This window comes from Sturnus vulgaris, chromosome 4 (assembly GCF_052056855.1).
Source record: "Sturnus vulgaris isolate bStuVul1 chromosome 4, bStuVul1.hap1, whole genome shotgun sequence".
Taxonomy (NCBI): Eukaryota; Metazoa; Chordata; class Aves; order Passeriformes; family Sturnidae; genus Sturnus; species Sturnus vulgaris.
Genome location: NC_142246.1, coordinates 73,655,788 through 73,721,901, shown reverse-complemented (window position 1 = coordinate 73,721,901; position 66,114 = coordinate 73,655,788). Strand labels below are relative to the sequence as shown.

The window sequence follows — 66,114 nt, the reverse complement described above, 5'->3', positions numbered from 1 at the left end:
CTGCACAGGCCACAGAGAAGCAGCTGGATTTGGGAAGACTTTGGCTGACTGTTTGAACCTGCCTTCCAAGCCCGCTGGCTTCAGCCCTGCTCATAAAGCTTTGGTGAGGAAAAGCTGTGCCGACAGCCTGCGCCGACATCCCAGCCAAGGCAATGCCTCAGCAGGGCACAGGTCAGGATAGCACCTTCCCCAAAATGCCTGCTGCTGTACAAGAATTACTGCTCTGCCTTCTCATCCAACACACACGTTCTCCTCACTCAGCCAACTCGGGAACCCATTTTCCAGCGAGGTCACGCAAGGTATCACTGTCAATGACAGTGTCTGACATGCGTATGGATAATGAGAACAGGCAAAGTTCTGATGGTAAAGATTAGACAACACATACATGCGCATGCTCGCTGGAACTGGTAGGGTAAAACTTTCCCTGTGGGCAGGTTATTCCATAAATACATCTTGCAGCATTTCTGGTGGATTCCTCGGAAGCCACTCATGCTGACCACAGCATTGTCAGTCAAAGGCGATGCTGAATGAGACGGAAACTGGCAGCTCCTGCGCTTCCAGGGGTTTGTGCAGACTGCCCAGTGATAAAATATTTGCGTTGGATGAAGTCAGAAGCTATTCAGCCTAAGTCAGGAGGTTTCAGAGGATACAAAGATTTCAAGGGAAGGATCTAGGTGCAGAGACCACAGCTGTACTTATCACAGAGGCTTTCACTATCTTTTCCTTGGCTGACAAACGTCAGTGCCAAGTCATCATGACAAAAGCGGCTCACCCTGAACACACCTGTGCACGCAGCAAATCCTTTTTACACCGACAAAATGCCTCAGGCACCTTTTCAGGACTCAATCCTTGATCACAGCTATTCCTTGTGACCTTGAGGTTTCAGGGGTTTTTTGGTCTGTTTTACATAGACATGGGTACTACAGCCGTTTTAGCTGCTGAACTCAACAAATTCCTGCCCTGCATTCCTTAGTATTTATTACAGCTGAATTAGTACAATAGCACTGATTTCCAAGGGAACCACAAAAAGCAACTCTGTAGCTCTTATATTTGTATTCAAGTCACCAAGAACCCGAACTTCTCTGTCTTTTCCATCCACTTCCCAAGGAATCTAGACACAACATGGCATCTCAGCAAGCACTCCCAGAGAGCTGATTAGTAAAGGTCTAAGGTGAGCTTTTGGAAACTTTTGGAAACTTTTCTAACAGTCCTGCCTCAGCCAGCAGTGAAAACAATGTGAAATGGGGTGCTGGCTCTGTAAGAGTACCTGCTCAGCCCTGCCTGCCCACTCCCTGTGAAACCACTGCAGGGCCCTTGGAAGAAAAACTGCCCAATGCCCACTGACTTCCCTGCCCTGGCTCACTGATTTAGAAGAGGCAGAAACAGGAGGTGTTGAACAACATTTAGCTGCAGTAAGACAGAGCAGAATACTGGAGGGTTAAGGGGGTTTTCGTGAAGTGCTTGATGTGCTTCTCATGAATAATGCACCACTGCTGCCTGAGAGCAGTGAGCCATCCTGGAGCACTTGGAGAGCCACTCAGGTCACAGCAGTTCCTTCATTCAGGGCACGAGACAAGCCATGGGATTTCATCAGCTGAGGGTATTGCTTCTGGTACCTTCCAATACTTCTGCTAGCACTGAAAGTATGGCATGTTTGCCTCAAGAGCTTAGAAAATACAAGCTGTTTTCCATTCCTCTGGGAAGCACCACAGCTATGGGCTTTGCAGAGACCTGTGAGCAAGCCTTGCCAGTGTCCTACCAACGTCCAGGACTGCATTCTCTAAAATGCTTACATCTCCTTGCAAAAACACCCCTTATCTTTCCAGCAAAAGCAAGTCCTCCAAGAGCACACCAAACTGCCACACCTCGTGCATCCCTCTCTGCCAGGAGCCCGGAGCTGGCAGTGCTGCTCGAGGGCCCCCTGCTGGGAAGCACCCCTGCTTCTCATCCCCCCAGCACCCCCAGAACCGCAGCCAGCCCCAGGCACAGCCCCCCGAGGGGATGAGCTGCCAGTGTACCCTCAGCAGTGAGCAGAGGGGCAGCTCAACGCCCCAGCCCCAGGGAGAAAGCAGATTTCACACGCCTCAAGTTGTGTCCTGCTCTTTGCTACAGGGAACGAGGCCAAACCAGCCTTTGGTGAGAGCCAAAAAACGCAGGGCTTTGTTAAAATAAAGAGTGTTTGTTCCTACACCCACAATAGCCACCGGAGCGTAGGATGCCCAAACACACGCTTCCGCCACCTCCAACTGTTGGGACACTGGGACAACAAATACTCCCCCTCTCTGGAAGGAGAGGGCTAAGGAGCTGACTGAAGCACTTCTGTGCTCTCAAACTCATCACCTGCTCTCTGCTGCAGAGCGAGTTCAGACAGAAAGCAGGTCAGAAGGGACACAGATCCTTTCACTTCTCAGGGTAGGAGCAAAGTCAAGCCCCTTGAGCACAAGGCTCATTGTATCCACGTAAAAATGGGGTACAGACCTGACAGGGATGATATGGGTGGCTGCAAATGGGACGAGCAATATTTACATCAGGAGGATTTCTTTTTTCCCCTGTTTGTCCCCAGCTGTATTTTGATGACTTTCTTTCTCTTCCTCATTCCTCAGCTATTGGTATCCTGGGCCAAAAAAAAAGCCACCAAGAAAGCTCAGAGGGATGGGCCAACAATTGCTTCAGCCCTTTTGTAGAGCACCTGTACTGTGATCCAGACCGATTCTTCTGAGCACCGAATCCTTACAGAGCAACAACCACCGTCTTTATCAACATCCTCCTCACCTCCTGAGCACCAGCCCAGGAAGGCTGCTAATATTTTATCACTGACTGGCAGGACGAGGAAGAATCTCACCCACTCTTAGTGGAAGGCCAAGTCCAACAACACGACTAGTACAGACAAAAATTACAACTTACTTAGATTTCTACTGTCAAAACACAGCAGCCCCCAGCCAGCCTTCTTCCCCTCTGGTTGAAGATATCTTCCCACAAGCAGATGGTGACAGGCATCAGGATTAGAAATGCTTTCCCTGATGTACACTGTTCCTGCCTGCTTCTCTAAAATTGAATCCTTGCCTGTAAAACACAGAGCATTTGGTCTTGAGCTTCCCATATCCTGAAGGAAAGAGTAACCTGAATGGCAGGTCACTGTGACCCTTTTAATTCAAGACTACATCTTTTCCTGATGCTAAAAAATGCCAGGGCTTTGGATATGCCAACTGCAGGAAATCTGAAATACACCATCAGTAACACAGATAAATCACCAATTTCTCTACCTCATCCAACCATATACACACCTGAGCAGCCTTCTCAGATGATGTCTTACACTGGATACTTGGGGGAAAAAGTTATCAAACTGCCACCACAGGAAACTAGACAGTAAATCCATGGACATCCATAGTGCTCAGCTCCAGACAACCTACCATTGATTGATTTACAGTGCCATTTAGGTTATTGCTCTTGGAACACTATTTTCCCCTTACTTTGCCAATTTAAACAACAGATATTCATTTCGATGTTTCTTCTTTTTCTCAGTTAATCTCAGCTCTTTGCATCTAACCATTTTCCTATAGTGATGATAGAGACTATTCCCAGTGAAAAATGCGTTTCCAGTGGTTTAACTTGTCATGTGTTGCCTGATCTTCCCTCTGCAGGCCCTCTCTAGATACAGAAAAAAAGACTACCCAGGAACAGCTGGTACTTAGAATACATCGTATTTTCTCTTCTGTAATTTAATTTCTCAGCTCCTGATAATTTTTAAGGAGGACACAATTTGTGATGCCACACAAAGGTTGGCCAAAGGTTGGCTTGGTTTGTTGTTTTGGGTTTGTTTTTTTTTTCCTTCACCTAGGGCTTCAGTTTATTATCCCATTGTCTATCCTGGGTCATCAGAAATGTTTTCTTTTCAGCATCATTCACTGCTTCGGATTTTCACATCTCTTGTTCTTCCTCTCATCTTTTATATCAACATTTCCTAAACAAAACATTGAAAACCAAACATTGGCAGGACACATTTAGATAGAAATTTGTACTCTATAAATAAAGCTTTGAAGACTTAACGACTATTAAATTATTTGTTAGGTAACTCCAGCAGAAACAGTCTAGTACAAAGCAAACAACAGCTCCCTGGGAGCATATGTAACTCCAAAAGGGCTTTGCCACTTCAGGGCAGTCTGAAGAGCGAAGCGTTCTAGGAAATAAAAAAATTGGAGTGAAAGTGAAACTAGAGAAATGTGTTGTCCAAGACAAAACAAGGCAAAAAAAATAAGGAAAAAGCACCCCTGAGAGCTGGCTGATCTTTCAATGCTCTTTGCAATTCCACAGCCCTCTGCTGCAGCAGCTCCTGCAAGCACAGGCAGATGAGGAATAACTACAGCATGCAGCCCCAGATTCTGGGGATTCATCCCAAATAAAGGGAGAAGCAACCGGAGCTGAAATCTTGCAGAAGCCACACACTCCACTGGAAAACCTTTGGATACCTGTAGGTATGAAAACCTTGCCTGTCACATGTGCAGTAACCTGGTCTAGCAGAAGGTGTCCCTGCCCATGGCAGGGGGTTAGCATGAGATGACTTTTAAGGGCCCAAAGCACTCTGTGATTCCATGATATTGAGAGTCGCTCCCCACACTCAGCAATCACCAAGCTGTGCCTTTATGGGAGGCAGCACCAGGAAGTTAAGATGAGAAATCTGCCCACAAGACCTGTTGCTGAAACCACCTATTTAAATACCTCTCGTGGTTACCTCCAGCAGCAGTCCCTAGCAAAGGCTGCAGCCAACAACCCACATCCAAGCTCCTCTCCACAGGAAGGAGGCAATTTGGTGAGCAGGAGTTGCAAGCCAAGGAGTGCCTGGCGCTCTGGAAGCACTGGGAAGGACAGGCAGTGGAACCTCAGGAGCACTGACCTGCAAGAACAGCCATGAGGACCAAGCTGTCACATAGAAGAGATGAAATCTCCAACTGGCCTCAGCTGCTCCTGCCTCCCAGCAAGCAAAATAAATCCAAGGCATATCAGCTTAAGACTAATAGAAATTAAGGCACTGTATGAAATAAAAATGTTCAGAAACAATATCTTCTGTCTTAAAAACTAATAAACTCAGGCTCCACCTCAGCATTTGTGTAGCAACAGGAGATGACTGTCCTGAGACAACATCCTGCTCTGTGTGCTTTAGAGCTCAAGCCTGACGGAGTATTGACAGATATTTGGGACAGCATGTTCTGGTGCAGCCTTTTAGCAAAATATGAGTGCTGTCAAAGGGCAGGCTTTCATTTTATGCTTGTACAACTCCAGAATAAAATATTGCCTTTGGAGAATCTCACATATCATTTGATTAATACAAACACATGAGCACTACTTCCATTTCTCAAAGCCTTGAACTTTTGGCTATGTTTTTCCCCACACGTGTGGTCCCACTTCAAAGCTCCCACCCATCCTCACCAAGGGATGGGACATCCTCCAGGCACCTACCAGCTCATCCTCTGAGGCCAGAGCACTCTCTTAGCAGGCTCTGCAGTGTAACAGGCAAGAGGTGCTCTCCAGGGCATCATGTCTTCATGCACAGCCTTGCTTGTGGTGGGAAATGCAGCCTGAGGCACTGACATCCTTCGTTTCTCCCCTGCAGCAGCAGCAGGGTAATCCACGTTCAAGCACTGGTGGTATCTAGGCCTAAAGTGTAACTATTCCAGGTGCCCTATCCACGACAGGGACAGAGGCAGTGAGGACACCAAGGCAGCAGAAGCTGAGGGACACTCTTTTCCCATCCCTCAAGACAACATCTTCTGGCCTTTTCTTTCTCCTTTCCCACCTGTCTTACTTTGTGAGGTTAAATTCCAAGACTCCTCACTGAGCTGCTGGGGAGATTCCAAGGGATATTAACTGCTGCTTGAAATGACTTCAAAGGGCCTTTTCTCCATCTCATATTAATAGCCGGAATGAGGAAATTGGTTTGGATTTCATACTTCCATCTGCTCCCCAAGTCTCTGTGCATTTCAAAAACCCCATCTTAACCCCAGCCTCCTGCTATTAAGGGCTCCTACTCCGTACAGGCACTCACACCCATCCCCTTCCACTTCCCCACAGATCTACAGCCCTGCGTTCCAACTGGCAGCCAGAGGTACCAGAAATAACCACAAGAAAGGCTGCCATGAAACCTCCAGCCAAGTTTTGAAAATCCAGGCACTTGACACAAGCCTCTATGCTTAGAGGGCTTCAGCTGAAGGCAACCTGAACTCGGGCTCAAAAGGTTTGTGTACCAGGGATCAAATATCAAAAAATGTAAATGCAATTACCTTTTTCTCCCCCATAAAAGCATGCAGGATAACAGTTGTTCTACAAGGCTGTTAGCGCATACTTGTAACAGTCTGCTGCTGCTCCTGCCCCTCCAGTACTAGCTAATGGCTGGTTTTCATTCCTAAGTGGTTCCCCCAGCCCCCCACCGCCCAAGTCTATGCTACAGTGATTTTGGAAACTGGGTCAAAATGCAATTACTACATTCCCATGCTTTGGGGTGGGGAAAGAAAATAGAAGGAGGAAGAACGGCAAGAAGCCATGGCATTGGCAGTGAGCCAGCTCTGTTCTCCCCTCCCTCTCTCTCACCTGTGCCGCAGCCCCGAGGGCTCCCACAGCCGCTCTTGTTTCCCAGCACAGGCAGCAGGGAAGTCCCAAGGCAGGGCCTCCTGGGCTGACCCTGGCCACCCCTGCCTGCTCTCACAGCTGTGCTGGAGGTCGGGAGCAGGTGGAAGATGCAGCTGGGGATAGGGAAAAGACCCTGAGCCAGGCAGAAACCCCTGCAGACAAGAAGCCATCTGTGCCCTGTGATTCCTGGGGAAAGCTGTAGCATCCAGATCAACTCTCCAAAGCTCACCCCCAGGATGTCGTTCCCATTTTTCCCCTACTGTCGCATAAGCAATATATCCCAGGACTTCAGTTCCCCTGCTCCACTGCAAACATGCTCCAAGGGAGAAGGAAAATATTTGTGTTTAGACATGCCCTTACTATTGTCACACTTAGAGCACAATCTATCTATCACATCTTATCAAATTGCACATCTTCAGCATGCAGATGGTTTGTGACGACACGTTTACGAGGCTTTCCAGTACGGAAAAGGAATGACTCCAAGATTTACTTATGCCACGTCTTCCCAACTAGGTCTTTCTGAGAAACACAGAGCCCAATTATACACATTCCCTGCCTTCCTCTGTCCCTAATTGTTCCTTGTACACACACTTGTCACAAACCAATTCCCTTTGTTGCTCTTCTCCTTGGCTTTATTTTCCACAGTTCTCAGAATATCAGCTCTAACTCTGCAGCACTTGCTGGCTCTGCTCCCAATTAATAACTGCAGGTTAGAGTTGGGTCGTTATGGCTGCAGATTAATGCTGAAAAACATTCAACAGCTTCTGAGAGACACACAACCTCTCTCTTCTAACATGGAACGTGGTTTATCTTGCTATCCCAGGGTTCCAAGGAGATGTTATACCACTTATCTGAATGATTTAAACAGATCAAAAAGTTGGCTCCACAGGAGCACCTGCCGCTGACAACAAGCCACAAGGCTGATGTTATCCGACAAGTAACTGTATATGCTAGCACAGGCTAGACAGATCACACACGGGATAAAAAAGAAGCATTTTCATGAAATCACTCTGTCTTCATGCACATACCAGCAAGTAAGCAAGCAGAAACATACAGTAAAATGACAGGTTTGTGCTGGATATCTGAATTCTTTCAGACTTGTTGCAAGGCATAGAACTGTGAAAACCCCAGAGCTGGCTTTCTGAGGACTCTTCAGCTCCTAAATTCTCTGGAAAGCTCTCCTGTTACAATAACAGAACTGGTGCAAAAGACCTTGCACCTGAGAAGAGTCTTATACGGGTCATGACCCATATCAACAGGAAAAACTTGGTGAAATACCAAGTCTAGCACAGAGAGGAAAGGCAGAGCTACAATTTCAGACTGGATCATTGCACCCCTCCTGAGGAATTCTGTCTCTCAGTGTCTCATCCCAAACCAGGCTGCCCAGACCTACCTCCAGTCCTTCCACAGATCCAGCTGTCCCATGGGTTCCTTTAGCAGGAGAACCAATGGCTCGCAGCAGCTGGCCGTCCACATTTGCTCCAGTTCAGAGAGGCAGAGCCCAGCAAATGCTGTCCCACCTGAACAGACACTCCAGCTCCAGGCCTGTATGACATTTACCATAACCCACTTCTTCCCACCCCTCTGCCCCCCCAGTGAAAGGGATCAAAATAGTTTCCCCCCCGTGACATTTTGCTTCATTTGCCTGACAGGCTGTGAGAGCGTCCCCATTAAAGCCTCTGAAAGCCAAGCAAGAGCAGCAATGCCTGGCACCATCAGGGTGGGCCCTCAGGTGGGGGACACCCCATGAACACCCAACCTTTCTGCTGCCGGCACAGAGGGCATGGGGTGCAGGACAAACTGCAGTATGCCACTGCTACAATCTGCTCTGCAGATACCACAGGTGAAAGGCGAGCTCCTTGCCCAGTGACGCTGTAAGTAACACGTGTTGGCTGCCTGTCTGTGGGCCAAACTGCCCATCTTGGGGCTGCCCTGAGCACCTGACCCTTCACCCCCTCACCTCAGCCCATCCCTCCCCTCATGTGTTTTTCCTGGAAACACGGTTCCTCCACAAGGCAGCCCCACATCCTGCTGTGTGCCTTGCCTGCACTGCTGCCGTGGGACCCCACCTCAGGGCAGCATGTGTGGACGTGAGGACACAGCACAACCACGATCTCGAGTTTCAGCTCCAGGCTGCCAAGCAGAAGCAGTAACGAGAAGGGAAAGCTGCATCCAGTTCCAGATGAAGGCCAGATAACACCTGCTACCAAAAAGAAAGAGCTGGCACTGGGAGCCAGGATGTACATTTCCTCGGTATACGGAAGCACTGAAGGCATTGGAGACCTGTGTTTCAGCAATGGACTCCACAGTGTTGCTCCCTTATGTCACTTGGGTTACTCCTCATTGCACCTACACTTGCCTTCACCTTGGTTCTGAACCCATAAGCAAGGGCTTGACTATTCATTCCAAAATGCAAGTTATGCCTCCACAAAACACTTATCTCAGACACTAAGAAGTGTAAAATGTTCTAATTATATTAATTCTCCACAGTCAACTCTCTTGGAGTGCAGAGTACACCTTACTTCCAGTTCCACCCTAACCTACCACATTCCTTGCTCAGCAGTCACAAGCAAACAGAGCATGTGTGTCCCTTTTCAAGGCAAGCACATCAAACAAAATACCAAACCCAAAAGCCATTCTCAAGGAAATCCCTTTCCCCCTCCATCTCAGACACTGCAAGTGTCTGGAAAGGACTGAACTGGCAGCATGGATCAGCTCAGGTCACGAATGACTGAAGCACTGCTTTTTGCCGTTCCCTTTGAAGTCCTGCAGCAGGTGTAGCTGTGGTAACTCTGCAGTGTTTGGCTACTCCTGCTCAGCACTTGCCAGCACTCTGCTTTGCCCCAGAGCCTGCTGAGCTGCACAGAGAGGCTCACAGCCTCTGCTCCCAAATGCCTGGGATGGAAGCAGACCAGGCACATGGGGAGATGCTCTCACCTGCGATGGACAGGTACAAAGAGGAATGGACTTATTCATCTACCATCTCCAGCATGGAAAAAATGGAACCAGTTTAACCCCACTCCCGTGCCTTCCCCATTCCCTTCTCATTCCAATGCACCTCCAGGCAATGGAAACTCATTATTAGCCTCCAGTTAAGCCTCAGAAGAGATTTTCCTTTCACAATTAACTCTTCACAACACTCACTTGTTCCTGCTACCTTTTTGCTAGGACTTTTGGGAAACAAGTCTGAAAATATTTTAAAACATTATTGATTTAAGGAATGGTACTAAGTGATAGAAACGAGAACGGAAAGAAATTCTAAAAATAAGATTCAGACCAGCGCATTAAGGGTACAGTGCAGGAAACTTAGCGGGGTTTTCGCCTCCCGAGTTATCCAAGGACACTGTCCACAGGAAGATGTATTCTGATGTTTAGGATTCAGGTTTAGGAAGCAGAAACACGGCAGTGTTTTCATACCTGGTCCAAAGGAAGTTAGTACTGCCAAGTTACCTGGGAACATACAAGTCTGATACATCTGAACAGGTAATCACAGCCTGACAACGAGCCCGTCAGGTTATTCTGTTTTGTTTTTTACCTTTGGAAAGCTGGATTGTCCCTCCCTTACATTAACTTCTATTTGGGAACAAAGCCAAAGCAATCCTGCTCCTAGTCCAAGAATACCTAATGAAGAACTGAATCCTGTTCAATTAAAAGGCACAAGGTAGAAGAAATCGAATGAAAAGACACAGAAAAAGCACACAGCAGAGTAACCAGCAGTTATCTCTCTTTTAAGGCTTAAGGATTTCAGTACATTGGAAAGAACTTACTGTTGATGTCATTAAAAGTTTGTTTGGAAGGGGCAATATTCCGCATTCAGGGTGCAGCCATTGCAGAAACCAGGAGAATTTTAAATTCTTCAGCTCCATGGAAATTAATACCAGGTAGGGGAGGGTGATTTATAACAAACCAAGCTATTTTTAACTGCCTGTTATGATGCACATATCTCACTTCCACAGCTAGCACAGCTACTACTCAAAACACGAAGAAGCACAAAATGCTCTTGGAAAAGACACAGTTCAATCCCAAACATGTTTGTTTAGAAGTATTTCAGAAAGAAAACAAAATAAATCTCTTATATCTGTTGGAGGTGTTGAGGCAGCATTGAAAACATCTTTAAAACACACTATTGCTTCCATTTGTTAAAAGCTAAGTAGTTTATATGGATCCTGTGCATAAGTCTGAATACTTGTACTGTGCCTTTGCTGAACATTGTTCCTTCATCTGATTTTTGGCCAATATTGAGGGAAGGCTCTCAAGAGGACTTCAGCCACTCACCTGTCACTTCAGGTCTCTCTGTCTCATGGGGTTCTGAGATTTAGCAATTCTGTACCTAGCACTTACTTATTGTTACTTTCTGCCTGTTGCTGATCCTCTTATTAGTGAACTGATATTTTTTCACTTGTATCTACTTGTATTGGTTCCTTAGTGGTGGGTTAAGCCTGTAAGGGGAGACAGCTCCTTCCACAGCACTCTCCCTAGATTGCCTTAACCCAAGACAAGCCCCACAATGAACACTGGCAAGGAAAGGAGGGGGAAAAAGTAAATAAATTGAAAGAAGAAGACTTTTGCTCCTGTCTGTAAAATGAGGATCCTAAAGAAAGATCCTAAAATACTCTTAGAAAGCACTTTGAGAGCCAAAGAAGAAAGAAATTAATTTATTTCTGCTATTACCTTGCCTCTCAATTGATTTGCCAGTGGGACCAGGGTTAAAGGCTCTAACTTGAATTTCAGTAAACACCACTGACTCACCCAGAACCCTGCCTGAGTTTCTTAAGCTTCTCCGTGCTTTGATCTGCACAAAGAGAAGCCAGGAGAGCTTCCTTCTCAGAGAGCCTGAAAAGTGACAAGCACTCCAGGCCTGAAGTGGAGGGAGAGCACTCCAGCCCTGAGCTTCAGCCATTGCAGAGGGAGCTCTGAGCACAGCCCAAAGGGCCAAGACAAGGTCCTGGAAAACTTGGCTCAATTGACCCATTTACAACTTCAAGGCTTTCAAGATAAGGGCTCATTTTAATTTTGAGGATTTTCCTGTTAACAACAACAAATCATCTGGCTCTTCAGTTACAAAATTATTTCTTTTACTACTTCCTTTGTGATAGGGAAATCACAGGAAAAAGAGACATAGGAGACTCACAGCTAACCCCATCTCCATACATCCTGTCCAACACTGGCCTCAGAGGAATACCACCACTCAATCCTGTTCTTAATGCTACAGGAGGCAAGGCATGGACACATTGTTTAAGCAGCTCATTAATAAAACAATTTCCTAAGAACGATTTCACATTCAGGATACAGAGTGGATATTTGAAATGGTTCCCACTCTTGTGTGGCCAGGAATTTCATCAGAAATTTCTGCTTGGTTAGCTGCCTCACCAAGTTCTCAAATATCAGCAGAATACTTACAGGCCCATGTATTCCAACACTTCTTTGTGCTTCATGGTTTGGGGCCCATATCTACATGCTGCAGAGACACGTGTCCCTGCCAATGGCAGGGGCTTGGAACCCCATGAGTTTTAAGGTCCCCTCCGACCCAAACCATTGCAGGATTCTACGGTTTTGGTTGCAAAGCACTCATCTCATAGAGTGTGTGCATCGCTCACTTAAAATTTCTTGCAGGGGTTGCTGCAGGATCTAATTAAAAGTGATTATAATTAGCTCTGTAGTATTTCCCCTCACACTCTTGCATGAATAATCAACTGAAGATGCCAAAATTCCAAACACAAGGGGATTTATTTGGGATGCAAAGACATAAAAAAGGCTCCTTCCTCTCAGAGCTGACACCCCGTTGTCACATTTGTACAAGTGCCACCGGAAGCCTGTAAAACGTTACGTGCCATGAATGTCACAGGCTGAAGTAGCCCAGCCTCAGAAAATAGGGTTCATTTGTCTGAAGTCAAGGAACTTGACCACTGCTTCTTTCTGTCCTGCTGTGCATTATTAAAAGGTCACCAAAAACAAGAGCTCTCAAATGGTCTCCACAGTTCTTTTTAACAAGATGGTTCTCCTCCTTCCTGTATTGAAAAGCAGGGAAGTTTTTAATTCAATTTAATGTATCTCCAAGTCAGAGTTGGCACCCAGTGAAAGCAGCGAGGGAATCTATTTCTCTTGAAATCACTTGAAATTCTTTGCTAACTCAGACAAACACCAGGTTAAAAAATCTGCTGAAACTTTTCCTTACTCATCATTAAAAGAGTTGACAGTACACCATCCTCCCTCCCTTTGAGTGGTCACACATTTTCCATGGCCATTTAACAGCTTGCTGGAAAATCCCCCCACTTCTGCCAACCTGCCAGATTCTCTCTTTGATGACCTCGAGAGCACAGAGCAAAGTTAAACTTTTTACCAGAGCACTTTTCCTGGGTGGGATGGAGTAATGTGCCTCTGGAAAAAGAAGAATAGGCAGTTGGCCAACGCAGGAATGCTGCTGCAGGCATGAGTGGTTTATCTTCTGTTTGATCTCTTCTGCTAAGGGATGACAAGAATGGACTTAATAAATCTGCATAAACACATGAAAGAAGCACGAGTCTGGAGTGATTTGGTAAGCAAAGACAACTCTATGTTATCAGCCTGGATGCTCTGACACGTGGAACACTGATGTTATAAAAAACATCATTACAAAGACAGCAGTCATTCTTTTAAGATGAAGAAGCTCTTAACTAAGCAACAAGATGGAACAAAGTAAGAAAAATTATTCAAATTCTTAAATGTTTCCCATGATTTTTTTTGTATAACTATTTTCTGATTCATTTGCATGGAAAAAAGAAGAAATCCTTCTAAGATATCATGACATCAGACTAAAGTAGCAGGCATGGCGCTTCCTACAAGAACTTTCACCAGTGTTTTAATTCTGTTCCTTCCTGCCTACATGGCTTCAACACTGTTTTCCAGCCTCAGCTCTCTACCCCTCCCCAAGTCTCTACTAGTGCCACAATTGCTTCCATCCCCTATCACTACACCTTACTTGATCTCTTTGATGAGTTATGCAATGTTTATCCACCATTTGATCCTCTCAGATTGTTTCATAGCAACAGACAACAGTTTATGGAGGATATTGTGTGAAAACTCTCCAGCAGAACATGCCTATGAGTCCTGCTGCTTTCTTGAATAATATTATGGTCTTTGGAACAATAATGCTGATCAACAAGTTACCTTAATTTCATGCTAAAATTAGAGCAGTTGAACATGATTTGAATCCACTGGCTTTAGTGAACACAAGGAAGCAGAGAGAATGTGTCCCGTGCACTGCAACCTCATACAACTTCATCCATGACACTTGCAAATGAGAGCAGTGGGAGCAGAAAAGACTGCATGGCAGCTACACCAAGGAAAACTTCCATGTGCCCACCACAGTCCTTGAACTGAATACCTTTAGCAAATGTGAGACCCAAAACCTTGGGACTTGGATTCAAAAGAGCTTCTCAGAGTCACAAAGAAAACCACGTTCAAAGACCCCCGAGGTAGTAGGGGAAAACACAAAACTGAATTCCTCCAGCTAAGTCCCACAGTGTTGCAGTTTTGGCAGCTGCTGCCTGAGCTCCCTCCAGTCCCCCACAACAGGGCCAAGCAGAGCAATTCAGGCATTTCTTACCATATCAGGCAGGCAGGTAAAAGGCTTAAGTGATGTATAGCATCCACATTTATTCGGTGACCAAGCATTCCTGAAGTGTCAAAACAACAGCCTGTCTTAGGTTTTATACAGACAAGTGCCTAAAATTACAAAAGTGTCCAGACTTTGCAGTTTTCTAACCTTTCCTGGTAAAGCCCCACCAACTGCTAAACAGCATATTTCCCTCTCCCTTGCCAACGGAACCCTGTCCTTGATACTCCTTGCATGAGTCCCTGCTTACAGAAGGGTCCCCGAATCTTTCCTGCAGGTACCAGGAGAGATCCTGAACTCAGACTTGGTAATCCAGTGCCTTTCTCCCTCACTCTGTAAGGGCTTGCTTAAGTCCGGCCTCTATCATGTCTCTCTTTTCCAATTTACACATCATCAGTCATTTGCTCATGTCCAACAAGAGAACTGAAGGTTTTGCAATATAAGACTTTGCCAGTATATTCAGATTTCCTGCTGCTACTTAATCTGACTGGTTTGACTAGGTCATTGACTTCTATATTTATATTGTATTTCAGATGAAAATGCAATGCTCTCAAATGATTTTCAAATTAGCTGCTAATATTTTAAAACAGAAGGGCCCAAATACACAGAACAACCAGGCACAGATGTGTTTACCCATTTAGTTTTTCAAAGCACACTTGCTTTACAGGGTAAAGCCACCCATGAGATTCCTGATTTGTTTTCTTCAATATGGATTGGCACACAAAGTAAAAAATGCACTCCTGAGCATCTTACAAATAGTTTGATAGATTCCTATGTCCAATGATTCATCGTGATATTTTATAATACGGAATATCCTCCCAAAATTAGATTTTACACCACCAATATTTACAATTTAATTCCTTGCAAAGAAACAAAGGGTGAAACCGTCCTTTCTGGCAACAGTATAATCTTAGATAAGGAATATCCCCGTCCATCTTCCGTTCTAAGATCTCATGCCATCAGCACACAAAGGGGAAGGGAAGGTACGAACTGTTCAGCTACATCAACTCCTTTTTACGGGACAAGCCCTGGAGCTTCCGACCATGTAAATAAATACCTGACTGTTAGAGAAGAGCAAGGACCAGAAACAGGTTGTCTGACACATTCTAAAAATAAACACAACTGTTCCATCCCCATTATCAGTCGTACCTGATCAGAGTCTCAGCAGGGGCCGCTCGTCTGAGCAAGCAACATCACGTCTCAGGAGGGCAGAGCTCTCGTGACCTTTATTGTTATTGCTGTTATCAAGGACATCACAAAACGCTCTTCCTTGGAAGTGCACTTTGGCTCTGATTTTCTGCTGGAGGAAGGATTCCATTTTTCCTTCTAACTGTTTATTGTTGTAGGGATCAGTGCTTTTAAGGCGTTTCATGTTACGGTTTTTCACACAGAAATAGATACTGACTCACTGGAAGAAGACAAAAGCTGAGGAATCTGAATTCCTAGCTATGTCTCCACCACCACAGGCTAGAGATGTGGAATTCTAAGCCCTGGAAAGACTTGTTTTTCATGTTAGGAAACCCTTGTTTTCCACTTAACAGTTACTCTGACCACATTCTGTCCTTCAAACCAATAAAAGCAGGGAAACAAGGGGAACTTGATTCTCTGCTGGAAAGAGCAGAAACTTAGTTCCAGTGCTAAGGATCTGTTGGCTGCCTTGCCTCTCCCATTAGAAGGCTTCACTCTAAACTCTAAAAACAACTCTTAAGAGACATGCTCTCTAAACAAGAAAGCAATTTTTACAAGGGCAAGACAGGAATGACAGACAAGGGAACATGGTTTTAAGCATACACAGGGAAGGCTTAGATATTATGAAGAAACTGTGAGGGCAGTGAGGTTGCCCAGAGAAGCTGTGGCTGCTCCATCCCTGGAAGTGTCCAAGGCAGTTTGGCTAGGGCTTGGAGCAACCTGGGCTAGTGGAAGGTGTCCCTGCCTGGGGGAGGGCGTGGAGCAAGATGTGCTTTGAGGTCCCTTCCAACTGAAACGAGTCGGGGTGGCTATTCCCACCATGGCTCTGGGACTGTAGGACATGAAACCAGAGGCAGGATAGGCTGGCTGAGGGAGGCTGTGTGGCCTCCCAGTTAGCCCAGCCTGGGGGGCTGCCCCCCTCTGCCGTGCAGCACCACCAGTGCCTTGAGCCCCAGCTGCACACCCAGCTCTGGGACAGGTCAGGGATTTCTGTGCAAAGCGTGTGATGACCAATCCAAACCTGTAGGGAGCACCAAGCTAGTCTGCATTGCCTTAAAACCTTATTTCCATGTTCCACAAGTAACAGAGTGTCACAGATGGGTTTTAAACTGTTTTCCTAGATCTACTTTGTGCTATTTTCCGTTAAATGGTACTAAAGGATGTGTTAAAGAATGGGATGTAATAGGCCTTAAATATTTATGGCCTTTGTATTTATTACAGACCTCAGGCCTCCTACACATTATGTGCCAGCATCTCCATTCAATGCCAAACATTGGCAACATTCCAACAGGAAGAGTTTATACCTACCTCAAGTTAATAAATCAAAATTACCACATTAGCCTATAGATTTCTTTCTAGTTTAAAGGAGCTTTAAAACGCTGTGCAAAGAAGAGAATTTTCTTATTGCTAAGCTGGGGAGTTTATCTACTAAAATAGAGTCAGTAAATAGCACATTAGAGAGAGGCCATTCTGGAATACAGTTGGCCAGAAATGAAACACCACAATTAGCAGGAAATTCTAACGGTTTGGTGAGAGTGCTCTGCATCACACTTACAGAAATAGACTTCAGCTTGCATTTAAATGCCAGCATGATTCTCAAAACCAGGCAGTGCTGATGTCTTCATCATCTAAGTAGATTCAAAACTAACTCTGGGCAGAGTTAAAAACAGAAAGCAAAATTAGCCATTAGCATGGAAAGTCACTTTCACTGCTTTATTTTTATATTCTGTCTCTACATTTTTGGGCTGCAACTTCATATTAGAAGATATCAGCTGCTGAGAATCAAACTTTGGCACAGCACTCTGTCCTTCCTAAGCCCATCCTGCTGCTCATTCCCTGGAGAGCTCTCTCATGTGCTCTCTTCACTCTCGCAGTCATAGCTCAGCAAGCAAGCAGGAATTTGGGCAGAAGAATTTCCCCACAGCTTACACAGCAGAAAGCCCTGCGTTAACCTCCCCGATGACCCTCACACACACCTAGGCAGGGCACAGTTAGACTCTCAGCTATGGCATTTCTATTCACACTTTGCCCAAGTGGTGACTAATTTGGGAGCACGAGGCCAGCACTGGCAGGACGAGAGGAAGGCCTGCTCTGGGGAGCCAGCAGGTCTGCAGACACCTGCCAGGCAAAAATCCCCGTCCCACTCGGCTGGCATCACCTCCCCTTTCCGATTTGGGATTAGCATGTCACTTGTCTGTGCACCAGCTCTGCCCACCCAGCATCCCCACCAGCTGTCAGAGGCTCTTCCCAACCCACGAGGCAGATGGCTCTGTGGCTGGGATGCCTATCCAGTGCCAGGCACTGGCACTTGGCAAGTTGCTGGAATCCCTCAGCAGGACTATAATAAGCACAGGCCATGACTAAACCTGAAGTGCTGTTTGCTTTTCCAGAGGCATCGTGCCATAACGTATATGCCACAAAAAACTTGAAAAAAAGTGACCCACATCCTCTTTCAATTCCTTACCCCTCCCCCAGCAGCATCCTATCACCCTCAGCCAGCAATCCAAGCTCTGGGAAGCTGTTCTGGAGGCACTTGCTCTTCGGACAGGGAGGTGAACACACGGCCCATGAGCAGCACACATCAGGGAACTCTGCCTTGTTCTATCCACACAGCACCAAGCAGGTAGAACAGCTGGGAGCACACTCTAAAAAGTCTCAATAGACTGGCACCTTGCACCATGTCACTGTTTGCTTTCAGCTATGTTATCAGCCCTCTGCCTACCACTAACTCCCAATAATGGTCTTAATAATCTTTGCTCAGACGTGAATAAGGAAGGCTTTGAATAACCAGGAATTTTTAACAAGCAATGCCAGGATGGTGAATTGGAAGGGCAGGGTTAGCTCTCCCCTGAATGGTAGAGGGCAAACCAGCCACGTGTTTGTGGCTGTGCCATCCTTGGCACTTTGTGCAGGCAGAGGACACCAGGTGCTGGATGCATAACTGCACCTGAAATGGTACATCCCAGGCAACTCTGAGCCAGCACCAAATTCCTGCAGTAAACACTTAATTTTCTTTAGAAACAAGTCATTTGCAAATATTATCCCAAACAGGTGAACAAAACTTTTAAAAAGGAGGCAAGTCACAGTCCTTAAAGCAAGGTGTTCTGACAGGTGGTTCTATAACCCAGAGATCCCACCAGTCAGTATCCTAAACCTGTGCCCAAAGAGGTGATGCAATAGGCACATATGTAGGCATATGTGAACAGATCCAACTCTCTTTATGAGGAGAGCAACAAAGTGAAAAGAAAGGAATTGTTCCTTTTTTTTTTCAAGTCACGCACAATCTATTAAAACTGGATTTTGGAAGCATTCCAATTCTAATTAATTCCTCTGAAAAAACTCCATGTCTTAAAAATACACAGTATGTCACAAGGACTATTTCACCTGTTATTTTAACTTTTAACTAGACAGGCAACTAGCAATGCTCCTGTATTAAATGCATGGTAAAAGGCAGATAAAATGACATAAAATGGCCTGTTTCAGTTTAAGGAAGCCCAACAGCCAAGTCAAACAATACACTTAAATCTTTTTTTTTAAAAAAGCCTTCAGTAGGTTTTGAAGAGGTGTCTTGCCATTTTTCACTTATAGAGAGAAGAAAAGGTGGACCCTTTAAGCTATTTCACACTGTGCTCCTGTAAGCACTAATCGTATTAAAATCCCCTCTTGATCAACATCTCTGTCACAAAACCTGGGCAAACGCCATTTGGAAATCTTTCTGCTAAAAGCACTTTCTTTCAGGACACAGCTTCAAGCCATCCCCTAAAGCCAAATTCCTCCACATGACCTTCTCTGACCCCTCAGTCCCTGCAATCCCTGCTCCCAGCAGTGTCAGCCTCAGCAATTCTGAGACTCGCACTTGGCAATTCTGCACCTTCCAGCCACATCAGGAATGAAGTTGAACCACATCTCCCAGGAGAACACGATCATGTTTCTCTGAAATGCGTCCATTTTGATGTCAGTAACTACATGAGCTGCACATACATGTAGCTTTCTTTGCAGATTTATTACCCCTTACATCTGGAAAACCGTTAATTTTCAGGTGAGCAGCTTATTTAGAATCAAAAGCGTTTGGCTTTGAAAACTCAGAGCCACCAGTTGAGACCAAATCTTTACCTGGCACCTTGCAGACTTGGGATTTGCCCAGATTGGTGGTCACACCTGTTTGCCCACCTTGATGAATGTGGTTTCCCAAATGCTCACAGCTAACCACAGTGCTTGAACTTTCCCTTCTTGACCAGGAGGTGTGGGTTTCTCATAAAGCAATACAGCATTATCACACATCACCACCATGCGACCAGACTGGAATTCCAGCCCCTTACCTTGTTCAAAGACTGGTTTTCCAGCAGAATTCCTCACCGGTGCAGGTCATGCCTCTCAGGAAACTTGTGGTGGCCAACCACAGGACAAGAGCTCCATCCAGTGGCCCTTTTTCCAGCCAACACTTACCAGAGCCGTGAATTCATTTTGTGTGTGCCCCTTTCGAGACTTACAGAAATACCAAGGTGCTTCAGCTCCCTCGGTTTCCATCGTGCAGGTTATTTCCCATTAAAGGTGGGACTTTGTACCAAAGGGGATAAACCCCAACATGGACTCCCAAAAACGATGGTAATGTGTGAATTGTTCTGAGTCTCTTGTTTTCAGACAGCACCAAGATTGCTTCCCAAAGATATCTATCCCTTGCATATTCTCCTGAGCCCTTCAAACCATTACTTAATACAGATCATTCTAGGGAAAAATGCTGATGGGTCTTAGAGCCAGCACACTTCCTTAGCAGCTCCAGAAACCAGACTGGGAAAGGACCTGTTAAACAGCAGTGAGACTTTTGGAGCTATCATTGTTTCTACCTCAATACATGGGCTCAGGAGACCACCAGTCCTATGTACAACCAGTCTGTTTCTGGGACCATTTTGTTCCAAAGCCTGGAGCAGTGGGACTCCTCTCTCCAGAAGGCAAATCTGCTCTGAGGTCAACTAGTCCTCTTCCTAGTGTACCCTCACATTGTTTTTGGGAAGAAGTAATGCCAGCTTGCTTCTGCTGTTCCACTTGCTCTAATTTGCCTGGGACAAAGGGTTATCTCTCTGATCTTTCTGTGGGTGATGTAACAACATGTTGAAGGAAGATGGTCTTAGACTGAATTCCTCCCAGGTGCCTTATAATTAGAAGGCACAGTCAGAAGATCGTGGCAATAAGAGAGGCTGGCTTTAGGCAGGTGAACCAAAAGACAATTTTTTTAAATGGCAGTTGTATACAAAGCAGAAATAAATACTGTACACTCTTGTAACGGAAAGAACTGGCATGATCTCATCTCTAAAGGGATTTAGGTGCTAAATTGCCTCTGCAATCAATCCAAACATTCCGAATTTCTGAGCCTGTGAAGCTAAGTGCAAATTTATCAATAAAATGTTCTTTACCTCTAAAAAAGGCTGTTTTGAAAGTCAACTGTAATTAACTACTGACAGGTGTCCAAGTTAAACCCTTTGCAACAGCAGCACAGAGATAGTGTCCCGTTGTTAACACCATGTCTCACACTCTGCAGAGATCAGTTTTCCTGTTCTTCTGTGGCATTACTCAGGCATGGAACAACCCCAGAGCCTAACCCCACTTGTCTTTAGGCTTCCATGACTGCAGAGCTTTTTCCCACCAGCCCAGGGCACACTTGCTCAGCCCACAGCTCAATTCCAAAGACACTAGGGAATGTCTGTTTACTTGGACACCAGAGAACCAGTTTCTATTTTTCCTCTCCTCCCATCATATAACCATAAGCTAGGAGTGCCCAGCTAAAATATCAAGTCACGTGTGCTGCTGAAGCGTACACTGGGTGTGGATCAGTCAGAAAGAAAGCAGCACAGCTGTAGCCATGGATTCCCTCTGTTACCTGTGATGCATTTCTGCTCCTTCCTTGTGCTTCTGGGCCAAGTCCCTTTTCAGCTTCACAGCAATGCACGATAGAGGATTGGGAGAGTCTCAGATACTGCCAGCCATCCCAGGAGCTGCAGGGGTGCCTAGAAGAAATAAAAGAGATTATTTGTCTTGTGCCCAGGTGCCTCTGAACAGGCCAGGGCCAAACTGCAACAAGAAGAGGACTGTTAGTTGCCAGGTGAAGCAGTCAGCAGTGGGGCTGAGCCAGGCTGGACCAGGCTTCAGCTTCCAACGTCTCAATTAGCTGTGCAGGCCCTGAGGCTCTGCTGCAGGTGCATTCCCACCAGGACACCAGACCAGCTTGTTACCACAGAGCAACAAGGGTTTTTTTCTCTCTGTAGCCAAGGCAAGCTACTGTGGGACTTGAAGAAGGCACTTAGTTCATTATTGTGTCACAAGCTTTCAGCTTTCTGCTCCTGTCCAGCCTTGCTTACCCAGCAAACACCTCCATTTGCTAACAACTGGAAAAAGCAGGAAGGACTCCCTAGGAGGCAGATAAAATCAGATGGTTTGACCACTAAGTCTAAGGCTATTTCAGCCACCATTAAAGCATCAGATTAGCCAGTCCATTTTCTAAACAAAGGAAGAGGCTGCAGTAGCCAATGAGAACAAGCAAACTACCCCACAACACACATGCACACACCCAAAACTGTTTAACTTGTGGGCAAGGCTGGGAAACCCTGAAGCTGAGCACCACAGACAATTCTCAGTGTATCAGTATGAGAATGATTTCCAGGAGTTGGCAACGGCCCGGGCATGCAGCCAGGCTTTTGCCACTACACTGGCTACTGTAAGCTCCTCCCTCCCAAACCTACACAGTAAAACTGGCCTTACAAGTGCACTCTGACTTGATGGCCCCCAGCCATCTGGGGTGGGCAGGCCAGCCTGTTAGACAGAAAGCCCTCAGAGAATCTTCCTAGAGAAGAAAGCCAAAACCCAGATAGCAGGGTGCTAAGAGATTACAGGAAAGGCAACCATGAGACAGTATAAACCAAAACCATAATGAGCTGCAATGATTACTGAGCACTAACTGCTGTGTGTGGTTACAGAGCAATACTCTGTTTGAAATCACTGTGACTACAGACTCGGGCTGGATGCTGCAGGCACTTTTTTCCCCAGACACTACTAAACCTAGAGGCTGCTTCTAAAGCCCATGCAGGATGTGGCAAAATCTGTCAGGAGTTTAGAAGCCCTGCTCCTTTACAAATGCAAGCATGACTGAGAAAACAGAGTGACAGTTTACAGAAAGGTGTCAGGAGGGTGAGGTGACATCTCTTGATGACAGTGGGACACAGGATTAAGTCCAGTGACACACAATCCTCCAGTGAGAGTCAGGAATGGTCGTGGGCTAGCCAGGTTACGTGGAGTCAGAGGGAGAAATGAAATAAAGCATGCCAACACAGGCTGCATTTTCCTTCTAAGGCAGATAAGAAGAGTGCTGGAGGGCTCTCAGCAGGGAAGGAACACAGTTGGCTTCAAAAAGTTGTGAAATCTTTGCCTATTTCCAACCAGTGCCTCAGTGATGGGAAAGAATGAGCAATCATTCCTGGACTGGGAGAAAAAAATAATTAGCTTTCCCAAATCATTATGGAAAATAAACCCAATAGTAAGTCATACAAAAACACCATCTGCCCAACAAACCTCTAATGACACAGTAAACTTGGTGAGAATTTGGTGGAAGAAGAAAGGCGCTTTTGCCCCCTTCTAGCTGGTACCCAAACAGCTGGTGGAGTTACTGGGAAGTTACCCAAGTCCCAGTTACAGCAGTTAGCCTATAAACATAAGGAAGAAAAATCTATGGTACGGAAGGGTTCAGTAAGTCTCTTGGCAGAGTCCACACTTGGGACCATCACACCATCACAATTTAGATAGAACCCCTTCAATCCCAGAAGGCCAAACTCCATGAACATGTCAATCAAAGCCACCAAGTCATGGAAAACAGGGAAAATACTGACAACAGGCAGGTTTAAAAAAGATAGCAGGAAGGAATATCTTCCCTGGGGACTGGTGAGGCCCTGGCACAGGGTGCCCAGAGAAGCTGTGGCTGCCCCTGGATCCCTGGAAGTGTTCAAGGCCAGGCTGGACAAGGCTTGGAACAATCTGGAATAGTGGAAGGCGTCCCTGCCCAGGGTAAGGGCTGAAACGAGATAACCTTTAAGGTCCCTTCTAACTCAAACCATTCCTTGACTCCATCATTCACCAGGATGGAGTTCTAGAAGATTACAAAGGGTGCAGGCTGCCTTTGTAGCAAAAAAAAAAAAAAAAAAAAAAAAAACAGGAAATTTTAATTTCTTAGCAAACACAATTGTGTATAAATAATAAATTCTGAGCTACTAGCGTGTGGAAATTCATTCACGCCAGTCAATCTGTGATCAGCCCCAAGCACTACTAGAGACTGTTTTGATAGGGGCTGTTCTATGAAAATCCACAGTTCAGCAAAGCTACTTTCAAGTTCTTAAATCACCTTTTAATGACTCATTACTGCCTCTTAACTTCTTCCAGCCACTCAAAAGACATGTATCACACATTCAGCTTTAAAAAAATAAATAGATGAACACTGATACCCAATTTAATCAAAACATTGATGCAAATCCCAGGAGATGACGTTGTGCAACAGGCTGCCAGGGGCAAGGAGTGCACTGCTGTGGTAAGCAATTTGCAATAGCAGTCAGGACAAGTGAAGAAATAGGCAGTGGGGCTGGGGTGGGGATTTTCACCAGCCTCTAGAAAGACTCCCTGCTCTACATGAATTATAACCAAATGCCTTCACTACAAGGAAGTCCTAACACCCTTTCCCTTTTCTTAGGTAACATCTCAACATGCCCAATTCCTCACCAACAGCAGATAAGCAAAGAGCTCCGGGGTGAAATGGATCTCTAAATACTGCAGCAATGCCAAGTTCACAGAGGCTGTTTTTCTCCACATTATTTATATTTGCAGTCTATTTTTCATCTTACTATCCCAGCAATACTGGTTTAATATTCCTCATCTAATTTTTTTTCCCAAAGCAGTACAAGTCTGCCCAATCCCGCATCTCATGATGTCCCTTCCTGCCAGAGCAGAACCTGCCTGCGGGGGGAAATCAACTTTCTCACAGAGAAGAAGTTTAGTTAGACACATGCTCTTTCTGAGAAGCTGAATGGTACCTTGAACATCTCCTTTCTCCATCTCCCATCAGTGACTTGTAAAAACAGTGCACTTGTGCTCTAAGCCAGCAGAATTCAGATACCAAGAAGGGAAAAAGGAAGAGAAAAACCACACAGCTCGTATCCAAAGCAAAACACAAGTATTTCAAATTTACAAGTGTCAGAGGAAAGCACCGCCCTAAGCCCTTTCATTAAACATTGACAGAGAGCTCACCTGTCTATCTTAATCTCCAGCAAACAAACCAAGTTTGTAGTCAGATGTGTTTAGCTGGATTAGAGATCACTTTCCCTCTCACCCCACCACATTTAGGGCATGAAACAGAGATGAGAGCCTCAAAAATACCATCAGGTTTGGGACTGATGGCTTTCTCCCAGGTCTTTTCTCAGCACGTTTTCCTGACTGGGAGATGTTATTAAGAAAACAAACATAAAAACCACAGGCTAACTTGGTGAGTTTGACAATATGCTATGTGCCAGGGGGAAAAGAAAACAATAAACGTTCATTCTCTTACAACATGTGCTTAACTAAGTCCCAGTTCAAATAAACAGCTGTGCCCAGACCTTGGCTCCGAGGGCAAGCCTGTGCCATGAGCTCAGCACACCTCTACCTTACCTGATGCCAGCAAAGGGCTTGTAGGGTGAGCACAGCCTTTCCTGGTGAAAACTTATTCTTGCTGCAAAAAATTATTTCAGCTTTCCCAAGCAAAAGTTGCACTGACAGAAAGGGCTTAAAAACCAAAGGAACTGTGCCAGCAGAAGACAGAAGACAAAAGAGGCTGCCAAGTTTGTAATGGCCTTATGTAGTCGTTAACCTGTTCATTTGGCAGAGAAAAGCCGTCAGTAGATCCCCTTCAAAGCAGTTCTTATTCACTAGCTCTGTGGGGAGGTAAAGGCCCGACCCAACAATCCCCACTGGAGCATCCAGCCCGTCACAAATGGCTTCTACACACACCACCCTTGAGTGGCAGCACTGCCCTGGGTCTACATACGGAGCTGATATGGCAGAGCACGAAGTCATCATCACAGCGGGCTCACACTAAGTGTCCTCAGCCCCATCAGCCAGCATCTGTGAAGAGCAAAGCCCCAAACCCCTCCCTTGGGAAGTGGCTGGGACATATAGACCTTCCAGAGAGAAAAGCAAGGATATTAAAATTCCTTGAGGGACTTACCCTTGCCTTTGTTCTCCCACTGTTGCTTCCTCACAAGTCCAGCACACAGGAGCCAGCACAGAGGTTTTGCTGTGTCACTGACAAGGCAGGAGCTCAGCACCCACCTGCTCTCTGAGTGCTGAAGCTTTGGCAATCACTCAAGGTAACAGGTTAGCGGCATGGAACATTGCTAACCTCCACTCTGTCCCTCTTCCCCTCCATCAGATACGGGAGGCAAACACCACACACTGCAATGGCTCTTCAGGCATGTCTCTAGGTGACACTTTCCACCTCTCAGTACAGTTGTCAGCTCCAGAAAAACAGGTCAGTTTTTATCCTTCCCTCCTTTAGAAACAATAAAAACCCCTCACTGCTGAGCAGACCTCTCAGCATTGTACTTCCAAACCTCGAAGTCCAATTCCATTGATCAGTTTACTCCTAATGTCTATAAACCTGCTAGGTCTAGTCCCTGCCCACCTCATTCCCTCAGCATGTCACACGACGTACTCTGCTTTATTCAGCCTGCTCCCTCACTCGCTCACTCCAGTGAGAGACACACTGTAGTTCAAAGCAAGAGTTCCATCCAAGCTGCTGTTGGATGACAGCAATGTCCCTAGCACACACTGCTGCTGCTACAGAAGCAGTGTTTGTGGCTCTGCCAGCCCCAGCCGCTGTGTGCAAGCCACCCCAGCCTTCTTTGCCAAGGCTTCCAGTGGACTGTGCACGAGACATATCTTCATGGGTTCAATTTAGCAAGAGCCTACTTCAAAGGCAGCTTACAAATACCTCAGTCTCACCCCAGACTACAGCTGTACTGTTTCCTGTAAGGACTCAAAGCTCCTCCATCTCTGTGATGTGTTTAATGGTTTGATTTCTGTGGAGCTATTTTGGAAAATGCAGCTTCAGTAATGAACACGAGCCAAAGATTCAGTCCAAGGCATCTCATTCTCATATCCTGCCAGATGAGTAAAACTGTGTGAGCTATATCAGAAGAGAATCAGCTCTACCATGTGAGCATCTCCCCATCCAACATCTGTCTCACTGAGAAATCTATTTCCCTTAACATGCATCTCAACATCTGCTCTTGAAAAAAACAGCAACTGACAATTTCTCTCTGGCTCCTACCATCCTCCCTAACCACTTCTACAGCAGTTAAAAAGTTAAAAACACAGCCCAGCCCTCAAGCCACACCTTGCTATCAGCAGTACAGGTACTACTGATGACTCATGCTCACAACAGCAACATGTCCCAGACCTCAGACTGTCAGGCAGTCACCACTGGAACCAAAGACTTGCAGTTACTGACAGTTTGGGTATTATTTCAGATTAAAGTTCATTTGTACAAACGGACCACAGTCCCCTTAAAAATAAACCCCAGCAAGGACAAAATCTTAAACCAAAATACATATTACAATTTTTTAACCAGATCAGAGACAGCACTGCAAGGTTCTGGGTGTTGCACTGGCAAAAAACAAGCAAAAATCCCCAAACAAAACATTCTGAAACCAAGGAACACAAGTGGAAATCAGTACTTACATTAAGAGGCTGAGAGTTCTAGTGTGTACATTGAATTTTGAGACTTGAAGTGCTTCCTAGTGAAAGTAAAGATCATTCAAGGGACATCCTATTCCAGCCAGCAGGAAATGTCGTAGGACAGATCTAATCCCCTACAGAAATGTCTTCCAAGACCTGAAGCTACTACAGTTACCCGAGACAAGGATCAGAGTGGGAACAGCCAGTACTTGAGCCTAAACACCCAGGCTCAGAGCTGAGAAGGTGAAATGGCAGCACGACACAGGTATGCTCATCCATCATTGCCAGTGTAGGGAATTGAAATGCAAAGGTTCAGTCCATGGGCAGCGCAGTGACAGACCAGGAACGAGAGCTGGGTTCTCTTCCAGCACTAAAGACAAGCCAAGCAGAAGAGAAAAACAAAAACCCTCAAAGGAAGCACAACAAATGCAGAGACAGAAAATTCCTGACAAACATGGCTAAAAGGAGCTTCCACAGAAGGGCTTTGAAAGCTCCGGAGTTCTTCAGCCTCTGCTGCACAACAAGCAAACAAAATTGCTACATTTCCAGCAATGCTTTCTGACCTCCTGCCAATATGATTCCAGCTGGATTGTACCAGCAATCCCAGAAGCAATGCTAACAGCAGCCTTTAAAGCCAACAGTGAAACCAGATGCTGGAGGTGTCCTCATCTGAGAGCAACTGGCAAGTGCAGACCGTCAATAAAACATAAAATGAAGATGCATTATCACTTTGAGTATATCATGGGTGAGCAACCTTGGGAGAAAAGGAAATTTGCAGACAGGAAGAGCTAGTGACTCATCTCCGGCATGGACGAATTCCATCAGTCCCACTGCAGGCATAGGCTAAGTCTAAGTCACTAAGAGATCTCAAGAAAGGCCATTATTTACATAGCTAATTACAGCAAACATGTATCACAGGGTTAAAGCATGCAGTACAGCCATGACATTTGGCAAACACAGTAAGAACTCCTTTCGGGACTGTACCATACCATAGCAGCCCCCAAAGCTCAGTCCCACCTATCCTCAAGTGCTCAACAGGCTGGGAAGCCACCAGCAGCACAACAACCTGTGTCACACCGTCCTTCCAGGAAAAGGCTAGTCCTGTGCACAAGCCGTGGTTATGTCAAGGGGGAAGAGTAAACCTCAGCAGGAAAGAGCTGAAACTGTGAGATGAATCTGTTCTCCACAGCCAAAGGTCTAAGAATAGCAGGGGCACTCATTAGCCATAAAAACCTGAGTGTAAGTGCATGCACAACAGCACGAGGAATGCTGACAACGGAGTGCTCCCAGCCTCAGGAAATGTCACTTTACTCTACAAGAGCTCAGCTCCACAAAACAGAGCTATATTCCTGTGTCACTAGTCTCCCAGTCAAACATCAGACTGCTTAAAGCAGCAAGAGCTGCACCAAAGCCCCCACTGGAAAAAGTTCTTCAGTCAGGTGACATGAGCCCACTCTTTAGACAACAACATAGCAGATAGCGCTAAGAAACTTCGGCAAGGACCAGCACACCGGGAATACCTACACAACCATGCTGGACCATTGCAGGAAATCCTCGGGCAAGCAGCAGCACTGCAGATCAGGGATGATAGCTGAAAAGCCAATTCCTGCTGTTTGTGGCTGCAGGTGCTGTCCTCACGAGGCACAGCACAGACAGGACACAGGTGAGTGACCAAAAAGCCAGTCAATGACCCAAGGCCACTGTGCTGGGCTGAGGGCTCAGGGTAAAGGCCATGAGCTGCAGTGAGGACAACACCACAGGTGCAGTGGAGGCTCAGCAGAGAACAGCTATGGCTTCAACAAAGGTGCAGAGGCAAATCTGAAGGGAATGATCAGAAAGAAGCACATAGTCAGCACACATCCATAGCTAGTGCTGAAACCAGGAGTTAGGAAAGGCCCCGGCAACCAGATGGGTTAACTCAGCAGAACTACTGAGAGAGAAGGACTAGAAAACCTAAGACAGCCAAGTGGAGCAGGGCAGAAGCCACATCCTCAAGAAGGCTGTGTCAGAGTGAAACACTGGCTTTAACTTGTTACAATATCTTGCATGAGATCACGTTTCTAGCAGTTATTAAAAGACAAGTCACAACAACTTAGAAGGAAATTGGAAAAAAAAAGCACAAAATACAGGGCAGGAGAAAGCACACGATGTCCTCTCAAAGTGCTGCAGTGGCAGCATTCTTGTAAATAACTCTCAGAAAGCAACAGCTTTTTTCCAAACCAGGTAGTACTATGAGCCAGCAAACATCCGTGGTGCAAGCCGGACAACCTTGACTTCCTAGAGATCATATAGAGCATGTCCAGCCTGCCCAGGAAATTGGGAAGAGCAGCAGAGATTCAAGAAATGAGCAACAGCCTGCAACCTCATTTCGCATGCACCACAGTCTTATTGATGCTGCTCTCATATTCTCTATATCCATGCAGACCCATACTCGGACCCAAGAACACAAGTCACCTGCACACAACAGCCTCCAGTCTGGGCTCTGAGCATTACATTATACCCTAAGGTAAAATAAATCCGTGCACTGCTTACTCTCAGTGTGGAATGCACACTCCTTGGCATGACAGAACTTCAGTCAGCATTCTGGAGACACATCCCCAGCACAGGTGAATTTGGCACAGTAAGCACAGTGCACAGCTTCAGTCAGTAGAACTGCTCAGTGTTTTACTTGGCAGCAGGCTGTCAGCATCGGCCCTGCTCGGGGCTGTGCCCGGGTGAGAGCTCAGCCCTGAAGGCTGCCATGGCTCAGACACAGTGGGATTAGTGTGATCCATGTGCTAATGGTCACTCACAGCACACAAACAGCTGGTGGCTGCACGGAAGGCCCTGTGGTGACCAAACCTCTGCCATTAGCTCAGCCTTTTCTAGTCATTCACTTAATCCAGCGGGGTTTGCTCCATTGCACTCCCTCCTCCCGGAGAGCAAGATTTATCTCGCTCGGTGCAGGATTTATCCTCTGGCCGAGCGAGGAAGTGACCTCTTCCTTCTTTACCTTTTCCACAGCCATTCACTGTTAAAAGCCCTAATGCTGCTCTTGCAGCCAGCCCGGGGAGTGAGACACAATGACCTCCTGTGGCAGATTCCTGCACGGATTTCTCCCCTTTACCACTAGGCTACAGGGACTGCAGCACAGTTTTACCATCAGTTTTTATTTCAAGACCAAACTTCTCCTAGGTTTCCTTTCCTCACAAACACAGCTTTCACTTTTCTTGGTTTACTAACCCAAGTGATGTTGCACCGATGGCTTTTAATATCTTTTAAAACAAATAAATAACTTCTGTTGGCCATGAATCTGGGCCAGTGTCATCAAAACATCACAGAGCAAAACCTAAAACCAGGGCTTGCCTTCCTTTTCCATTATTTAACAGCGCACTTCAGACCTACAAAACAGCACATCAATATAAACTAATGCATCCTCCCAGGGTCCTGAAGGCATGGGGAGATATCAATATTTTAAAGATAAAAAGAGTGAAGCTAAGAGAGATTTACTTACTCACAGTCACGCAGAGTCTAAACGGGAGCTGGAAAAAACCACCTGGTGGCCCAGACACTTGGTTATGCTGAAACCTCTTGGCAAGAGCACTCGCACACTGTGTTTTCCTGAGATTACCTAATTACTGCTACATACGCACAGACTTCTGTGGTCTGCGCCTAACAGTTCACAGCGAGTTTCTCCTGGGTCATTTTTATTTCACAAAGAGATTGCTGACTATCTAATTACTAGAAAAAGAACAGAATCAGTTAAATACTTACCATATTTTATGTACAATTCCACTATTATGAAGTCTGCTTAAATAAACAGAAAACAGTACAAATAAGTAACTGGCACAAAATCATAGAAAATTAGGTTCTACCTACAAAACTGGTTGCTGTTTTAAGAAGCATCTAGAGATGAGAAGATGAACTTAACTGAACTTAGAACTTAAAATCCACTATGCAGAAAACAGCCACAAGGACTAAGAATAAAATGAGGCAATATTAAGACCATTGCTCACACGGGTACTTGCATCAGAATTAGAACACTACCAATCAGTACTTCATCTGCTTTCTAACTGGAAAAAAAACAGCATCCAATTTTGTTTCCCCATCATGATGATTCTTGATTAAAACAAGCAAGCATTCCTAGGCAATTCCATCAGAGTATCTCTTACCCAAGGGAAGAGAAAAGGATGCAATACCCAAAGGCCGAAAAACCATCCTCACCAAACAGCAGACACCAGTTCAGAACCTTTTCGCATGTCTAAAAGGCACAAACCAACACAACACTCCTGGTTTGTGGTAGCCTGTGAATAGACATAAGCAAAGCAAATACTGACAGGTTTGGAAGGCTGAGGTACTGTTGGAGCTGAGCTCTAAGCCGAGGCACGGGCACAGCAGTCTCGGGCCATCTCTGCTGCTGTCTGTCCTACATACAAAGGACCGCAGCTCCGCGTGCTCCAGGACAGCCGCTTTCGGATCCCCCAGAAGCTTGGGAGCCACTGGGGTGTGTGTTCGGGGGTTGGTATTGTTTTTTTCTCCACAGCAATTAAAAACATTCTTATAATTGGTCATGACTTTGCTCCTTCCAACCCAAACTTGGCAGGCAGAGATATTGTAAAGCTTTCTGGAACGGGCTGCAGATAACCTGCCACAGAATTTCTGTGTGCTCTCTGTGATGGGTTTCAAAAGAAGCCTTTATTAGAACACAGACATGTTTACTTCCTTGCAACGAGAACTGTCATTCCAATTCCTGTAATTAAATCCACAATTTTGACAGCTGAAACTGTAGAAATAATTGCACTGTTAGTCAAAATAAGTTGTTACTGTTCAGACTCTTGCCAAGAATGCTTTAAAAGCTTGTAATACGTGTTTCAAGTAAATCTGAACTGAATCTTCATCCATTCCACCTCACTTCCTTTCTGGAGCAAAGATCTTAAAATCTTTCCTTTTACTGTGCAACCTTCAAGTCCTGCACAAGATTTTCTGCCAGACTACTGCTACTTTCCATACAACATAAATATTACACAACGCTCTTGTACTGAGCACTGTCACACAAGCCATGCACTTTATGGAATCCCGTGTCTCTGTCCCATAAGTTCATTTCCCACACATGAGAAAAAGAAGTGAAGTCCATCCGTTTCTCAGAAATCTTGCTTTTTTTACACCAAATACACCTACTGCACCAGTATTACATAGGAGCAATCCACAATATCACTTCTTTTATGAGACAAGAAGCCAACACTATTAAGCACTAAAAAGTCTTTCCAACCACTTTTATTTTTCAGCCACTGGTTAGAGAATGCCATCACAACTCCAGCCATAAAGGAAGAAATCTCATCTCCAGCAAGCAGGTAGCAGAAGCACCACGGTAGACAATAAAAAGCTTTACAATTTTAAAAATTTTGTCTTCCAAAGCCGACTGTGCACTCAGAACTGTTTAAAGCAGAACAAAGCAGCTCACAAATCCCAGCAGTTGAGATAGGTGGCCTGAAGTTTGTTTTCTGCACCGGGAACAAGAGGCTCAGGCAGCAGCTACTCCACACAGGTCTCCCCTTCTTCCTCCAAGCAGGTGAGACCGAAAAAGCTACTTCCAACAGTGCAGGATCTGGGATAATCACCCAGAAGGCCCAGTGAACACATGGAACAGCTGGAACAAAGGCAGGAAGCCACCTCTCACATCCCTAATGCAATTATGGGATGGTTTAGCAACACGTCATTTACAGATGGAGGCTGTTTGCAAAATGCCCTTCTGCCAGTGCAGTGCCTAGTGAATAAATATTCCTCTCTAGAAGAATAGGACTGACCAGCAACAAAAACAGCACTGTTTTCGGAAAAGCTAAAAAAAAAAATGGGTTAAGAAGCCCCAAACATGCCAGGTAACAAAAAGCCTCAAATGTCCTGGTTTGCAGTGCCTAATAAAACACACCCAAAAATTCACTCGCTATAAACAGAATTTCACACACATTTGGATTTAATTCAGTGTATTCTATGAAGAACTTCTTCTGTCAAAAGCATCATAAAACATTTTTGTATACCTTAAAACATAATATTTCAGGTTATAATAAATTTCCCTCAGCAACAAAAATGGTTTTTACCTTTTACTTCCTAGGAACGAACAAATCATCCATTATAAATTCATGCAACTAAAAAAGCACTGAAGAATCTAAAAACCAGCTACCTTCTTCAAAATTAAATAGTAGTTGGGCACAGAATAAATTAAGAACATCTATAAAATACTCTAGAACTCCTTGATCTGATCAGAAACTGGCACAGCATTTGCCAGTGCTCAGAATCCTTGTCTCCTCAGAATTTGTGCATGTTACTCCACATAATACTGAACAGACGTACCGATTTATTTAATAATTTCCCTATTCACAAAGTTTATTTGTTCCTCACAACCAAATCACCAGCACTGAGCCATGCCTCTCCAGAGGCCTCCTATAAAAGAAGGAAGAAGCTGCACTTGAGACTTTGATCACACAGAAGTTTGGAATGGTTTGACTCTGCACTTCAAAGAGGATTACAACATGCTCAAAAACTCCTTGACCTGCAAAGAGAAACAAATATTGTCAATCACACTAAGTGTTTATCAACAGAAATAGGCAGCAAGTATATTTACCTCTCCTCTGCTTTATGTTTTACTACAACCTAAAGAAACAGGGAAAAGAAGCCCTGGCTCAGCTGTGACACTATCTGTCCATCCAGGACAATTCCAGGCATGGTACCTGTAATGTAGCAGATGCAGGGAGAGACACGATGCAAAGATGCTCACTCCTCCTGTGGTGCTGAGCTGCAGCCCTCTGTCCCAAAGGACTGCGTTATAAGCAGGTGTCACCCAAACAGGAGGAGGATAATGGCCACCTCAAAAGAGCTGTCATTTGGAAACCACGGAGTCACGCCCACTGCCTGCACACCGGCCGGATTTCATGCTCGTGAACAACCCAGGGCACCTAATCAGGATGTCCCTGACAATCTGAGGCTGGCAAAGGAATAATGAAGCAATGCCCACCAAAACACACGGCTCAGAGAAAATCCAACGCTGGAGATCAATGCAAAGCTCACAACTCCTGCCTTTAAGTTTCAGGAACATCCTAGGAACTAGGCTGAACTGAGAACATTTTTCTCTGTCCACTCAAGGCAGGGTGCTCCACAGAAAGGAACTGTTTTCTAGAGGACACGATGCTCTTCTTTTGGCAAAGGCTCTCCTACACAGAGCCCATCTGTAATCGTTTTGTCCAAATTCTTGATGTGAAATGGAAACAGATCTTGGATCACACTCTCCAACCGTGACACTTCCCCTCCCAGGTCAGGGCTCAAAGAGGTGGGGGAAAAAGAAGAGGTCAAACTCCTTCCTGTAGAGAAGGGAACTCATAACTGTGCCAAGACTGACTTAAAAGTCACCACAAGCAAGCCACCCTCTACTTCAGAGAGTAGCACCAGTAATCCTGCACAGAGAACCCTGTCAAGATTTACACACCAGGCACAGTTTCAGGATGAGCATCATAACAGGGGTAAGAAGAAAGGACACAGGGTCTGGGTCCACACACAGCACACACCAAAGCCCAATTTGCCCAAAGCTTCGTCAAGTGTACCTCTTCCCTGGCTCCATTTAGGAAATACCAAAAAACAGGGCAAACACAGGGCATAGGCTGTTCCCAGACAACCTGACAGCTATCCCAAAGAAAATTCCTCCAAAATCCACACTAAGTTGCCAGAGCTTGGTCTTATCTCATCCTGTGCAGATGGGAAGCATGCTCCCTCTGCAGCTGCCATCTCCGGTCACTCCATCCATTAACAAGCTCAATCAGGAAGACTGACTGGTTTTAACCAGGTGAACCCTTCCACTCCTGCATGGATCAACGGAGATCAAAGGACAAAGCTGCTTTTCTCATGAAGAAACTCTTTTATTTCCCAAGAATGGAAAAATGTGTGCAAACCACTGTTGAGGTCTGTAAGTCATTGCAGCTGCTCAGTAAGTCCAGTTGTCTTTGCCTGAATCCCACTGGGATTCAAGTACCAAACACCTGAGCAGTCAAATGGTATAGGTTTGGCCTAGCTTTAAAATATATATTGCCATAGGCTGTAAAACTGTTCATTACCTGAATGGAACTCTGTGACTTAGATATATTAGAAGGATGACTAGAGTGTAAAGTGTATCTCAAGAGCAATATGAATCATCAGTTTGTACTGCTTGTAAAATTTTACCTTTTCGATCATGTGATCGTATTTATCCTTTTTGCCTTTGAAGTCTTCGTTAACATCAAGTGTTAAAATCGGAATTTCCTTCAGATAGTCAAAATCTGTTCTGTATTAGGAGAGGAACAAAGCAAATATTAGTAGCTGGAAATAAAGCAGAGAGCATCCAAATCCCTGTCAGCATTTTCACTCTTAAGAATCCCACAAAAATAATTGGATCTATACATTTCAGCCAAGAACTCTGAATTTACAGTTTTCCTCCTGGGATCTATCAGCGATTCCCAGACATTGTGTTCCCCCAGCACCTAAGTGGATAGCAGCACACTGTGTGCATCAAAATGAGTTCAGCTGAAGCCTCTGCTGCTCAGAATGCTGTGTGAAGAGAACTTGGAGCACACTGCACATCCAAGCAATAATGAACGTAATGCAAAGACACTACTCCTAAGCAAACACTGATAGAAATGTGCCTGTAGTTCAGATTTACATATCGTAAGAAAAGCTCAAGTCTCACTGGGGGAAAAAGAACCACAGAACATCCTTACAAAGATTTATCCATCCTCAGGGAACCACTCAACAAACCCTACCGCAGTGTCCTGTGCTGCAGCCAATTTTCATGTTTGTAGTGAAGCTTCTCCAGATATTCAATGGGGATTTCTTGTTCTTCATCTCTTCCACGCAAATAAATCCTATTCAAGCATTTCTAAAAGCAAAAGATGGTAAACAAAAATAAATAAATTGGTGTATTGCATGCCAAGAGCACAGAAATAGCCATTTGACATTACAGACTAGCATTACAAATCTTGTTGAATTTGAATATGAACAGAATATATTTCTGGCTCTTAGGAATTGTTTTCCAACATTTTAAATCATTTGTTCCCAGCCTGAGTGCACCTAAAGCCTCAACAACAGGCCAAAATTGTTTAAGTGCTGTATTTTGTAATTTAAATATATTTTCCTTTCTTAAATAGAAGAACAAAAAGCCCTCGGAGTTACTCCACTGTATTACATTCCAGTTTTTTATAACAAAACTGAAGGCATGGAAGCTGGAAGCAAGGAAATATGGAAGCAATCTCTAAGTTCATTAGAGCTCTTTTAATCTCGTGTTTTTCCCTTGCTCAAGCAAGTTTCATACTCAAAAGAGATATTATTCTGTTCTCTCCTTATAAACAAATATTAGATGGCCCCAGATCAAAGCATGGTCCTAAGGCCTCGCATACAGGGTGTGCTTTGGCCTGGCTTGGCTCCAGCACGCCAGGTGTAGGGGCTTCACAGACCACCCCCACACCAGCGCTATCATTTCCGTAAACTGCTGTGTCTGTTCCCTGTACAGCTATACTGCTGATGGAACAGCTATTCCTAGAGGTACTGTGTACTTTCCTGGAGTCGCTTGCTTTATTCCAGCGGTGTTTTCTCATTTGCTGTTCTTGTGTATTGTTTTTAAAATGAAAAAATCATTACCATCACAGTTGACTTTAATACACACAGTCTACATTTGAAAGAACATTATTTTTAAGTACTTTCAGACCTAGTCTCAGCTCAAGTATTGCAGCCCTCAGGGAACAGCGCAACCTGAGCGGAACTCTAACCATGAGAGGCAAGGCCCAGAACACAGACTTGGTTTTGGTGCTGTCACATTGGTACTCCTCACCTCAGGAGTGGCTCGGAGATAAATGATCCCATCCAGCGCCAGCCTCGAGCCAAACTGTTTATTTATCCAGTCGTGCCAGTCCTGGTAAATTGTCCACTCAGTCTCATTCATGCAGTCAGACTCATATAAATTAGCAGCAAAGATGTACCTGTGGACATCAGAGTGATGGAAACAAAAATTCTCTTGGATCAAGAATCCCTTGGTTTGCCTCGAAGTACAGTAACTAGAGGAGAAGCTGAGTGGTAACGCTCTCCTGGACTGGAATTACACAGCTGGTATTCTCCTCCTGGAGCTGTGTGCAAGAAGAACACCAACATTTGCAGCTCAGGGATGCAGGAATAACACACAGAACACAGCTGGCTGGTGCACTGGATCGTTTATTTACAGTAAATTAAAACACGTTATTTTTGCAATGTATCACAACAGGGGGAACACCTAAGGATTATAGGATGGGGTTCAGTTATCAAGTCTCACCTTCTGAATCCAGAAACGCAGGATAAAGTATTTACTTAGACGTTTTTTTGTTAGCCATAAACTAAAATAGTTCCACCTCAATGTGAGGAAGAACTTATTTCCACGAGGGTGGCCAAGCACTGGAACAGCTGCTTGGGAAGGTCAGTCTCCCCCTCTGGAAGCGTTTCAACCACCTGGACTCATGCCTCTGTCACCTGGCTGGGGGCTTGGACTGGGTGATGTCGCAGGCAGAGCTCCCTTCTAACCCCACACACCCCAGGATCTGACCTGGGGGAATTTCCACGCGCCCCCTGAGGGCTCCAGCCCCACGTACCTGTCGCTGTAGACGGAGCGCTCGAAGAACACCACGGGATCCCGCGCGTCCTGGAGTTTTCCATCCAGGGCTTTGAGCTGAGCCCGGATCCTGCTGAGGCACGCGTAGGTCTGGAAGGTGAAGGCCCAGCGCTCCGGCTTCTCGTACATCATGCGCAGCACGTTCCCGCCGCTCCTCTGCGACGTGCTCAGCTCCTGGGCCGGGGGGGACAAACGCAGCGCTGCCTAACGCTGACACAACACGGCTGAGGAGAACTCAGGAGCCAGGGGTCCCCATGACATCTTACACCGACTTCACCAAAATACACCGCGCAGAAAGGATCCCCAGTCCCTCCAAAGCCACTCGCACAGGAAGTAGCGCCTGGATTGCCAATGGAATCACAGGTAGGTGGAAAAAAAAATCCAACCACTAAAACCAAGTGAGCACACCAAGTGAGTTCTCAGTTTCCTAAGACATTTCGGAGCACGTTTTTCATGGCACAGGTACAATCGTCTCCACACCTGCTTACTTCACAGTGGCTACAAGTAACTGTTGTAACTCTTCACCACTTTCAGAAACTACATCTGCGGTTGAATAACATTTATTCCATAACAGACCCAACAAACTGGAAACAAACTTTCACATTGGGAAAGCAACTAGCAAAAGTGTTGCTATCACACAGAGTCTGAAAAATACCCAGTCTGTTGGATATACTGGTGTTCTGAAATGAGAGGAACATTTGACTTTTTTAATTCCTATTTTACCTCATAATCGTCTCCAGAGCTTGGTTGGACATTGCACCATCTAGCGACAGGCTCGGGAACCACTTCCCAGTCCTCTCTGGCTTGTTTTAGAATATTCACAAAGGTGGATTTCCCCGAAGCTGTAGGAAAAGCATGCAAGAACAACGCCAGTGAGAAACCCACCACACAGCGGTGTTATTTAACTCTGCCCTCCACCGCCATAAACCAGCCTCCCACACCCACCGTGACGCAGATCTATTAATGGAGCAACAGGGTTTTTCTTTATCTGAATTTAAAGAGGTTTCGCAACGCTCCCAGGCACCTGCGTGCTGTGCAAGGCCAGGAGTGGGATTCAGAAAACCTTGAGATCCCCCTCGACTCGGGAAATTCTATCATTCCGGGTGTTTTACACCACAACAGCAAAGACAAAGCTTATCCTGGACTTCATCACCGAACAGATGAATTAGTTACAAACTCTAATAGAAAGCTTGGGGGTTTTTTTTCTCTCTCAAATCTCATGTTTTTTACGGCGTCAGGATAAAGTCTCCGACATTATGAACTGGCTTGTTTGTGCCTCCTGACCTGATTAAAAACCTTTTACTGAGGGAAACGGCCAGGAAAATCCTGTGGAGACATCCCTGTTGCCCCGCTGTGCCGTAGTGGGAGGAGCCCTCACACAGGGAAAAGGGGGGGGGGGGGGGTCAGGGGGGAAAAAGGGAGGCGGAAAAAGAGGAGGGAAAAAGGGCGGGGGGAAGGAAGGAAGAAAGGGAAGAGAGAAAAGGAAAAATAAAGGAAGGAGGTAGGCAGCGAGTTCGCAGAGCTGTGCCTCCCCCATACTCGGCCGAAAACACCCAGCGCTGAGGCAGCCGCCTCTCCCTCCAGCCCTCACCAACTCGCCCTTCCCCGTCCCTTTCCCCGCGTAGGCGAGAGGCGCCGACTCACCGATGTTGCCCTCCACGGCGACCTTCTTGAGGCGGCCTTCGGTCCTGCTACGCTTGGGCGGTGTGGCCATGGCGGCCTGAGGGGGCGCGCGGGGGCTCCTGAGGGGGCGCGAGACGAACCTGAGGGAGCGCGAGCCCCGGCCCCGCGCGCGCCGCCTTCAAATTTGGCGCGCGACAGCGGCGGGCCCGCCGGAGCGGGCGCTGACGTCACGGGCTCGCGCCGGCTCGCCGATCCCGCCGCAGGCCAGAGCAGCGGCACGCGGAGCGCGCAGCGGGAACGCGCCCGTGGCGCGCGCCCCCGCCTCACGAGCTGCTCCCGTTGTCAGCGCTGTGCCCTCCTCCGGGACAAAGGGAAGCGGCAAAGGACACAGAGCCACCCCCTGGCCACCGACTGCCTTAAAAACAACTCCAGGAACGGCCTGGCACTGGCACCCGAGCTGCCCTGAAAGGAGAGCGCCGGCACTCGAATTTACAGGGCTGTTAGTGAAGGTAATTAGCAAGATATTCTTAAATTTCGGAAGCAATTCCATGCTTTAAGCTGGAATTCTTTAGTTCAGGAAGGAATTGTTCCCTGTGAGGGTGGGGAAACCCTGGCACGGGGTGCCCAGAGAAGCTGTGGCCACCCCATCCCTGGAAGTGTCCATGGCCAGGCTGGACACTGGGGCTTGGAGCAGTGTGGGATAGTAGAGGGTGTCCCTGTCCATGGCAGGGGTGGAATGGGATGGGCTTTAAATTCCCTTCCAAACCAAACCTTTGTGGGCTTCTATGAAACCCTAAAACCTCCAAAACACACACTGAACCCAAGGAGAACCAAGTTTAAAACAGGGAAAAATCCTGAGCCAAAGGAGATGGACACCAGCAGCGAGGCAGTTGTGGCCCCTAGTTTGTAAAAAATTCAAGTAAAAATCAGATTGCCCTGGAGCCATGTGTGTGAGGAACTTACCACGGGGCAGGGCACTGCAGCACTGGGTGTGGAGAGGAGGGCAGGAAATCTGGAGCACACCAGCTATTGGGGTCACAGGAGGCTCTTGGGAGAAAGAAAAGCCAAGAAAAGGCACCTGTGCTGCTGGGCAGGGCCAAAAGTGGAGCCTGCACTGCCTGCGGCACCTGCGACCCAACAACATCCTTGGGTGGGGCCTGGTCAGATGATGACAATATACCGGGGGGGTGGAAAAAAAAAAAAAAATCTATTTACAAGTAGGAGAGCCTTGAGGAGCAAGTGCAAGAAGGAAATAAAGACAGACATGGTCAAACATAGCTATTTATTTTCTCTTATAAACAGCCTTCAGTTTCTTATTGAAAAAAAAAAAACCCTAGGATTTAAATATTTTGCCCCATCACATACAACCATCTGTATACATTATTTACAACTCTCAAATAAACACGGTGCGGATTTTCAGACATTCAACTTATTCTTTTTTGAATCAAAAGCTGTTTTCATTTAAAACTGAAATCTCCATCAGTGACTACAAACTGAAGCGGTATTGGCACAGTTAGCTCACAGTAAGGGTTCTCTCCTTGCATTTTAGACATTACACTGCATTTTCTCCCACGTATTTCAGGATTCTAAAGGAGGAGCAAAGGTTAGTGTCGCTTTCGGAGTTTGTTTTTTTTTTTCCTTCAAAAATGGCCTTTTACTGAAGCCTCATTCATTTTTATTGCATCCTTCTCTCTCACCCAGTGCACATCAAGGCATGTGCCTCCACACCACACAAGCACAGCATTCCCAAGTAGTCAAACAGCCATCACAATAAGTGTTCCCTCCACGACACGGCTCGGAAAAATTGTCCCCAAGTTGCAAACGTACAAAAATAATGAGTATAGTTTAGTGGCTATAAAAAATTAATCTCCCCTAAAAATACAGTATTTTATGAACAATTTGGGGAATTGCTTCTTCCAACAAAATAAGGTAATTGGATATTTTCCTAGACTGCAAACTGAACCTGGCAAGAGGAAAACATAAGGAAAGCAGGGAAAGAAGAAGGTTTAACACTGAAAATCACCAATGTAAGTCTCATGTTAAAAGAGAAGATATCCAGGAAAAAAAAATGGGCATCCATAAAACTGCCAGTGGTTTTAGGAGTGAGGGATTGGAAAAGAGACAACTGCTACCAGCACTGAAGGAAAAGAGATTCAGTGCAAAAAGGGAATATTTCAGAGGGGAAAGAAGCAAGGAATCTCTGTTGGTGCTGCAGCTCCTTAAATAATCCAACTAAAAGGGGGTTATGTACAGTAACAGCACTCTGGCAGGCAGGAGAGGAGGAGAGGGCAGCAAGGAAAAACACAACTATCCAAAAGGATGTGTTTATAGTAAATTGTGTCTGGTGACCCCAGAGAAAGGAAGAGGGGTGAGAAATAGAAAGGAACAATCTGAAAGGTAAGTTGAGTCCATAGCAGCAAATAGGTGTCCTTACCTGTTAACTGAGGGTCAGGGACACTGGGAAAGGGCTCAGCTCCCAAGGACTGAGTAAGGACAGTGCTCCTCTCTACCTCCATGGAAAAGCAGAAGTTCAAAGCTCTACATTGCATAGTAAGCAGGAAAAGAAACTGGGTACTCGCAGATGGGCTGCCTGCCCCTCAGAACCTGTTTTGTCCCCTCAGCCACCTGCACTAACAGAAGGTGCTGGTGTTGCTCCTCTGTGCAGGAGTCACCTGTATCCCTGACTTGGACTTGAAAGGCCTGGACAGCACATCCCACATCCATCCACCTGAGCACTGCCAGAGCTCCGTGCACTCGGCCCTTCACCCCATCCCAGCTCCAGGGAGGAGCCCTCCCCAGGTCACCACCCAAATCCCTGACAAGATCCAGCGTGCTGGCAGCAATAGACCACCACCAACCACAGGAATTCGGGAAACTAGCAGCCTGGAAGGCCTGAGGCAGCACTGGAAGCACAGCCTGCTTCAACCCCACTGGCACTTGGTGCTCCCCATGACCAAAGCTGGAAGGTTTTGTCTCCGAGTGCCCGTCACCCCTCCAAGTCCGGAGCGGGGGCCTGCAGCAGCGCAGGGTTTGTTTCTCTGGGGTTTATTTGGAGGGGCAGGGGGTGTTCCCCCCTCTTCCTCCCATAAATGCACTGTTTTATAAACACATTCACTCGATCCAGATTCCACTGAGATTCCATTCCATTTCCATGTGCCCTTACTCCGAGAGTGTAAACACACGTCAATTTCTGGTCCCACAGCTTTCACAAGCGAAACAACAATGAAAAGCTGCAAAAGGAAACAGCACGGGGATCCTAAATCCCCACCACTGCAAACACGGCCTCAATGACGTTATTTTCAAGTGTTGTGTAATTAAACAATGTGTTCATACAGCTGTCAGGCAAATCATGATCTCCAAGCTTTTATTACATGCCTAGAAACTATTCGGTCAAAGACTCTCTACTGCCAGATACTGAATTTAAAAAACACACTATCCACCTAGGACTCACTTTTATACTCAAGACATCCCAATCGTGATTGGCTGAACTGCAGCAGATGCCTCTGGATTTCTGGAATTGGCTGTTCAAAAAAAACAAAGCTGCAACAACAACAACAAGAACTAAGCCCTCCTAGGGCAGAAGGGAGCCAGGAACAGAAACCATGGCACAGCTGTGCCCACGCAAATCCTCATTTGTACACATTGATCTGTTTTGCTTCTTGCTGGCACACGGCACCAGACCAAGGAGTCACCCTGACATTCAACGGGAGACAGGACCTGTTGAGCACCTCGGAGCTCCTGCCTTGTTCACTCTGTGTCTAAACCGTGCAGTGTGAATTTGGGAGATCCATTTCACACTGTGGGCTGGATGGTGGCACAGGAAAAGCCAGAAGATCAGGATCCCTCAGTGGAACCCAGCAGCTCCCAAGTGAGTCATTTGTGTGCTCAGCTGTTCCCTGCTGGCTGTGCCCATGGCCACTCAGCTCTTGAGCACGCTCCTGCACGCCAGTTCCAGCTTTACTCAGCGTTTTTGGTCGAGCCAAGGCATGCAAAACAGAAGCTCAGCTTCTCTGTCACGTGCTCACCTTGGCCTCACCTGTTCCTGTTGCTTTTCCCAACAGCTGGAGCTCCCTGAAGGTGGGCAGAGATTTTAATCATCACAATAACAATTTCATGGGCTGCTTTGGAGTTTTATCTCCCCTCCAAGACACATTTCCTCAAACAGAAAACTCTGGCCACCACAGTCCCTCCTCTGAGCCAGGCTTTGTATTCCTAACTTAAAAACACCTTTCCATCAGTTATTTTTCAAGCCAGGTTTTCTTTATTATTATTACTACTATCCAAGTGCAATTTTTTACAGGGAATATTTTCCCTAATGGTATTTGTGCAAACTACCTGCTCATTTGGCAACTGCTAGGAGAACTTAACAAGCTGGCTGACCCAACTGATGCTTTCCTGCTAAGAAAATAAAAGCAACTATGTAAAGTCCCACGGCAGCAGACATGGAACTCCTTGCTAAGCACAAGGTCTGTGTAATTTTACCACCTTTGCTGTTTTGCTTTAGCAAGAACTTTGCTTTTCTTTATAAGAAGTAATCTAGTTTTGAAAAATTCTATATTCATCTCTAAAAAAATAAGACAAGTATTTGTATTAAAAGCTGGAGATCATTGATTTCAGCAAGTTATGGCTTTTTTTTTTTTGTGTGTAAGCACAGATACATATTTTTAAAACAAGTTTCAGTAAGTGTCTGGGTGTTAGTACATATTTTCTGTTTCCAGCAATGTTCAGTATTGTATGTGCTTTGCACCTCAGAAGTGAGTCTGCCAAGGCACTTAGAGAATGTAAGCAAGTCTTCCAGGGACTTCATGAGAATGGGCTACCACTGCCACAACACAAGAACCCATCCACCAGCACAGTCAATCCCCCAACCAAGCACGTTTCCTTTATAAACACTCAGCACCTCCTAGAAATTCCACAATGAGTAACAACAATAAAATAATAATTAAAAAAAAGCTATTTACCACATGTCACTAACAGAGAAAAGATTTCCCCTAATAAAAGCACAGAAAGTAGATCTCAGCTGTCACTGGTAACAGCATAGGGGGGGTTGTTTTGTTTTTTTAAAAAAACAAATTAACAAAAAACAAATACCACACGCTCGCTTAAAGAAACAAGAGATTTGAAGAAGTCCTCTTCCTTTTATCTGTCCTTGGAGGTGAGTTTTTCAATCAGTTCTTGAAGTGGTGCAAGTTCTCTTCTATCAATAAGATTGAATTCCTGTAAGAGGGATGAGGAAAGACACACATACAGAGTTTTGTGGGTAGAGCTCAGGTGAGAAGCCTTATTTAGCCACAATTCATTTGGCAATCAGCTTTCCAAGCCCCACAGCCTCCCCTGCCTGTCTGCCACTCGCTGACCAGCAGGGTTCCACTGCCTGAAGCTTTTCCTCCCTCTTAAAGAAAGAAAACTTCGGAAGATGCTGATTTTTTTCCACAAGGGAAGGGGGATAACATAGCTTGGAAACGAGGACACTGTTTGCAATGTCCTTACCTGAACAAAAAATATAAAGTGCTTGAAAGAAGTGTTGAGGTGTGCCTCTTCCTGCAGCTGGATCACAGGGTCAAAGTGCTGGTGGTAGATGTGAGCATAAACTCTGAAGAGACGCTTGAGAATTGTCTTGGCCACTGACATGAAGTTCTTTGGGAATGGTACACCTGGGAAGAAGAAAACACATGGCTTATTCTTCAACTCCCAGGCTGTGCTTGTCTGTTTGGAAAGCCACTACAACCCAGGACAGATGGAATCGGTTTCAACAGCACACATCTTTGCTACTGCACAGGTTTTATTAAAATGGGCTGGGAAATGGCTACTGGCTACTGGGAGCAATGAACTCTCTAGTTGTCACTTCCCCAGGCTAAAAAAAGATGTGTATCAACCATCTGAAAAGAGGAAACCTGTCTAGCTTCTCCTCACCTACCAGTCTCCACAGCCAGCTTAGCTCTTTTGCAGCCTTTCCAAGTGCTCCAGTCCTGCCTGAAGGCCAGGGGCCTGAGCTCTGGATGCTCTGAGGCCACTCAGGACCTCACCAATGCTCTCAGGTCCCACCATTAATGTTTTCATGCTCCTGCTTCAGCCTGCCCTGCACACATGTACATGGCATTTCCTCCTCTGGCTGCTGCAGCACACGGGAAATTCATATTTAGCTGGTTACTTTGTGGCCTCTGAACCTCTCTCTGAAGGCACAGTTTCTCCAAAAAAGCTAAATGAAAATGTGTCAAAAGCCTCAGAAACTACTTAGAAAATTAAGTCAACTAAGAGATCTCCCCCATCATCTTCTCCAAACTGCTGGTGGCTCATTAGCTCCCTCCTGCTTTTCTGAAAGAAGCCTCTTTAAAACATCTATTTTTCATCTTCACTTGAAAAAAATCCAAGCAAAAAAATCATCATCTTAAGATCAAAGCTGCAATTCAGCTTCTTTGGAGATAAGGCCTCAAAGTTCCTCATAAGACCCAAACATCTCTTCTGTGACAAAAAGCTGTCAGTTACTGGTTATAAGTTCTAAAGAAACTACTCACTGCTCCAAATGAGTAAAACACCAGACTGGATGAACAGAGCCAGTTCTTTGCTAGAAATGGAACTTCCTGCATCCAGAATTGTGACAGGTGTTTATTAGGAGTACTAATACATGGATCAGAGTTCATGTATTACAACACCTCTTAAAAGATGGGTGTGTTTGATAGATAATGTAACCTCCTAAACCTGCCCTACACATCAAGCACTAAGAAAGCTTTTTAATGCTGCAGGACTGGGGTGCTCCTGTGCAGGTGTGACCCAAGTCCAGTTGCAGTTTTACTCACTCACCTATTTTAGAAGGAAACAGCGTCTCGTCATCCAGCTGGTCCTGGACCCAGGTCATCAGGTAATCGATGTACTTGGGTGCAGAGCACTTGATGGGTTTCTTGATGTTTGTGCCATCTGCCCAGTGGTACTCGTACCTGGGGTGAGACAAGGCGGCCTTGAGCACCAGTGAATCACTCCTGAAGGGTCTGCAAGGCTGCTGTTCCTCCTGCTCCCCGTGCTCCCACACCCTCCCACTGGGAGTCACCATGGCCTGCTCCTCCCCCTGCCTCCCCACTGCAATCCTGCAGGCCTTCCCAAGCTTCAGCCACGCTGCCACAGCAGCTGGCAACAGGCAACATCTGCAGCACCTTCCAGCCACACACATCACAGCCCTCCAGCTGAGGGAATTTCTTTGCATTTGGAAATATTCTTACTAAATTTTGCATAGCGGAAAGCCAAACTAGCTTAGCTCCCGCCAGAGATCCCAAATCACAGCTCCTCAACAGACACAGGGAGGTTCCAAGGAATGCTGTTAAAAATTGGCAGTTGATACCAAGTGCCTTTCAGCTAAAAGAAGAGGTCTGAAGCAATCTGTGCGGGTGGAAGATGTCCCTGCACGTGGTTGAAACGAGATGAGCCTTAAGGTCCCTTCCTACTCAGAGCAGTCTGGGATTCTGATTCTGTGGCTAAGAAAACTTCTAGGCTACATACAGAACCAGGTACAATCAAATCCTGGTCAAATTCAGAACACAGCAGCTATTTTGCCTGGCTTGGGGAATGCAGCTGACACCAGATGATTATTCAGATGGTGGATAATGTTGGAAGACACTGCTTAAAAACCCCAAATGCACCTAACATGGGGAGTCTGACAGTATCAGCTCCCAGATGAACCACAGGGTTCATAAACAGGCTTCTATGCAAAGCTTAGCTTCATCTGAAACATCTGTCCTCTCTATTTGTTTAGCAAATTTGGTTTTGTCAGAACAACTACTGGGAGAATATTTTCACCATCAACAAATTTGATGAGTGATTAGGAAGGTACTGCTCCCAACGGGACAAAAAACTCCATTTTTCTAACAGCAACAAATGAGAGGGTCTGAAAGCATTTTAAAATGGTATCTAAGAACATATGCAAAAATCCCAGACACACCAAATGGACCATGTGTCTGGATTTATGAAAAAACAGGATTTCTCACCACCCAGCACTGCCCTAATACCACGATTTAAATGGCATTCATATAGGACAAATACCAACACTTAGCTGAGGTGCCAGGATCAGTCTGGAGCCAGAGCAAAATAAACTGGATTAGAGAGCAAGAAAAAGCACAAACACTGGATGTCTCAACACAAGTATAAGCAAGAATCCAAGAAGGGCACAGGGATTCTTATCCAGACATCTAGTATTTCTACAATACCTACAAGGAAGATTTTGGTAAGTCCTAATGGAATGCCTGCATATAAAAACTTTGAATCTTCATTTAGGAAGCCCTCATTAATGTTTCAGGAAAAAAACAGAAGGGAAAAAATAATTTTGATAATTAATTTACTTCCCAGGTTAGAAGTAAAAAAAAAAAAAACAAACCCACCATACAAATATAAAAACAGACCAAAAAAACCAAGTTTCTATTCCCCACCTCCTTCTTCTCTTTCACATCCTTGCCACCCAACTCTGGCACTCATCTCAGCCAGTCTCAAGTTTTAAAATGAGTAATGATCTCAAAAACTGCACCCAGCCAACAGTGACAAACAGGCTCTTACTTGGGGCCAGCAGACATCACGGGGCAGCTCTCCTCCGTGCAGAAGTCCGTGATGGTTCCATACAGCATGTTGATCTGGTTGAAGAAGTCAACAGCTGAAAAGCACAGAAACCACCCATTAGCACTATGCAGCACAAGATTGCTACAGCCCAGACTGCAAAGCACAGGTTCTGGAAAGGGTTTTGGGAAAAAAAAACTTCATTGCTGTTGCTTTTTTAAGATCCATTATAAAAGAGATGCAGAATGCAACCACCAACTTTCTGGAACAGCCTCCAGCAAGAACTGTTTAATTGTTCACTGCAGCAAAGCCTGCAGCTGGAAGAAGAAATAGGAAGGAGAGAGCCTAGTTATTTCCTTTCCTGAAAGTCTGGTGCATTTTATTACAACCCCAAATTCTACTGGCAAGTGTGGAAGCAAAGAAAGATTTTCAGCATAAACTTTCCAACTAGAGAGAGCAGGTACTGGTTAGGTGACAGTGACTTCCCTCAGGGCTTGCATTCCAAAGGCCCACCTTTCCCAAGAACATCTCATACAATCCCTGACTGCTTCGGGTGGCATGGGAATTTAAAGCCCATCCAGATCCATTCCTGCCACGGGTAGGGACACCTTCCACTGTCCCAGGCTGCTCCAAGCCCCATCCAACCTGGCCTTGGACACTGCCAGGGATCCAGGGACAGCCACAGCCTCTCTGGGCACCCTGTGCCAGGGCCTGCCCACCCTCACAGGGAAGGGTTTCTTTCTCATAGTCCATCTAACTCCGCTGGTATAGTGACTCTTCAGTTAATTACTCCAAGCTCTTTGAAAAGAAGGTTCTTTTTCAATAACTAACAGCAGGTTCTGTCACGAGGAACTGTGGTCACTGCAATCAGATTACAAAATCTACTTCATCTGCGGCTATCTTTCAGAGGATAAATGGCCAAGATCAGACCAACGTCACTGGAGCACGTCACAGCTCCTGCTCGGCACATGCAGGACAGCAGCCCTCGCTTCTCAAGTGCCCATGGGAACTGTTAATTAAGTTTCCATTCCCTGCTCCCAGCAGAAACCACAGCCCACTGTTTGCTTCAAGGCAAGCATGCTCAGAAAACCCACACAGGCTCCGACAAAATGACTGATGATGGCAAAACCCACACTTGCAAGGCTCAAAATGCACAGGCACATCAAGTCATTCCCTGACACACCAGTCAGGCTGAGAGCTGAGCAAGCAGCAGGGCAGAGCACATTCGGGTCTGTGTTCTCAGGGCCAAGAAGGGTAAAAGCAGTGATTTGAAGTCACACATTTTGCCTCCCCACAAGACCACTCTGTGAGCAGAAGGGGCTCACAGCTACTGCTGGAGCTCAGTGTGGTGCAGGGATGCTGAGGGAAAGGAGCATGTCACCAGCTCACTCTTTAATTACACAGCCACAATTTCATTCCAGCTACTTCAGCAGCTGGGTCATTCATTGGGGAAGGGAAAACCTGCTGCCCCACAGGACAGCAGAGACACGGAGTGAAGGAACCACCAAAAGGGAAGGATGCCAGCAATACATGAAGCATCTTTAGCAATGCTTACTCACACAAGTGGGCTGGCTTTTTCTCTAGTCAGTTTTGCAATGCAGTGTGAATTAACTTTTGCAAAGGATGGTGTCAGCCATTCCAGCCTGCCCTGGAAGCAGTGGCAAGGGGAGCACCAGAGCACGGCATGACTGGTGGAGAACAGGAAGGTGGAAGGCACTGTGACTGTTTCACTTCCCAAATGTGTCCAAGAGCAAGAAGAAAAAAGGAAGAACCACAGAAACAATTAGAGGGCATTTAACTCCAGCATAATTTCTACTGCAGTGGACAATCAACCCTGTACCATCACAGGAGCACATCAAGCCTGAGAAGCACAAGATGAGGAAGCACCCAGACAGGGCACAGAGCCTGGGGCAGCCAAAACTGCACAGGCTACGGAGTGTGAAGGGAGAATCCATTCTTTAGGAGCAGAGGGCAAAATTCATGAAGGGTCGAGAGGCAGGAGGAAGAAACAAGGTCAAGCAATCAGAAAATGCTAATTTAGGCATCATTGTTTGGCCTGAAAGCACAGAGTTTGGACAAACAGCTTTAGAGGAAGTTAAAAGAATGACATCAGAGACTTACCAGAGCACAGGCTCAAAACTTGGTAGGAACTAAAGGAACTAACTTTAGGGAAATTACAAACCCCCTTAGAATCACAGAACCATTCCACTTGGAGAAGACCTCTGAGACCATCAAGTCCAACCTGTGGCTGATGCCCACCTTCTGACAGCCATGTCTAGCTGTTCCCTGGACATCTCCTGGGATAGGGATTCCAACATCTCCAATGCTTGACAACATTTTCATGAAGAAATTCTACCTGCTGTCCAGTCTGAACCCTGAGGCTGTTTCCCATCACCCTGTCCCTGTTCCCTGCTGGGAGCAAAGCCTGGCCCTCACCTGGCTGCACCCTCCTGCCAGGGAGCTGTAGAGAGCAAGGTCCCCCAACCCCCCTTTTCTTCAGGGATAGGAAGGGACACACAGCCGTCCTCCTACAAGTATCAGCCCAGTTTCAACACCCCAGTGATGAACAAAAGGCCAGAGACTCACTGTTAACTGCAACCCATTCATTCAAGTCCTCCCCCTCTGGAAGCATCACAGCCATCCGGAGGTTGCCGCTCCCCAGCGTGGCCTCGGCATGTTTGAGCAGCTCGTACTGATGAGAGCCCTCGGGAATGTTCTTCTTTGGTTTGAAGGTTTTGGAAGAGCGACTACCACTGCAAAAGAGAGAGGAAATATTTAGAGACCTTTTGGAAAGGGAAGTGAAAAGGAAACAAGCAGACCAGTCCAAGGCAAGGACAAGATTAACATTAAATATTTTATCCACTCGCCTATTTTCACGTTGCAACAGAATATTTACCAAAGAACTGGAATGCTAAAGTAGCAGGTATCCTGACTTTTTTAAAATAATTTTCTGACCCAATCACTTCCTTACCTAAAATTTTGTTTAGAAAAACATGGACTATCTTAGAAAAAACGTTTAGATATTTGAATTTTAAACCATGGCAGTGAGCCCGGATGGCACATGAGCACCTAACATGTCAGAAACATGATGTGTAGAATTAAATATTTGCAGAGAAGTGTCAAATGAGTCAATATTTGTGAGTATTTTCGTGTATGAGCTGAGAAAAGACTTCTGTCAGAACAGTCAAGCTAAGCTCTGAATTCCAATGAAAGCGGAAAATTGTGAAAGCCAGACAGCACAATTCTCACTACAAATATTATCCAGATCTCATTTCTTGATACAAAGACTTGGCCAATGTTTCACCATCTCTCTAAGGACCAAACAGATTTTTTTACTGGTGGGGTGCAGGGGTTGTCTCTCTTTATTCTAGGAAGAAATCCTTGACTTAGCAAGACATTGTCCCCTGTGAGGGAGGGGAGGCCTTGGCACAGGGTGCCCAGAGAAGCTGTAGATGCCCCTGGATCCGTGGAAGTGTCCAAGGCCAGGCTGGAAGGGCTTGGAGAAACCTGGGATAGTGGAAGGTGTCCCTGCCCGTGGCAGGGGGTGGAACTGAATGGTCTTTAAACCATTTGGAATGAGATGGGCTTGGAGGTCACTGCTAACACAAACCATCCTGGGATTCTGTTCCACGGTCCCAGAGCTGCTCTGACTCTCTGGCCCCCCGAGGAGCAGCAGCATCCTCCCCTTCCCACAGGCCTCTGCAGTAATCCTGGGTGCGGGGTGTTGTCAACAAGGGCTTGCCTGGACTTCCAGAGATCCTGGGATGGTACAGCTATGTACATTTGCACGGGACACCAGAGCCAAATCCTGAATAAAATAATTGTCTCCCAGTGGGAGTGAGCAGCTTCTGTGGCCCGGGGAGTTGCTGTCACCTCCCACCCCTGCAGTCACCTGCATCTGCCAGGCCAGCCTCAAACAGCTCTCAACAATGAAGAAACTGAAAAAAAACCCAACAAACAAAACCTCCAAATCTATTGACTAACTACTTTACTTCAACCCAATTATTTTATTTTCAGGAACGCAGCCATTTGAGAGGCACTTTGCCAACATGAGGAGTGAAAATACAACCTAAAACATCTGGAGAGCAGAAGAGACTGGGATCATTGTCTTTCCACATGTGTCAGCATAAGCAGAAGGAACCTAGCACGAGCTAAACACAACCCAGAAAAAGGCTATAAAATAACTAACTCAACTAACTGTTTGCATTTCAGCACAGAGTAAGCCCAACAAAGGGACGAGGGTTTGGGAAGAGGGCACAAGGAAAGCAGGGTGAAAGAATCCCCTAAATAAGTAGTTTATTCTGAGAAACTCTGGGTAGGAATTCACTGTACCCACTCCAGCTCTTAGGTTCTGCCAGACACCAAACCAAGTCACTGCAGATCTGTTGAATACCCTGCACAGATCCATGATCAAAGAACCAGAAAATGCAACACGTTGGAAAAAGCTTGAGGTACCATTTAATCCCTTCTCCCCACTCCCCAGAAACAGGGGGGTCCTCCCCATAAGCTGTCCAAGGCTGTAACAACAGAATGAACTACTGCTCTAAATAAACCATTCCATCTTTGCCTCCAACACCTTTCTGATCCCTGCTTCTCAAGTACAGCACAGCCACCCTAAGCCAGCAGGAAACAAAAGGCAGGCAGGCAGGCATCCAAAATGAAAAGTAATTAGGATAACTGCAGCCTGGTAGTCGTTGTGTGCTATGGAAATACCTGCAATTTTGGCAATCAATTATCAGAATTCCATGCATTTATGCAGTTCACAGAAGCCAGCTAACACACTCGCTGAGACACAGGGACAGCCTAATGCAGCTTCTCTAAGTTGAAATCTTTATAGGATGTGGCTTTTCTTTGAAAGTCTGGTTAAAAATATTGCATTAATAAGCAGTATTCCAATTACCTTATTAGTTCAGAAGCTCTCCTATACTTAACCAAAACATAATTACTTTTTCCTACTATGCCAATCTGTTTCACGTGACAGATTCAGCAAGTTGTCTTGACCCAGGTCTACTTCCTCAACTGCTTGAGCAATCAGTGAAGAAAGTGACTTTAAAGAGTTCTGCCTGGTGGCCAACAATACACACGATCACCTGTGTCTGGGTCATGTGTGACATGTTATTTTCAGCTACATTCCTTAATGGAATTAGCCATTTCTGTCGAGGTTTTAGAATGCTTTAAGACAGCAGGCAGCACCTGCCTTGTCCTGTTAAGAGTCTGTGAGCTCTCCTTCACATGAATGCAGAAGTGAGAGAGGACAGAGAAACCAGTGAAGATGCCATTTTCCTTGGACACAAAAAGGCCATCAAAGGGGGAGCACGTTGCACCATCCCCACTATGTGCCACAACTGCAGCCTTTCAAGGAGAAGCGACCTCAAGGAATTCCTGTGATTCCAGGGACGCTTGGCTCCCTTCACTCCCACATCCCACGTTTCCAGCAAATGCTGCCCGGCTATTTTTACCGGGAGCTGCAGCCCCAGCAGTGGCAGCTGCAGCCCAGCACTGAATGAGGAGCAGTCTGAGGCTGTGTGCGGGCTCGGCAGCTCAGCAAGCCCTTCCCACCGGCAGAGCCCACGCAGCCACGTCACGGCTGGCCTGCAAGCAGCACCACCACATTTCCTCCAAAGCTCTCCTCTGGGCCACCTCTGGGTGGGTTTGGTGATGCACCTTCTGGGGGCTGCTAAGAGGATGTTTCCAGAAGAAAGGAAAAATTTGAGGCGCTCTGCTCACCCCACGCTGCCTCAACAGCTCAGCTCAGTTTCAAACACAGCACTGGCAGATGTTCTGCACTCAAACTGCTTAAATGTCCAGCCTCACCTCCTGATAAACTTCCCAGCAACTGCTCCCAGGAGAAGCCCTTGAGCTGGCCTAGCTTAAGCCTCCTCACTCCTAACCATTTGTCCCCAGAGCCTTTCAGCAGAGATTCGTATCCATTTCCACCAAGTCTGCTGCAGATTTGGGGAAACCTGAATTAACCCAAGTAAGTTTAGGCTTGTTCTCCCCACAGAAGGAACCTCGGGCTCTCACGTGCTGGGCACAGGCAGCATTTTCAGCACACACCTGCCACACCTGCCTACGTTCCTCTAGCTGCTCCCTAATGCTGAGGCCCCCTTCCTTGGGGGAAGAAGTGAGTGACTAACTCCTGGAAGCACATCTGTCCCACTCAGTGATTCCCCAAAGCCATCACCACCACGGCCAGGCTGAAATAAGCCCTTCAAAGTATTTGGGAAAGCTCAAGAGAGTCTCAAAAAGCTGAACCCAAGACCGTGCACAGAACATTCACGCAGGGCATGGAAACTTGTGCTATTGTAACTCCTGCTTTTTCACCTTCAAAGCCTTTACAGGCATTAATTAATCCTCACAAACTATCTTTGAAGCAGGGGTCATTAGTATCTCATTACACAGAGAAAATGAGGCAGCAACTCACTGCCACAGGCCAAGAAGTGCATTTGTCAGAGAAGCCCCCGAGTTTAAGCTCTGCTCTTCTTCCTCTCCCTTCTCGTGCTGTGCCTCTTTTTAAACACAGAAACACTCCAAGACAAGACCCAAATTCCAGAAAAGCAAACATTTCCAGCCTTTAAACAATAATACAGGCCTTCAAATGATAACATCCTGCTAAGAATAGAAACAGAGTAAGATGGGTTTGTTTTCACCAGCCAACATGTCAACATTGAAATGAAAATAAAAGCTCAAGCTACTTTTTTGACAACGAAATCAATAGCTGCAGCCTTGAAACACGTTTTTCTGTGACAACCACAGCATCAGCAGGTAAAATTAAGCTGAACATGCTCAAAATCTGCACTGATGAGATTGAACTTGAACATTTCTATTTATAAAACTGAATCGTCACAACATTTCTCTTCTGAAGAGAGACAGTGTGAGAGCAAAGCGTTGCTTTCCTCAGTTCTTACAGCACCAAAAATTCAGCTTTTTGCAATCTAATTCCCATTCACTGCAGTAAGCCTGTCTCAGCCCAGTCACTTGAACCAGCAGGTAACAAAAGCAAGGCAAGATTTCAGGATGCATTCCATGCAGCAGCTCTGGGAAGCAGTTAGGAGCTGCCAACTCCTTACACAACATAGTTGCTCTCTCAGAGGGTAAGGCAATGGTTTGTAAGCAATTCCAGGCCTAGAGCTTTTGCTTTGGTCTAAGGAGGAATCGCTGGCAGTGACTTGAAAAACTTTGCCAGACACATGGTGATTTCCATAGGAACAGAATACACGGGGTTTCTTGTTTATTAGCTACACCACAGAGTAACTTCAACTCTCTGTAGGCTTTTCAACCCGAAGATGCTTCTCAAGGAGTATGGCATTTCCTTCTACTGCAGTAGTGACAGGGAAGTCAGTGTTGCTATGAGATTTTTCCTTCTCTACCCATCAAGGTGGGGATTGAAATCTGGCTTCCCCCTCTAAGGAAAAAAGCTGTCTTCACAGACTAAAGCTCCCTACAGGATGGCAGATGAAAAAGGCACAATGTCACGAACAGCTCTAAAAAAACACAGGTGCCATTATACACACGACTCCACACATTAAAAGAGCAGACATTTATCAGATGATTCACATCCAGGAAATATAAGGGTATTTAAGGTAGCCTTAAGGAACACTTTTGCTTTTGCTTGCCCCAGCCACCACCCCTCAGTGTCAAAGCCGACATAACCCGTACACTTTCACATCCTTACAACGCATTTTTTTCTGCTATACATACACAGTGCAGGGTCAGTGCCCGTGTGGGATTGGTCCAGCACAACTCTGACATGCACCAGAACACACCTGAAGGGAAAGCTTGGCTGGCTGAGCGCTGAGCAGGGGACACGTGTGTGGTGTTTGGAGAGCAATCACTTCCCTGTGCCCTGTGCCCTCACTCCCCCGTGTGCCAAATCCACGAGGATGTTAGGTGGCCACAGCCTGTTTTCCAGCCAAGCCAGGCACCTACGCTTCCCTCTGCCTCCGTTTCCCGTCTGCAGGCTGAGAAAGTGCCTGTAAACAAGGGGGAGGTGTTGTGCTACAGCACTCGTGTCTGCTACAACTCCACCCAATGGTGTTCCTGCTGTTTACCCGCCTGGATGCAGCCCTCCTCCCAAATAATCACAATTCCCAGTGCAAGCAACGAGCAAGCCTCCAGAACCCCATCCCATGACCGGGAAATCATCATCCGTTTGCTATGCTTACAACCAAAATAAGTTCCCTTGTTTCATCTACAACGCATTCATTTAATGCACTTTCATGTCCTGGAAAACCCTCAAAACAAACACAGCAAGTCGCAGTTGCCCTCACTGGATACTACCAGAGCTCCAAACACAATGGAACTGCTCCCAAGGCAGCCAGGGGCTGCGGAAGTGACTCAACCCCTCCTGCCCTGCTCCCTGCAGGACTAACAGAGAGGGGCAGGCCGAGCCACAGACAGCGCAGTATCCATCCCAGCAAAGCCCGTATCGACTTCTCCGGGCAGTCGTGCCTTGCAGATCCCGGGACAGCACCGGAGCTGGAAGGTGTCCCTGGCACAGGGCCTGCAGGCTCCCCCAGGGCTCACTGAGAGGGTTCTGTGCAGGCACTGCCCTGCTGCTCCCGAGCCTCCCACCGACCTTCTCCCGGACATTCCAGACCACCAAACCTCAAACACATTTTCACCCCGATCAGCATAAAGAAGCTTGCAGCAGAGACCCGAGTACCTCGGCGTACTCTCCTCTTCCTGACATCCATTTGAAATCCTGTGGCATGAGAGGAATCAAGATTATCCCAAACATTTTGCTGCACACTCCCAGGAATCCACTGACTACCTTGAGGCAAACACAGTGCTGTCTTCACCTACAGAATTTCAAGCTTACTACAAACAATGTTTTTATATTTTTAAAACAGGTGAGCAGTAGTCTTGGCCATTCTGTTGGGTCCTTTCAATCAGACCGAGGTTCCTCAACTATTTCAATACTAACATTTACCGTGTACATACACACACACCCCTCGTGGAACTGTAAGGAATAATCCAATAATCCAGATTTATTTTTTCTAATATCCTAATATTCACGTAGTACTTGTTTAAAAGAGAGTGCTACTGAGCTGTGAAGAAGGAAAACATGAAGTACTCCTTTTCCAACTGATTTGGTTTTCCCTGTGAGATAGAGGTCACTATTTTGAGTATTTCAGCCCCTAATAGGCTCCCTACAAGCTGAACAGCACTATTTCCTCACAAATGTTCCCCTCTTTTCTCAGGGATCCCTTATTTCTGCCAGTTAGCATCAGCTCACTCAAAAGGGAGGCCACAGCACGAACTCCACTCAAGTCAGAATTCACCCAGCAATGTTTCCAAGTTAAGTTTCCACAAAGCTTCAAACCTCTTAACTTCAGGAATGTACCTAACAGACCCTTCAGTGGACACAACCATGCTTATCTTTTTTTCAACCTACCCTTCCCCCTATATAAAAGTGAGCAATTGACAAAAGAAAAGTAAGGAAATATGTAAAGCTTCAAGTCCGGGTTGCTCCTTTCAGCGTCACACCAGGTGGCATTCCAAGGAAGGAGGACCCTGGAAGTGTTCACAAAGCAGGAAGGTTCACCTTGAGGCATGCCCTGGCTGATGGAGGCAAAGGGGGAGCGTGCCCAAGGAATAGAGCAGGTGATGAGCAGTGCCCGCCTGCCCGTGATTCCTTCACTTCCACGTCAAAAGCAGGGAGCAGCATCCCACACAAAAGGTGTCCCCTGCTTTCCACAGCCAGCTGCTCCTCCTGCCCCGCACATTTCCCTACACTCAGCTGAATTATCTGTCTGCCCATGACTAATGCCCTCTGCATCCCAAGCTGCTGCTAACAGTCACACCCTGTAAATACATTCACAAGTAGGAAGCAGAGCTTTGCAGAAAGCCATCCACAACCCGCTGAGGGTGATAAATTGCAGTCATAAAAGCTTGGCTCTAGCATCAAATTAGATCCTTACTTGTACACCAAATATAGAGTTAGGAGAACATGCCTCAGAACATGGATGGCTTCCCAAAATGCTGATCAGTGCTTTTGGAAACCGATGCTTAATGAATGACTAAAGCAAATCTAGTCATACAACCCAAGAAATCGCATCAGGGCATTTCTAAAGGAAGAAAAAAAAAAAAGACTTAACTGAAGAGTTTAAGACAGTCTTCAATCCTTTTAAACACAATAAAAAGAACCATCTCTTAATGTGCTAAGGGAATAGGCAGTTAAAGGAGAAATTTAACGAAATTATCACGGGGAAAGAGTCACTTTAACACTTTGTAAAAGGCTGCCCTTTACTGTAACACCCACGCAAAACAACAGGCTGAAGATAGGAACGTGGCAAAGGACAAATACTCGGCAACTTCCCAACAGAAAATCTCCAACAGAGACGGAAGATTACACTTACGCTTGGATTAGTCGGCAGAATGGGGTCTGGATCCAGGAACCAACAATCATTAGAGGCAAGGAATGACACAGAGAACAACAGGAAGAAGGAATGGACAGGAGGCAGCAATGAATAATCTAACAGCTATCCAAAAATACACTGCATTATGTCACCCCCAAGTATTTCTTACACAACCCCCATATTTAATAAAATCCTCTATGTGCCATGTGTAACCTTCTTCAGGAAAATTTGCTTATCTCTTCCAAAGTAACTTATCAGGAAAACCCACTGGTCTGAAGCACCTGAGAGGGAATGACTGTTCCTACACAGACAGGAGCACACTTCTTTTGAAATTATTTAAGCTTAAGCATTTGACAGTGGAGCCCAAAGTCAGTTTAACTGTTGTATGTATTTAAATATTCAGACTTGTCCTCTTTTATTTTTTCTACTTCTATTGCAGCAAGAAATATTAAGAAGAGCTGTCATCCACAGAAGTTAAAAACAGGCCATTAGAGATGTTGTTTTTCCTAAAAGGTACACCTCAGCGTTTGAAAAAGCAGTATTTTGAGGCCATAAAGCAAAAGATATGTTAAGCAATTGTCATTTTGATTGCTGGATCCAGAACACTGAGCAAGTCCCTAAAACAACTAATCCATTCAAGCAAAACCAGGACTGTGCTACTGAAGTTGGGAACAACACAATACAGGTTATTTCATTAAGGTCAAAATAGAGAAGTCCCCCAATCACTACTGGGGTTGAAATGATTTTGGTATCAAAACTCAGTCGTCTCAATTTTTAGCAACAGAGGAATTTACCAAAGCCTACCTAAGCTCATTTGTTCTCTTTGTCATAAAGGAATTAGACTTGTGATAAAGACACCAAATCCAGGCATTATGAGTCCTTATCTGCAAGATGTTCTCCTTCCAGTGAGGATTTTGTACGTCACTATCTCCAGGGCACAAGCGATTCACTCTGCAGGCAAGCCACCACACTGAAAGATGAAGTGCTGCAAGGACAGACGACAACAAAAAAAACCCACCCAAGCAAACTAAACTAAAACTCAAATGGAGCACGGGCTGCATCTCTTCAGGTGTCTAAGAACACCAAAAGGAATGGATTCCTGCCAAGGACAGCTGTGAACTGGAGAAGGAAAAGAAAAGAGGGTGAACAAGGTAGAAGTGGCCTCACACACCAGAAAAAAGCCAGAAGAGAAGCTGGGACAAGAAGCCAAGGTCACAGCTGGACTTCAGAGGGGGGGAAAGGCACAAGAAGAGTGAGTGAATTCGCTTCCACAGACTGCTTTTAAAATAATCAAAACAAATTTGCAATGCAAAAACTACTGTTACCTTCATGAATTCTCAGGTGGGACTGACACACAAAATTACCATCTCCTCCTGAACTGACTGACTGCTGACTCAGGCTACGGATTCGAAATGAGAAGCGAAGCCTTGAAGCAAACAGAGATGCACCACGCTGTTCATCTAAGCTCGCTAAGAAATTAGAGGTTATTTCAAACATACTAGGAGCCAATTTAAGCTGCATGGATACATGCAGATCCTCAGCTCTCGTTCCCTTCTTTCATATCCTCTCCTCAAAATATCGACCCAAGCAGCAGTGCCCTGGGAAAGCAGCTGGGAGATCTGTAAACAGATGACAAAGCAAAGCACTGCATTCTCACAATGCCACCTCACGAAATGTAAAGGCTGGAGAAATTCCCTCAAGTCCGTGAAAAGTAATAGTTATTCTCAGTTCTAGTTGAAAACAGATTTCATAGTAGCTGAATTTATAACCCACAGTCTCCCTGTGTATTTAAAAGGAGGAGAAAAAAAAAAAAAACAAAACCAAAAAAAGAACAAAAGCCAAACAGCAAGTTCATTGTAGCTCAATTCCAATAGGAAGTGGCTTAGTTTACAAATACTAAAAGCACATCCTGCGGTTTAGGCTGATTTGTGGGTCAGAGGCTTATTGATAGCTCTGGCAGCAAGATCTGCCTTACTGCCTACGAGGGAAGACTTAAAGTGGCCAAATTTAATGAAGTTATTTACTTCTACAAAAAAAACAAGCAGTTTCATTCTCTCAGCCTCTTGCAACCCTCCAGCCTCGCTGGTATACAAATGCTCCTAAAATTTTATCCTTTTTCAAACAAGATAAAAAAGACTGTGTATGTCTCAGGACAGCTTGAGGGGGAACTGTGACCCCATGGCCGTTGGCACGAGGAGGCCCTAAATCCAAAGCCCTGTCTGAAAAGTAAAAGGTGACAAAGGCATTTGCTAAAGACGAAAATCCCAGCCACTCTCCAGCACACAATTCACCCCCAAAACTGATCCTTGTTCCACACTCCTCCCTGCAAACAGCTCATGGCATTGGCTCGCTTACTGCTGCAAACACAAAGAGGGAAGGACAAACAAGGGAAAACAATCGTGGCACAAAAGCAAACAATTAGGAAGCAATTAAGACCGGACATCGCAGCATGTAGTAAACACAACTTTCACACTGAACAATGCCTTTCTTCCTATGCTTTTTTTTCCATTCCAAACGAATGTTTCTATCTGAGAAGGGGCTATGTAACAAGGTTTAGAAGCGACCATCACTCACTTCAAGTTCCCAAAACACAGCAGTAGGGGCAAGCGTTGTTTTCCCAAGTGCAGACATCTCACAGCCTGAACTGGTCTACACAGCTCTGTGACTCCGAGGCACACTCATTCTTGCAGAAATAAAAGCCAGGCAGCAGCTTCCTAGCCCTCTAGCTCCAACCTCACTGATAAGGCAACAGCACTCCATTATCTGACACCCTAAACCCCAGGTTTTACTTCGCTTTAAGTTCATGGTCAGAGCTGATTCCACTTAAACCCAACCGCTACAGAATACTTCTGCTTTCCTAAAAACTCAAAATTACTGTCACCAAGGCTTTAAAAAAATTCTTTGGCAAGCTGGCAATAGCTTGACAGTTCTCTCTCCAAATTACCCGTGGAAAACTCGAGTGACATCTAAATCCCGGCACTTGAAAAAAACAAAGAAAAAAAAAAATACAACAACCAGGAACTGGACACATCCCTAATGGTACCAATCAAGCAGCTGATTTTACGTTAACACATTCCTGTGTGGAGAGCCGCTGTCCTGATCCCACACCAGCCTTACCCTCCTCAAGCTAAAACCGAACAAATGCACAGAAACACAGGGGGGAAAATAGCTGGATGTTCGCTGTACTTCCCATTCCCAACAGTTTGCAAATGCCGACATGCTGATTTTTCCATGGGCAAATTCCGGGTTAAGAGTGCCTACTGGTCCTCTGGGGCAGTCCTTGATCAGGAGGAGATAAATACACCTCCACAATTCTGGAAGGAGCACTCACAAAACACTCAGCTGCTACACTGCCCGTATTATGAAGGGAATTCCCAGGACAAGGAGTACCTCGGGAAGCTGACAAAAGGACAAAAACAAACAGCCCTGATAGTCTCCAAGAGCAGGAGAAACCTGAGGAACTGGGACGGCCACACTGCTTGTCCATCTGGAAACTAACCCATCAGCTCTGATTTTGGTATTAATCTGCAAGAGATGTAAGGGGGGGAAAAGGTAATGCCTCACTACACCTTCTGCACACGTATTTAGACACAAAGTATGATTTCAAATTTGTAAAAAAATAACAAAACAACAAATCATGTGGAGCATCAGAAGCAGCTGCCAGGCTCCAGTGTGCAGTGGAACAAGGCAGAGAAGGAAGAGCACATCTTGCCCCAGTTTGTTCACAAGTGAACTTGGCCTTCACTCACCAACATGCGTGCCCCCAGCAGCAGCCACTCGCCCTCGCTCACCTCCAGCAGCTCCTCGTCCTTCCAAGACTGATCAGGCAACAACTACTTAAATCAAATCCCTTTCTGAAACAAAAAACCCTGCGCTGGAACCTTCGGAGGGGGATTCGCTAATCCAAAGATAGGGGTTCTGTAGGATTTTTTTAAAGGAAAGACAATTTCAGAACTTCAATAATAAATCTGAATCTTTTCCTTTTATAAATAAATGGTTTTCATCTAGCTTCCTTCCTTTTTATGTAAGTCTTGCCAGCAGAGGATAGCACAAGCATGTTACCATATGGCACGCCCACCAGAACTATCTTTAATTTTTTTGCCTTGGAGATGTAAGCTCAAGTACCTGCAAATATGCTGTAATTTCCTTTTAGAGAGAACTTACCAAGCAGTGTTTTGTTAGAACTGGAGATATTTTCTAGTCCAATTCCCATTTTTAAAGCATTTGTAAAGATTCGGGATAACCTATCCAACTACTGGAAAGGTTCACAAAGTCTTTTCAGAAAGGAAGGAACGGATCAGAACGAGAAAACCACGGCTGAAAATAACAATTGCTGTCAAAAGCGAGTTGTATTAATTCAGTGACTCGCCTCACAAGACAGTCTTTTTATAGTGTTCCCCATAAGCAGAGAAGACAATGGTTCCCCTTGATTTTATTTCCCCCCCATGCAGCTTGATGTGTCACTGGCCCTAGCAACAGGGCAGAATAGCCACGGAATTGTCAGCGTGCGAGGGGGCCCCACGCAGGCTGTGTTATCCCGGCACAATCCCCCTGTTATCTGCCAACAAGGAAGGCCGCGGGAGAAGGCAGCTTTTGGCACCGTGCTGGGTGTCACACTGACGAGCTGCAGCCCAGTCCCCGGCCACAAACCTGCGCCACGGCTTCGCTGCCACGCACGAAACCTTCCCGCTGCTGCACAGGGACACTCCCCCTGGAGCCCCAAACTCTGAGTCAGCCCTCTGAAGGACAGCAGTGTCACTGAGGCAGGGACAAACACTGCTGGCACCTCCACACCAGCAGAGCGCAGTGACAGAAGGACCGTGACAGACCATGCAAACGTGGAGGGTTTGCAGCTCAAAATGCCATTCACATTACTAAACACTATTAAACCTGCACACAGCCGTGCACTACCTCGGAATAACTCTTAACAAGCCAAAATTCAAGTCTGACAAAAAGGTGATGCTGACTTTCTGCATCCCTAAAAAAATGCCAACCAACCAAAAAAACCCACCAAAACTCTGTGTCAGCAACACAGGAAGTTTCCCTGGTCACCTCGAGGCCTAGCAGGTATATTTTCAGTTTTGTTTTTTTTTTTTTTTTAAAAACCCATTTATAGACTACAGATGAGCAAATCATGTGCCATCTACAGCATTCTGCCACCAACAGCTGAGGCAGCTTTGACAACATTTCTAGCTTTGCCGTGCACTAACTCCACTTCCCACGTTTATATTTCATCCACAAAGATCACTTGGAACAACGGAGGTGGGGGTAAAGGTTTGTTTTCCTAGGTTTCAGAAGGGTCTGAAAAAAGAAACAAGCATCTGATTATTGCCTTTAACAGAGGGTGGAGGGTTTCACGCTTTTCCATTCCCAGTTAGCCAAATGCCACGGAGAGGACGGCTCTCTAATTTGCAAACCAGACTCCCGGGACGCTCGAAATCCTGTCCCCCCTTCTCCACCGTGGCAGCTGAGAATTACAGAGGAGGGAGAGGGACAGCTGGGCTTCTCATTAGGAGCACTGTACCTCCATCCACGGACAATGATCCGCACCCACCTCCCGCTCGCAGCTCTCCGATTCCCTCCGGGGGCACGGAGCACGACAGAAAGCGGGTTGGGAACGGCAGAGTTAAAAGATAAACACAAGGGAGGGACCGAGGAGGAAGCCAGCGCCAGGGTTATTTGTCTCCATGAGAACACAACTTAGGAGAACACTCCAGCTCCGAGATAAAGTCTTTTCTCTGAGCCCAGGCTACGTTTGCATCTGTTGGTTATCAATGCCAGCCTCCAGCCACCGTCAGATATCCCGGCAGCAGCGCCGGGAGTGTGCGGGAACACTCACGGGGACCAGGCCCTAATGGAGCTCGGCTCTTCCAGGGCGTCTTTTTCAGCTGCCTCGATCGCCCTTCTTTCCCTAGAGCGCATCTTCGCCTTAATTAATAGGTCACTGAACCGGTTTATGTTAATTGTCACAAGTACCTCGTCTTTGTTTCCAAGGGGAGGGACCAAAGTTCATTCGGCTCTTGCCCACGAAGCAAAATTTCAAGAAAAGGGGCTCTGCGCGCACCTGAATCGCCACTGACTCCTGAGGGAGCTTTTTCCTGCCGCAGGAAAGCCGGGCCAGGTCCTTGGGAGCCCCACCTGCCCCGTCACCTGCACCGCGATTCACTTCCACACGCCAGCCCCCGGCCCAGCTGCGGCACCAACCTCTGCCCGCCAGAAATGAGAAACTCGCACGAAAACATCGTAAAAGCGCGGGGAGACCCCTCGGGGGGTGCCTGACCCCGACCCTGCTCTCGCCTAGCCAGTGACACCCCTCCGCAGGGCAGGTCCCCCGCGCTGGCGATCGGCGGCCGTTTCCAAACTCGTATCCGTGAGGGGAAGCCGTGCGGGAAGGGGAAGCCCGGCTCGCCCGCCCTCCAAACGCCCTCACGGCGCGGCGGCGGCGGCCGCGCCGCTCCCTGCCGGCGGAGCGGAACGGGGCGGCCGCTCCCGGGACCGCCGGGGCACAAAAGGAGAGAGCGGAGAGCGGACGGAGCGGGCGCCAGGCCGGAGGAGAGCGGCGAGCAAGGAGCGGGCGGGCGGCGGCCGCTCGGCGGGCTGCGCTGCGCTGCCCTGCCCTGCCCCGCGGGACGGCGCAGAGCGAGAGGAAAGGACCCCTCACACCCCGCGGGTACTCACAACAAGAAGCTCATGGCGACGGCGGCGGAGCGGGACCGGCGGCTGCCTGGGCTCGGCGCGGCTCGGCTCCCAATGGCAGCGGAGGGCGGGCGGGTGCGGGGAGAGCGCCGCGGGGCGGGGACACGGCCCGCCCGGCCGCCATCGCCCCCAGCGGCCCCCGCGCCGCCGCCGCCGCCTCCCTCACAGCTGCGGGGCTCCCGTCACGGGCCCGCGGCTCCTCCTCGCGAGTCCTTTCATGGCCGCGGGCACCGCCGTCCCCCTCGGAGACGCCCGTGTGAGTGCCCCCAGACACCTCCATGGAAACGGGATGGAAATGGGGAGTTCCTGCCCCTCCAGAGCCCCCCTTCTCCCCTCAGGACAAAGGGGGCCAGGTACCAGCCCGTAGGTCAACGCCACCGCTAGAAAATAAAATAGAAAGGTATTAACGGCGTTGCTGCCCGCCTCATCGAACCCTTTTTTAACGAAACGTGACAAAAGGGATTCTAATATTTCTTAACATGTGAGGTGTTAGCAATTTCTCACTGGGCTGGTGAGGGCACGCGGCCAGCAAAGGAGGGGCACCCCTCAGGTGACACTGTGGGCAGCTGAGGTAAAAAAAACCTAAACTGAGGTAAAAAAACTGCAGTTTTTTAAAGAAACACTTGGCAGGCAGATATAGTCAAATCCCAGCACTCTTTATGGCAGAAATTGCAATCCCAGGGTATAATTTTCACACTAAAATCTGGGTCTGTTTAGGTCAGAAAGAAGGCAGATTTTGGAGAGGGCTCAGGACAAGACAGCATGACCCCTCGGCACCAGGGGATTCGGCCATCCCAAAATCCTCACAGTGCTGATGACCTGATGACTTTGAGATTTAGGAGGCACGTTCAGCACATCGAAACAGGCTTCAGTCCCACACAACGCTAATTTTCCATACGGCACGTCAGGGATTTCAGCTCTGCTGCCTTAGGTGGCCACATTGACAGTCACCTGCTTCCCTCACGTTTTTAAATGCTGAAACTGCATTTTCCACTCTCTGTCCTTCAGACTGAGTCAAAATGCCAGGTCAGTGCATTTCTAAGTAAATTAAAATTACACGACTGCTTTTAGGACACCTTTAAAATCCAGTGTTTTACTGGGCAGCAGTGGCGTAATTAGAA

At 46.3% G+C, this 66,114-nt stretch overlaps 2 protein-coding genes across 2 annotated transcripts; both read right to left on the bottom strand.

Annotated features, from left to right (window-relative positions):
* Nucleotides 1-32,385: 32,385 nt before the first annotated feature.
* Nucleotides 32,386-39,580, bottom strand: DCK (deoxycytidine kinase). Its single transcript, XM_014884898.2, has 7 exons — nucleotides 39,423-39,580; nucleotides 38,502-38,620; nucleotides 37,759-37,952; nucleotides 36,972-37,119; nucleotides 35,908-36,023; nucleotides 35,333-35,432; nucleotides 32,386-33,674 (listed from the first exon to the last, which is right to left on the bottom strand). The coding sequence occupies exons 1-7, from the start codon at nucleotides 39,490-39,492 to the stop codon at nucleotides 33,648-33,650; spliced, it is 774 nt and encodes a 257-aa protein (XP_014740384.2). The 5' UTR covers nucleotides 39,493-39,580; the 3' UTR covers nucleotides 32,386-33,647.
* Nucleotides 39,581-43,639: 4,059 nt separating this feature from the next.
* MOB1B (MOB kinase activator 1B) lies at nucleotides 43,640-65,062 on the bottom strand. Its single transcript, XM_014884899.2, has 6 exons — nucleotides 64,976-65,062; nucleotides 50,523-50,689; nucleotides 47,940-48,033; nucleotides 46,203-46,336; nucleotides 44,892-45,055; nucleotides 43,640-44,618 (listed from the first exon to the last, which is right to left on the bottom strand). The coding sequence occupies exons 1-6, from the start codon at nucleotides 64,987-64,989 to the stop codon at nucleotides 44,541-44,543; spliced, it is 651 nt and encodes a 216-aa protein (XP_014740385.1). The 5' UTR covers nucleotides 64,990-65,062; the 3' UTR covers nucleotides 43,640-44,540.
* Nucleotides 65,063-66,114: the final 1,052 nt, after the last annotated feature.

Bases quoted from the DNA above. Each gene is read 5' to 3' on its own strand.
- DCK (XM_014884898.2), bottom strand. From the start codon at position 39,492: ATGGCCACACCGCCCAAGCGTAGCAGGACCGAAGGCCGCCTCAAGAAG. The intron at 38,621-39,422 runs GTGAGTCGGCGC...CTTTTCCTACAG, and splicing joins CGCCGTGGAGGGCAACATCG to CTTCGGGGAAATCCACCTTT. The intron at 36,024-36,971 runs GTGAGGAGTACC...TTTTGCTTTTAG, and splicing joins ATCTCCGAGCCACTCCTGAG to AAATGCTTGAATAGGATTTA.
- MOB1B (XM_014884899.2), bottom strand. The intron at 45,056-46,202 runs GTGAGTGAGTAA...TCTTCTTCCCAG, and splicing joins GCTGTTTCCTTCTAAAATAG to GTGTACCATTCCCAAAGAAC. The intron at 44,619-44,891 runs GTAAGGACATTG...TCCCTCTTACAG, and splicing joins ACTTTATATTTTTTGTTCAG to GAATTCAATCTTATTGATAG.